The following is a 72,089-nucleotide window of genomic DNA, read 5'->3' as shown; positions in this document are numbered from 1 at the left end:
AATACCTTTAGGAAGCCTTAGCATACCTGAGAATGGCCCTACAAATTCCTATTTATAGATGAGGTAACCTCACTTACGCACCTCCCTAAAAACTACTTCAAATTTACGCAGTCCGCACACAAACCGCACTTCGTCTGCGTAACCCTTGACTAGTCAAGCCAGGGCTTCGACTGATCGAAGGACCCCTTCGACTGGTCGAGCTTCCCGGAATTTCCAAATACATCGTTGCTGGACTTTGAGTCGAACAGGCTTCGACCAATCGAAGGGACTACGACTAGTCAAGCCAGTCCCTCAACCGGTCGAGCATCACGGACAAAAGATTTAAGACATCTTCCAACAACAATATTCACCGTGTCTTAAATCTTCAATCATGTAGCTTTTTGACCTCTTCTCTTATCTACACATCGCATCATAGTTTCTCGTACATACTCTATCCTTCTTTTACATCATCGCCAAGCACAAAGAAGTTGCGCAGAACTTGAACTTCTCTGCAGAAACGACCTTGGTGATCATGTCTTTCAGATTTATGCTGGTATGAATCTTCTCCAGTGTTAAGCCTCCTTCCTCAAGCACCTGTTGGATAACATGGACATCCAACTAATTGCTCCACCCGCTAGTACAAATGAGTAACCTGAAGTCAACTTTCTATTATCCACACTGCCTGTATAATCTGAATCCACATACTCTTCCAACTTTGTTCATGTCTTCTCAAAAGTTAAGGCGTAATCTTCTTACCATCTCACCGCTATCCAATATTGATTGTCGGGGTATTTGCTCACAACACCGATAGCCTATGAAATAACCAGTCTAATACAAACCATGACATGCACTGCCAACCGCATTCGAATAAGGCTCATAAGACATTTCATGCTTTTCCTCATCTATTTGGGAATATGTCTTGAGGAAAACTTGAGGAGAGACGCGTAGAGAACGCTCTCCGGCTTTGCCTGGTCCATCACATACTTGATCAATACCTACATAAGGTATTCTACCTGTGATTACTAAAACCTACTCCCCTTTCAGTCTCAATGCCGAGAACCATCTTTTCAGCCCCTCAATCCTTCATCCTCAATGTCCCACTTAACCGAGTCTTCATTACATTGATTTCAGATATGTCATAATTGGCAATCTACATGTCATCAACATATAATTCCTGACTCACCATCAAGGAATCAAACCATTGCCTAGGCGACAGGTCGTACCACAACGTCCTGCAAACTCTTTTTCTCAACCCCTTTAACTTCAAAGCGTTCTGGTTACTTCATATAGATATGCCCTTCCAATTTCTCGTGTAAAAGTGCAAACTCTACATCCATCCTTTTCAGCTCAAGATCACATTGGCTAAACAGCATCAATCACGAATCTAATAGACACCTATTATACCGTCGACGCGAATATCTTTGAGAAGTCGATCCCTTCTCTCTGAGCATGACCCTTCACTACCAACCTCGCTCTGTATCTATATTGTATCCTCCTAAAGATCCACCTCATCTAACCGCTTCCCGGCCCACTAGAAGCTCCACCAACACCCATACGTCGATCTGGTATAACGAGTCCATCACATCGTACATAGTCACCTTCCACTTATCAGCACCAGGCTCACCTAAAGCCATATGAATAGAAAATGGATCCCCTGCGATATTAGAGTCGTTCATGTATCTCGCCAATATCTTGTGATTACGCTGTTTGATTCTTCTCACATATGGCTTCTCCACCTGCTCCGTATCTCTGTCTGCGTGTCACATCCTTCCTGCCCTGCTTGCTCATGTGGTCATGCCTAGCATGCCACTTACGTGCAGAGGTGGAATCCACTATAGCCACTGCAGCTCCACCTGTTGAAGTGTTCCCAATCAACCTGTAAAGATTACCGAGTCGTTGCGCTTTCATGATTACCCGTGCCCCATTGAATACTTTAAGAGAACCATCAATACTTGTGAACTTGCAACCCATTGCCTCAAGTACACCAAGAGAAATCATATTCTTCTTCATGTTAGGAATGTGCCTCACATCAGTCAGGGTACGCTCTGTCCCATCAAACATCTTGATGCGCACCGTACCAACAGCCACAACATTACAGGCAATGTCATTACCCATAAACACCTGTCCACCATCGCACCCCTGTAGCTGGCAAACCAACTCCGATGATAAGTTATGTGAAAAGATGCCTCTGTGTCTAGAATCCACTCATCCTTACAATCATCGTAAAAGTGTCTGATCGTAGACACAGACAAAACATCACCATCACATCCATTCGATCCATTTGACATGGCAGCATTGGCCTCCCTATATGAAGCCTCAAATTCTTCTCTCTTAGATTTAGGACTTGTACAATCCTTCTTCATATGTCCTTCCATCCCACAATTCCAGCATTTTAACTTTCCTTTGCCCTTACCTTGGATTTGAATCTTGACCTCAAAGACTCCATATCTTGCTCAAAATTCCTGCCCCTCGTAAACAGTGCATTAGAAGATGTCCACATGTCATCGTTAAGCTTTCTCATGGCCTTCCCTTGAATGGCTAAGATAACGGTGTCGACACTCAGGGTTTTATTCGTGGTGCACACTATGTCCTTGAATGACTTATACGACGCTGGAAGAGAATTCAGTAACATACATGCTTGTTCTTCATCTCTCATCACTTTCTCCATATCCAGCAATCTGCAAACCAATTTATTAAAGTTGCTGATGTGAGCCCCCAGATTTCCACCCTCTGCCATCTTGAAGTTATACCACTGTCACTTCAATTGTAGACGATTTTCAGATACTTTTTTCGCATAGACATCCTCTAACTTCGCCCACAACTTAGTCGTAGTTTTCTCCCTCATGACATTGTAGAGAACTTCATCTTTGAGACATAAATAAATCGATGATAAAGCCTTCTTATCAAGAGTATTCTAATCATCATCAGTCATAGTAGACTTTCGCTCCTCAAGAGCACCATCTTCGCCTTACTTGATTAAGGAACTAATCATCTTGATCTTCCATAACTCAAAATTATTTTTCCCTGAGTACTTCTCAATCTCATACCTAGTGCTTCCCATTGATGTAAATCCCTCAGATTTAAATCTGTGCCCCAACGATAACTTTAATACCACTTGTTGGGATTTGGTCTGCGGAATCACATAAATATAGATCTAGGATAGCAATCCAATGGCACCAAGCAAACACCAGAGAACACACAGATTTAACTTGGAAAACCCTTTCAGGAAAAAACCATGGCACGAAGCGACAAAATTCCACTATGAAAATAGAAATTACAAAGAGAAAGGACTTACCCGATTCGAACAACCTCGAATCTCATTCTTGCTACACCCTTTAGAACCCCTAAAACCCTTTTAGGAACCCTTGGAATACCTTTAGAAAGCCTTACCATACCAGAGAATGGCCCTAAGGACTCCTATTTATAGATGAGGAAACCCTACTTACTCACCTCCCTAGAAACCGTCTCAAATTTACGCAATCCGCACACAAACCGCACACCATCTGTGTAACCCTCAACTAGTCGAGTCAAGGTTTCGACTGGTCGAAGTACCCCTTCGATTGGTCAAGCCTGTCCCTCGACTGGTCGAGCGTCCCGAAATTTTCAAATACATCGTTGCTAGAATTCGAGTCGAAGGTCCCTTCGACTGGTTGAGTCAATCCCTCGACTGGTCGAGCATCACGGACAAAAGATTTAAGACATCTTCCAACAATAAAACATTGATCACCATTAAGTGGTCGACATGCACGTACACTTAGCAACAGGACCCAGTGCACACCCCAACCAAAATACCAACCAGAATGTAAGAACACCCACCACAGTAAGGGTCGTTCAGGATATTGCATGAGGAACCGGAACAGCCATTGTTCCCGCGTAGTCCACCTTCCAGCATTATCCTTGAGAGTGGAGTCCTAATGTTAGTAACTCCATTGTCACCAGAAGGGAGTTCATTCTGACAGCGGGCAAAGGCGGATGGGGAGCAAAGTAACCTTCTTACTCTTCATCTCTACCTCTCTCTCTTTATTACTCATAAATGCATGAACCTTATCCTATATAGAGCAAGCGCCAGGAAATCGACAACCATGCATTAATGGTGACAAACATATCAATAGAATCATTTGGCCATGTAAAAGGCATGCACCAAGAATCACGGACACATGCCTCACTAAATCGTTACTAATGATGAATGAAGACTGTTTTGAGTCACTAAATCGTTACTAACAATGCATGAAGACTGTTTGGAGTCGCGAGTAGGCCCCAACACCCTAAGCCCTAACTAGGCTGAAAAGGCCTTATCCCTCACTTAGACATACATAATCAAGGTTACCGCTTACAGGGAAATGAGATAAATGATCAAAGGTTTAATTAAATTACTTTAATTTAAGAATTTTGTTTGTACCTTCCTACAAATTATATTATCAAATTGAATCATCCAAACATGACCGGTATTCAACAAGTATCTTTAAACCATGTGTTGAATGGGCCCCACGTAAGTGTATTTAAACTGGTATAATTGTTTGATACATCAGTGGCTCACTTGAAGATTGGATTGGGTCAATGACTCATCATTTGGCATGCACCCCACCTGGACATTAGCCCTAGATTTCAAGACCGAGTTTAGGGTCCCAGACTCAAACCCTCCAAGATCAGGCTACCTAAGATGTAGGGTCCTTTGCTAACCCTAGATGTAAAGCTCTTAATGATCTGATCATTTAGTCCCATGTTCTAAACAGCCCTTTGAGGCCTGTTTGGAAATATGCATTTTATTGCATTATATGGAATCAACACCATTTGGACAATCCAATTCCATGTTTTGAATCAAAATCTTCCTTAAAAAAAACATTGTTTTATGTAAAACCAATGTTCGGTGGATGCTGGAATTATAATCAATGGACTACATTCAAAACTGATTTTATTCACCTGTATTCATATGCAACTTGAATATTGTTGAGGTCAAAATCTGGACCAGCCTCCACTCAATGCCACGAAACTTGAACAGGCCCTGTTCCTACACAGAAATGTGAGCAAAGGAGACCCTGACTTAAACAGGGGACTCTCCGATGCCTAGGTTAGCTAAGGAATCTGGGTCTAAGTCGTGTAATATAGAGAGAGGGTGTGAGATATTGCATACCTGTTGCAATCGGGTCCCCTGGTATTTATACCTGTGGGTCGGGTAGATCGTGTTCATCAATCTCGGCATGATCTACTCAATCAAGCGGATATTGCAATCGTAAAGATACTCCACGATCTTTGGATCGTGTAGCACATCATGTCTTAATGAAGGGTATCTCTAGGCGTGATCTTCAGCCATGTCCACATTCGAACTGGTTTCTCAGCTCGGTACTCGAAGTATCTTCATCCAGGCTCAAACTTCGTCCTATCCGAGTCCGCGACTAAGCATTAGAAGTCGGGATTCATAGTTGAGTTATTGGGGTTGGAGTATGTTGAATGAGGACGAGGATGAGAGCTCGACTCGACCAACCTTCTTCGGATGAGGATGAGGACGAGGACGAGGACGAGAGCTCTTCTCAGTCAGCCTAGGGTTGTAGTTCAAAGGTCTGCTCGTGTCCGACATGATTTTCTCCTTCCGAGGCCTTCCTTCCAACCTTCGAACCTTCACTAATTGGTCTAACTTGTCCGGGTCGGATTTCCCCATAACAAGTATCATATGTAAAGGATGCATATGGATGGACAGCGTGGATAAAACACATGCATCAATAAGAGGGCCATAGATGCAATGGATTTTGAAATCTGCCAGATGGAATTTATGTCTCACTAAATGCAATTCAATCACACATAAGTTTGTACCAAATAGGCCCTTAAAGACGTAAGTCTCTGTAGAGTAAGCTTAATATATAATTTATTCACTTAAGCTTTATACTTATTCATCTTTATGTAAAAGATATTTATATAATTTTTCACTTGCTTATAAGTTATTGCCTTGTGTAGCCCACCCACCATGTTGTGTGTGTGCCGTTCAACTTAGCCATTAAGTAGGACCCACCACAATGATGGCATGCCAATAAGTTGATTGCTTAGCCGCTCCTCTTTAGCTGGATAGCCTAAAGAAGCACCAAAGGAGCCAGGCCAAGGTTCATATGCCATTTTGATAATGGCACTAATGAACTAGAGATATTGGGAAACACTTAAGGATAGCGGGCAGTAGGAAGAACCACATCTTAAATAGAGAAAGTGCCGGCATTGATGGCGGTGGAGATATCAATGGAATCATTTCGATAAGAAAAAGGCATGCACATACTGATTTGCACACGTGCCTCACTTTTAGACTTGACTCAACTCAAACCGAGTAGACTTCATCCGATCCGAACTCAAACCAAGTCGAGTTTGGGTCACCCAGAAACTCGACTCGACTTGACCAAAAATCCAACTCGGTACTGACTCGACTCAATCTGAAACTTGACTTGTACATATTAAAAATAAATAAATAAATAAAAATAAAATAAAATCTCATATTTGACATTTCAGATCTAAGATGACATGTAGCTAATGGAGAGGCTGCAATTCTGGCAGGTGCAACTAGGTTTTGAGTTGTGATTTCAGCCTACGAATACCCGTTGCACCCAACCCAACTCGGTGCCAACTCGACCCGACTCGGTACCTATGACTTGGTTGGACTCGGTCCGGATTAGTCTAGGCTAAACCCGGCCAAACTCAAATCAGGCCAGGCATGCTGGACTCGGTACCAAGTCGGGTCAAATTTGGGTCAAGTTCGGGTCAGATCTATTTCAAAACCAGGTCGAGTTGGGTCAACCCTAACTCGACTTAACTTGACTCGATGCCCAGCTCTAGGGGCAAGTAGGGCTGGGCTAGGGTGGGGTTGGGTTTGCTAGCCATAGCATAGCCACAGCCCCTAAGCCCTAATCAGGCAGAAAAATGTCATGTCCCTAGCTTGGACATACATAAGCTAGGTAGCTAACCCTATAGCGAAATGAATTAAACTATCAAAGCTCTTAATTAGTTCAATCTAAGAATTTTACTTGAAGTATCAAATGAATGTCATCATCTATTTGCATAATTAAAACATGACTTAGTATCCAACAAGTGTCTTTGAACCGGGAACCCACGTAAGTATCTTTAAACCATCATTTCTTCTAATACATCATTGGCTCACTTGATGGTTGGAGTGGGCCCCACCATTCATCATTTGGCATGGGCCCTTCTTGGACAGCGGGCCTAGATTTCAGGACTAGACCTAGCCTCCAAGCCAAGTTCAAGGTCTCAGACCTAGCCCTACAAGGTCAGGCTGCCTGGGCTCTTAATGACCCGAATAGAGTAATCTGATTTAATGCCCAAACCATGTTCCCTCGTGTTTGAGCCTGATTTGACACAACTCCAACATGTGCGAAATCCTCACCTGATTGAGCTTACAAGTCTAAAATTCTTATGTTCTTGTCTGTTTGATATTAGACATATATTCAACATTTTTTTAAAAATTTAAAAATTAAAAAAAAAAATTCTTATGTTCTTGTCTATCCCAATTACTACAAGTTTTCAATCACAGATCTTGTACCAGTATTCAAAAGCTAAAATTCAACTACCTTACCTTATCAAATTACTCAGATTTTGCTTGAAAATTGCATAAGGAGTTCTAAGAATGACATACCGTTGGGGGCCTTGTAAAAAACCTTAGGATCTAACCTCCCAAAACAAACCAAAATTATGGAATAATAATGCAATGAACTAAATCAAAACATAAACCAAACCACACCAAGGATTTTTATGTGGAAAACCCTCAAAGAGGTAAAAACCACGAAACCTCGTCCAGATCAACAATCTACTATAAAGCAGAATATTACAACCGATCACAAGCACACATCGCTTGGATCAAACTTTCTTCACTCACGCAGAAGTAGATAAATAATAAGAGAAACAAAGAAGATAGAGAGATCTCACCGATTACGAGGACGTGGAAGCACTGAGATATGGTAGATCACCTCTACGAGCATAGCCTCCCTTCCACAAGCTTCCTCTCTCTCTTTTTTTCTCTCTCTCTCACACCTTTGATAACCCTAAGCCCTTTAGCAAAACCCTTACAAAGCTTTAGGAAACCCTAGAATACCCTGAAATATACCACAATCCTGCATACACCCCTTTATATAAGAATAGAAAGAGGTAAAATCCAAATAGGAAACAAAATTCGCACAATCTACGTTTCCACAATCGCATTTGCGTAACTCTTCGATAATATCGAAGGTCTCTCATTGACAGACTTTGATATCATCGCATCATTGACGGTCCTTCAATGATATCGAAACAGGACCAAAAACTGTCCAGCGACCAGGGGTGAAAATTCCGACAATTATCGATGTCATCGAAGGTCCCTCGATGACAGCCTTTGATATCATCTAAAGTCCATCGATGATATCAACAGGACCAAAAAACTGTCCAGCGACCAGCGGTAAAAAATTCAACAATTATCGATGATATCGAAACTGGTTCGATTTCATCGAACCCATCAATGAGGAGAAAATCCCCATCAAATCTCTCCCTTTTCGACTCAGGAAGAATCCACTTTCTTCAAGCCAGCCTAATTTCTACAAATCTTAAACTTGCCCTTAAGTGAAGCCTTGGTCATCATGTCTGACCCATTATCGTCCATGTGTATCCTCTTAAGCTGTAACACCTTTTATTCCAAAGTATCCATGATCCAGTGATACCTAATCTCTATGTGCTTCGACTTGGAGTGCTGACTTGAGTTCTTGCTCAAGTGTATAGCAATTTGACTATCGCAATAGACCACGTGTTGCTCCTGCTTCAGGCTAAGTTCCTGTAGGAACCTCTTCATCCAAAGCATCTCTTTACATGCCTCCGTGACTGCAATGTATTCGGCCTCTGTAGTCGACAATGCTACGACCTTTTATAGCTTGCTTTACCAAGAAACCGCTCCCCCTGCAAACGTGAACATGAACCCCGATGTAGACTTCCTGGAGTTTATGTCACCTGCCATATCTGTATCTATGTAGCCTTCTAAAACATGTTTTTCATCATCATAGCATAGGCTCAAACTAGATGAGCCTCTTTGATAACGTAGTATCCACTTCACCATATCATAGGTGTGGTTGTCACGCCTCAAACTCGGAAACCGGGCTAACAAAATTTTCGATCACCGAATCCAGCCCCGACAACCTCCATAGTACCCCATTCTCGGCTCCCAATGCCCATTCGTCAGGTTCCGATCCTAGGATGCTACGAGGAGGATTTTCAATATCAGTTTGATTTGTAATAAGCATAAACAAAGGCATAACCCACAAACAACAACCAAAAACTCCATCACATTTCCACTATGATCAAAAACTTTATAAGTATAATGAGCATAAAGGGAAATATAATGATAATGTACAAAAAGCTTCACTATGATCTGCAAAGCGCTCCTGCCTCAGCGCTACTGCGTTCCAACGTCACCTACACGCAACGGTTGTGCATAAGCTTATGGAAAGCTTAGAGGGTGGTGTAAGTGTGTGCACAAGGTAGTAATGTAATTATGCAATATCAAAGTAATACAGAAAATGCTGATGAGTCCATGAATACCATTAGTCGTACCAAGGCTATGCGATGCAAGGCATAAATGATGTCGACCATACCAAGACCATGCGATGCGAGATGTAAGTCAAGCATACGAATCCTCATCTAAATCCACATATCAATATAGCTCAAATCTAGAATATCACAGGGGTCTAGTACACTCCAAACCAAATTGCTACCCCATCGCGTGCAATAAGGCGAGTGGAAGAGACCTCACTATCCGCCTGCCAATATCGGGCTCGGCTCGTCGATAGCGGACTCATTCCTTGAGCTGGTCAAACTCAGCCTATCTTTGCCCCCTCCTCTCGGGCGGATAAGGTTGCACCCCCTTCCAACCGACCACAACACAATGGAAAGCACGGCCTTCTGGTAATCGGCACTCGGCGCTCATGCACTCACTCGGTCTAGACGTTGGAGCAACCTCCTGGTACCATAAGAGTTTAGGGACTTTCACCCAGGGATATCTATAGCACCCCATGTAGAACAAGATTTTCGGTATCCAATCCTGCCAACTACGATACGTCTGTGGAGGCTACGACCCTAATGTCGCTAGGGCGTACAGTACCATATCACATAATGCAAATGCATGAATCACACTATCTAATCATGCAGCAATCCTGCGCGTATCGTGCGCTCATGTAGGGCAACACCACCTATCCGGGAGCCCATAAACGACAGGCCCAAAGGCATATGTTATGGTCAATCACTCCTCATACCAAGCATACATATGATGCGTATAAGCATAAATCATGAGACTATACTAAACATGTTATATGGTGATAGATGTTGTTCATAATGAAGATGGGCCTAGACGGCCTACAAGTATGGGCCTAACAATTGGCCCTAGGGAGAATCATAATGGGGACATTTAACCAACATCATTCTTACAATGTAGACGTCAAACCAACATTGCTCCCAAGGCACGACTGTCATAAACATCATTACACAAACCATGGAAGAGTCATACATTGTAATGGATTTGTGTTCATCCAATTGGGCCTCGACCCATAAGCCTTATATACAATAAATGGGCCGCATAACATGGGCCTTATGTATATCAGGTGGGCCTCAATGGATGGGTTATAATTACATCAAGATGGGCCTAATCATATGAGCCTCATACATATCAAGATGGGCCTCAAGCGGGCCCACCCTTATGTGTTTGAGATCCGACATATCCATAAGTTATCATAGAGATAGATGAAATGAAAACAATTTAAAATTTTCGTGGCCCTTAGGAGTTTGAACGGTGGATGACACGGTCCACTATTTAAATGGTGGGGTCCACTTGAACTTTGGATTTCACTCATTTACCTCAGGCTGTAAAATGATCTCATAAATGGTTGGGCGGTTCGGATATAACACACGCATCATGGTGGGCCCCATCGTTCAAACAGTGGACGGTTTCAATAAGACACATACATCAATGTGGGCCTGCGGGCTTGCTGCCAACGAGGAACAGCTAGATAGCTGCTGCACAGGCAGCTTGCTGTACTCCCAAATGGCAGAGGTGGGTCCCACGTAGGGCCCACCCCTATATATATACATAAAACATATATATTATATTTTAATATATATATATATATGCTGCTAGTGCAGCTTTATGTACTGAAAGAGAGAGAGCAGCCACGTGCTGCTTTAATGAGCAGCATAGCTCCCTTTTTTTTTCTTATCTGCTCTGCAACAAAACAGAGGTGGGTCCCACGTAGGGCCCACCCTTATATATATACATTGGATATAATATATATATTATATAATGTATATATATAATATAATATATATATATATATATACAAGATAAGATAAATATTAAATGTATAGGCCTAGACGGTCACACAAATCAGGGAGGGCCCGACACGTGGGGTGTGTCCCACCGTCAGATGGATGGTGGACACAATACATGTATAATGGTGGGGCCAACTTATACGGATGGACGGCATGGATGGGTCCCACAGACCCCACAATCCGTTCACGCCATGCTAGCCACCGTACCAGGGAACGGTACCAAGACCTCAGCATTGAAATGAGGTATCTTTCACACAGTCTACCACGTGGGCTATGGGCCCACCGTTGAAACGAGGTACTTCCACTCAGTTTGCCAGTTGAGCCATGGACCTGAGTGTGCACACGCACCAAGGAGGGCCACACAGACGTGGGCCTCACCGTCCAAGGGTGGTGGATGGTTCGAATAAAACACATATGGTACGGTGTGGCCCACTAAAACGGATGGATGACGTGGGTGGGTCCCATGGACCCCACCGTCAGTCCACTCCCATGCCAGTACACACTCCATGTCAGCACACACTCCATGTTAGCCACCTCCACAGGGATCAATACCAAGACCCCCTGTGTTGAAACGAGGCATCTTTCACTCAGCCTGCCACCTGAGCTATGGAGCTGGGTGGGCCCACGTCAGATCACACTTCACTGACAGCCACACCCCACTCTAGCCACATCAAGGTGGGCCCCCTATGGACAGTTGGGATGGCATAAAAAACATCATTGTGTGTCCCACATAGATGGGGTCCACCAGTAGATGGCATGGATGATAAACATATATTAAGTGGGCTATAATCATAGAAAGAGAGAGAGAGAAAGAGGGAGACATCAGCAATATCGGAGGGGCCCCGCCACTATGGGCCCCTCTTGAATATAAGCATACATCAAGGTGGGTCCCACATAAGTGGAACATTAAATCAAAAAAAAAAAGAAAAAAGACAAACATCCACGATCACCCACCGGCTTCTTCTTGCACCCTGGGCTTCCTTAGCTCCTTAGCTTTGATTCCAACGGAGGAGATGAGGTTTGGATGGTTGAGATGGGAGATGAAAGGGTAGGAAAGGTGGGCCACACTTGTAGCTTGGAAGAGATGGGGAGAGGCTTGGATGTGTGGTGGTTTTTTTTTTGGGGGGTTTGCTTGAAATGAGATTTGAAAATGAATGAGAGAGAGGGTTGCAAAGAGAGAGAAGGAGTGATGGGTAATGGATGTGGTGAGTGATGGGTGTGTAAGAGACTTTTTGACTTTGGGGTTGCTTGGTGTAAGAAAAGTGTGGGCTTTGTGTAAGAACTTTTTGACTTTGGGGTTGATTGGGAATGGGTAAAAAGGTGATGTGTACTTGATATGTACTTGACATGATGGGATTAATTGATGTGACATATTGAAGAGATTCTCTCGGAATTCGCATGCGCGACGTTTTTCTAGCGCCGAATGCTGGCCTACATCTCCTGGCCAGAATATCGGATCGGCGCGCGAGACGCGGCATCGGAACCGCGGCGACGACGCGGTCGCTAAGGTACCAGTCTTAGGTTGAGTAGACTCAAGTTGACGACGTGTGAATTAGGGTCGCCCGCAAATACCGGTTAAGGGTCGAAGGTTGCCAGAATTCGACCGGAAAGACCGCGGAAGCCTACGGAATGGTACGGTCTAGGATACGGGACTTACAGCTCTCCCCTCCTAATAAAAATTTCGTCCTCAAAATTTATACAATCATCGCAACTAGACATAACTCATGAGAGAGAAGAAACATAACATCACGATATAAAATCAGAGATAGCATACAAAATACAACACAATCAATCATCAAAGAGATGGGGAGTGGCTTGGACATATGGTGGTTTTTTTTGGGTTTGCTTGAAATGAGATTTGAAAATGAAGGAGAAAGAGGGTTGTAAAGAGAGAGAATGAGTGATGGGTGATGAATGTGGTGAGTGATGGGTGTGTAAGAGACTTTTTGACTTTGGGGTTGCTTGGTGTAAGAAAAGTATGGGCTTGTGTAAGAACTTTTTGACTTTAGGGTTGCTTGGGAATGGGTAAAAAGGTGATGTATACTTGACATGATAGGATTGATTGATGTAACATATTGAAGAGATTCTCTCAGAATTCGCATGCGCGACGTTTTCCTCGCACCGAACGCTGGCCCACATCTCCTAGCCAGGGTATCAGATCGGCGCGCGAGACGCGGCATCAGAACCGCGGCGATGACACGGTCGCCAAGGTACTAGTCTTAGGTTGAGTAGACTCGGGTCGACGGTGTGTGAATCAGGGTGGCGCGCAAATACCGGTTAAGGGTCGAAGGTTGCCGAAATTTGACTGAAAAGACCACGGAAGCCTACGGAACGGTAGGTCTAGGATATGGGACTTACAGTGGTTCTTATGTAAGGATCTCATCTCATCTTGCATAGCTCTTAACCACTCCTCCTTATGCTCGTTGGCTAGGGCCTCAGAATAATCTTCTGGCTCTCCCCCATCAGTGAACATAATGTACTCATACAGCGAATACCTCTTAGACGACCGTTTGTCCCTAGATGACCTCCTCACTTGTGGCTCAACAGGTGGATCAAGTGGGGGCTGCTCCCCCGGTCCATCTTTTGAAAGAACTCCCTCGTCCTCTGCACCTAGTTGTACTCTCTCATCATCAGGCACCACTGGAGGAATAACCGGATCTATGTCCTCTAACTCACCTGAACTAGGCTGGTTCTTCTCTAGCTTACCAATGTCTTCTATACACTGATCTTCAAAGAATACCACATCTCTGCTCTTGACGAGCTTCTTCTCGGTCGGATCCCATAACTTGTAACTGAACTTTTCATCATCGTACCTTAAGAACACACACTGCCCAATCTTCATATCAAGCTTGGACCTCTCGTCCTTTGGTACGTGAACAGATGCCCTGAATCCAAACACCCTGAGATGTCCGTACGATGGATCTTATCAAGTCCACACCTTCTCAGGTACTTCTCCATTCAATGGGGCTGATGGAGACCTGTTTATCAAATACACCGCCGTGTGCATTGCTTCTCCCCAAAACGTTTTGGACAACTTCGCATGGGATAACAAGCATCTGATTCTCTCAATAATGGTGCGATTCATTTGCTCAGCTACACCATTATGTTGGGAGGTCTTGGGAACCATCTGTTTATGCCATATACCCAGGGACTTGCAGTACTCATGAAAGTCGCCAATGTATTCACCACCATTGTCAGTGCAGATGCACTTCAATGATCTACCTGTTTCTCTCTCGACCATAACATGAAACAATTTAAACACACCAAAGACCTTGTCCTTGAATTTCAAAGCATAAACTCAAACCCTCCTAGATACATCATCTATAAAAGTGACAAAATACAATGCCCCACCCAAGGTTTTTGTCCTTATAGGACTACAAACATCAGAATAAACTAAATCTAATGCATGCACTTTATTAACATGAGAAGCAGATTGAATAAATGAAACTCTATGTTGTTTCCCTGATAAACAATCAATACAGGTTTTGAGAGGTGTACCTATCACGTCTGGAAGAAGCCGCTTCTTTGCTAGTACCTGAAGCCCTTTTTCACTCATGTGGCCTAAACACCTGTGCCACATGTCAATAGCTGAATCTTTCACTGTGTTCAACCCACCCTTGCATACACTGACACTTGCCTTATAAAGGGTGCAACACTTCTTTCCTGTGGCCACGATCAACAAACTCTTGATGAGCTTCCAGCGCCCACCAGCAAACTGGCTTTCATAGCCATCATCATCCAGCCTTCCCGTCAACATTAAGTTGAGGCGAAGGTCTGTGATATGCCTCACATTCCTGAGAACCAATGTGCAGCCCACATCGGTCTTCACATAAATATCGCCGACCCCTACGATTTTTGATACGCCAGAATTCTCCATCTTCACGATCCCAAAGTCACCTGACTTGTAGCTTGTGAAGAAGTCTTTGTGTCGAGTCGCATGAAAAGAAGCTCCCGAGTCAATCACTCAGTCGGTGTCCTGACTCGTAGCCGCGAGAGATATATCGTGATCTGCTGAAAGACTAAACAACGTCGCCATCTGAAGCGACCGTAGTGGAATCTGATTCATTTTCCTTCTCCTTTCTATTTCCTTTCTTGTCGCTCTTTTTTCTCATGCTTGTAATGTCCCTTCTTGCCATAATTCCAGCAATCAACATCTTTTCTAGTATTCGACTTACCTCTTGATTTATCGCGGGCCTTCCCACCCTTCCTGTTCTTTCCTCTCTCTTGTTCCTGTGTCACAAGGGTCTCTTGTTGAGTAGACCTCTAAGACTTCCTCTTGTCTCCTCATTGAAGAGACAACTGGTTACTTGTTCCATGGATATCTTTCCGTCTAACGCGGAATTACTTAGAGACACCACCAGTGTCTCCCAACTGTCAGGTAATGAACTAAGCAATAGCAAAGCCTGCAATTCATCATCTAGGACCATCTTCATAGCAGAGAGCTGGTTCACTATATTGCTGACCTCATTCATATGCTCGGCCATAGAACCACCATCTTTGAACTTGAGATTCACAAGTCGCCTTATCAGAAAATTTTTATTACCAACTGTCTTCCTCTCATACAGCCCTTCTAATTTCAGTCATAGGCTAGCGCCTGAGGTCTCTATAAACACATGGTGAAATACAGAATCATCCAACCATTGTCTAATAAACCCTACCGCCTTTCAGTGCATCTTCTTCTAATCATCATCAGATATATCCTTGGATTTTGCTGATATGCCTAAAATTGGAGAATATAGGTCCTTGCAATAAAGCAAGTCCTCCATCTTAGCCTTCCATATAGTCCAGTTAGAACCGTTGAGGCTAATCATCCTTGATGAGCCACCTTCCATAATTCAAAACCAATCTCACCCGTTCAATGAACTTAGCTTTGATACCACTTTGTTGGAGGTCTTACACAAAACCTTAGGATCTAGCCTCCCGAAACAAACCAGAATTATGGAATAATAATGCAATAAACTAAATCAAAACATAAACCACACCACACCAGGGATTTTTACGTGGAAAACCCTAAAAGAGGTAAAAACCACAGGATCTCGTCCATATCAACAATCCACTATAAAGCAAAACGTTACAACCGATCACAAGCATACACTGCTTGGATCAAACCTTCTTCACTCACGCAGGAGTGGATAAACAATAAGAGAAATAAATAAGACGGAGAGATCTCACCGATTACGAGGACGTAAAAGCGCTGAGATATGGTAGATCACCTCTACGAGCATAGCCTCCCTTGCACAAGCTTCCTTTCTCTCTCACACCTTTGATAACCCTAAGCCATTTAGCAAAACCCTTGCAAAGCTTTAAAAAATCCTAGAATAGCTTGGAATACACCCCAATCCCGCATACACCCCTTTATATAAGAATAGAAAGAGGTAGAATCTAAATAGGAAACAAAATCTGCAGAATCTGCGTTTCCGCAATCGTATCTGCATAACTCTCCGATGATATTGACGGTTTTTCGATGACAACCTTCGATATCATCGACAGTCCTTCGATGATATCGAAATAGGACAAAAAACTGTCCAGCGACCGGGGGTGAAAATTCCAACAATTATCGATGTCATCGAAGGTCTCTCGATGGCAGCCTTCGATATCATCTAAAGTCCATCGATGATATCGACAGGACCAAAAAACTGTCCAGCAACCAACAGTAAAAAATTCAGCAATTATCGATGATATCGAAACTGGTTCGATTTCATTGAACTCAATTATGAGGAGAAAATCCCCATCACATACCTCATTGCGAGGAGCCTGGGACATTGCTCTACAGTAAGGAAGATTTTTTGGGCGGACATTGAAACAAGCAGTGCAAATTACCGGTAATCCATAGATCAAAGACTAGCATCTCAGGCTACTCAGTATAAAAACCCAACTTCAATATTCTATCTTGCAGTTCTAATGACTTGAGCAAGACGCCTAGCAATATAATTCAATAATCACATTGCAGCTGGTCATATGTCAGTAGTGAAATTTCTCAACAAAGCAGCACATAAGGAATTCTATCTTTTTAAGATTTCTTTACTTAAAGCTCACTAACTCAAGATCCAAATCACATTGGAGCATTTTGCTCATCAAAATCCCTCCACGCTTTTACTTTATCTACACAAAGCAACCAATAACAGATCAGTATGTAGCAAAATCAGTTCTAATGCCTTTCGGGGCGTTTGGATAGTAAGTTGCTTAAGATAAGCTACTTATGCTACAAGTAGCTTATCTTAGTTTCTACTTATTAAGAAGATAAGTATATTTGGTAGACAACATACTTATCAGCTTCTCCTCTCTTTTCTTCTCTCCCGGTGCCTCTCTTCAGCCACTGATGAAAAGTAGAAAAGTTTTTTAAAAAAAATCAACTGAAGTGATTTAGTACTTTTTAAGTAAAAAAGATACTAATAACTAATCATAATTTGGCTTTAAGTAGAAAAGGTAACTTATTTGGTGGTATCCAAACAAGCACTTATACTGCTAATCTAATCCTTCAATCTGACTGCCTCCATCCTACAATCACATTTGCAAAAATGTTTCCAGCAACGAATTACAAGCATTGACATCGGAACTAACCCAATCTCAACCATCCTTTCCAAAGCTTCCTAACCTGTTTTTAACAATGTACTTTGAGAAGCGTATGGAAATGGCAGGATCCCAGTTGCACCTGTTAGTCAACAAAGCTAAATTTCTGAAAACACCATCGGTTGGGTTTTTCGATCGAATTCCTGGCTTCAACGACATTTAGATGTCCATGTCAAAACGCGAATGGAAATGTAGTCATCTTTGGTGGTGGGTTTTTGAAATGGTTTGGAATTGACCCAGTTAAAGAAGTTAAAATTTTAACCATATATCATGTGTGGCCCAGCTAAGGAAGGGCTGTGATCGGGTGTGAGGATTTCACTGTTTCATTTGAGTTTTGTGGAGAGATAAGGGTGACAATATTGGAGTTTGGGTGTGGGAAGTTTTGGAGGCATAAGAGGGAGGTGACCTAAAATTTATTTCAATTGGACCACTGACAGTGTGGCCCACCAGATAATCTGACAAAATTAGACAAACATCCATTAATCAGAAGACAGGACCTCTAACTAATATGTTTCCGAATGAACGACATATTTAAGGGAATTGGATGGCCTACAGCACCTGCCACCACATCTGTGGGGCCCACAGTGACATGCTTTATCTAAGCTGTCCATCCATTTACCCATGTCATTTAGGGTATGAGCCCAAACGCCACAGGAAACAGCGGAGACTGAACACGCCCATTGTTGAAAATTTCTTGAGAGCACCTAAGCTTTCAACCCGGTTGATATCTTTGTTTTCTCTTCTTCATCCTCATGCCCTCTTGGCTACGTATAATATTTGCCGGCGTGTTAAGACCGGTTATATAGGTTGATTCCAGCCGAACAACTTTGTAAAATTGACCGTATATTGCTGAGATCTGAGAAGCCGAGCCAATTATTCAATCACTCACATGATATTATTTAAAATGATAGGCAATTATTGAAGGGTAAGGTTCATCCTACAAAAATAGCTTACATTTTATCTTCGATTTTCATATACAAAAGCAAAATAAAAAGAAAACACTTACACAAGTAATAACTACAAAGCACATTTATGAGAAATCTATTTATATTTCAATAGAGTTCATTCATGTATTGGCATAGACTTGGATTACAACTACACATTTTCTTTTTTTGTTTTTTTTTTTTTTACTTACACGTACATACAACTAAGGAAAATAAGGATTATGCTAGGATAATTGAAAAATAAATTTAATTTATTTATTTGGATTGGTATAAGACCCTTTGCTTCCTTAAACTCTATCGTTCATAAATCTTCTTTAGATAGTTATTTACATGTTTCTTCCCATGTTTGATCAATTACAACAATTGCTTTGGCACTAATTTGGACTTTCAAATTCTTCTTGAACACACGTACCAGAATTCACTTCAACACCACTTTTCTCTTGACCATCTCTTGCTTCCGAGTTTCTCGACCACACTCTTTATATAGATGACATGTTACACCTGATTAATGCCAACTGTACTTTCACAACATTGGCTCCAAATATGTTCAAAAATCTTAAACGGGTTTTATACTTTTTGTGCACTAATGTGCACTCCTTTCTAATTGACTATAAGTTCATGGTAAATAAGTATTACTGTGGGCATCATTTCATTGCCCATGTTGTTTTTGTGTGGTGTGGTCCACTTGAGCTTTGATCTTTCAGCTCATGACCCAAAATGAGCTGGCAAAACAAATGAACTACGTGTACATCACACTAGTCCCTACAAAGCTTGGCCACGTCGCCTACAATATGCTCTAAGGGGCTCACCCTGATGTTTGTGACATCCAGACCGTCCATCGTCAGCGCTGGCTCAAGTTAGGGGGCTTGAGCCCAAAACTCAGGTCGATCCCTACTTTCTCTGTGGTGTGGCCCACTTTAGTTTGTGATCGACCTTATTTCTTTCCTAAAGTCATAACATGACCTGGCGCAAACGATGGTAGGAATGGATATCGTACACAAATCACGGTGGGCCCCACAGAGCTTTCCATTGTACGGTCTCCAAAGTGATGTGAAATCAACCCTAATCCCCCTTCTTCCTTTCTCGGCCTTTTGCATTTCCTCTCTCTCTGGGAATAGAAGAGGAGAAGAGAAAAGATGAACGCATTCAAAGCATTCAAAGCCTGCGTCCCGATAGAGTGGAGCCCACAACTCTACATAACCCTAGTCAGGGGCTTACCGGGCACTCGTCGCCTCCACCGGCGCACGTTAGAGGCCATGCGCCTCCGCAGGTGCAATCGCACTGTCATCCACCGGAACACCCCCTCCCTCCGCGGCATGCTCCAACAGGTACTAACATACGCCTCTGTGCGCACTTCTCCCCTCTCCTTCTCCTGCTTCTAAGTTTCTGTATATAAACAGGTGAAGAGGCTGATCGTGATCGAGACGGAAGCAATGTACAATGCCCGGAAACAGAACGCGGCGGACCACCGAGCTCTGCGCTCCCCCATCGTCGTTAACCACCTCTCTTCTTCTCAGTCACCCGCATCGGATTCTTCTCAGGTTAGTTTCTTCTCTCATTCGACATCGATCCTTTCATTATCTCCCTTTTTCTTTCTCTAATTATGGTAGCAATCCGAGCATTTTCGCTAGATCATGAAGATGATAATTGGAACTTATCAGGGAAAAGCTTAATAATGCGATGATCAGGGCCGGAATGTTTTTACTCTACTGTTCAAGCTTTCGGTTTTGTGTATGTGAGGCCCATGGCCATTTTATCAATGACATTGGCCTGGTGGGGCACAATTTGGATGGCCTGTGCACCGAAAATTCTCCAATGTAGAATGTTGTAACCCTTCCATAGGTGACCCGACAGATTGATGGGCAAGGAAGAAATCATACCGATGGTTCACTTTCATCTGAAATGTGCCATGCATTCTTTAGGTTGGATCGCTCGATTTGGGGAATTTTTTTGTGGTGGATGGGCCATTCAGTATGAGGCCCGTCGCATCAACAGTTTGGATCATTGAACCATGGACCCCACTTTTACAGAAAATTTGAACTGGAATAAGGCCCAGAGTTGGTGTGGGACCATTTATTTGCCGGTTTGATGTGTCAGCTTGGATCAGACACAAACTGCCATAATTGGGTTTGGACTGGATTCAGTTTGGGTTTGCTAGAAAAATCTGTAAAATCTAAGCCGTTTATATATCATGCCCCGAACTTAATATTGAGCCTGGATCGAAGGGTTGATGTGCAGCCCAAGTTGCGTGTGTTGGGCCTTCAGGTTTGCTTGGCCCATTGGTAGCCCTATAACGAATGCAACTCATAAAGAAAATGAAAAGAAAAGAAAAGAAAATATATCACCTTAAGTTGTTAAATTGGTGTACTGGGTATTGTATCGTTCACCACTGAAACGGTCCTGTATTGCCCCTTTATCACCTCTGTATCGGGCTATTCAGCCTGATACGGGCCAAAACATTCATGAGCGACCCTGTGCGATACATATCAGTTTCAGACAATACTTTAGACATTGCTTGGTAGAGGTCTCCTATGATAACTGGACCATGTATCACTCTTATGTCAGGAGTGCTAAGCGTCTGTTCAAGGAGAAATGCAAATGAGACTCTCAGGCACATGTGCAACATTGTCTGCATATGCAACACCAAGTTGTTCATCAGGTGAATCCTACCATGTAGATGTCCCCATTCATCTGGTGGGGTGCACATGTACTAAATATCGATGAATCAAATAAATTAATTGACAGTCCATGTTCAATGTGCAATTGTGGCCTGCCTAATGAGCCTGTTCTTGTGGGCCTGAACATTTTCATGGTAGAGCCTGCCTGATAAACATCCAGGACCTTGGACATAACAGAGCATGCTGTCTCAGAGAAATGATTTGTGTTGAAGTTGTAAGAGCCAGTTCATTAGATTAAGAGGGTTGGTTCCAGCTTTAGTTTGTCGATGATATTGTTGCTACTAGGAGTTTTGTGGATGATGTTGGATTTGGTGAAACATGATTGAGGAAGCGTTCGTCTTTCTTTTTTCTTTTTTTTTCATGGAAATCTAATTTCATCACATTTCCTAGAAAATTGGACCTCTTTCTATTCCCTTCTCTACTTTAGAAACATAATTTCCTAAACTTTATGGGAAAAGAGAGGAAACAAGTGTCGTGGGCTTGCTCCCCACAGATGCAAGTTCGATTCCCTTCCCCGGGATTACCCGATGCATGTGGTTTGCGGGTGATTGTGTGCATCTGCAGGGATTAGTGTCGCCTTAAAAAGGGGCGGGGTGACCCTATCGTCATCAGAGAGAGAGAGAGAGAGAGAGAGGAAACAAGCCATCTCTCTCTCTCTCTCTCTCTCTCTCTCTCTCTCTCTCTCTCTAAATGGTTCAGTATCCAGATCATTAATCTGGTGACCCCCAAATTGTGGATTGACAATATCCCCAAAGCCCTATGGTCTCCATGATTCTATATCCAAACGGTTAATGTAGCGACCTCCAATTGTGGATGGACAATGTCCCCAAAACCCCATGATTGGAAGATCATGTTCATCCTTTGGCATTTTCTGTTGATCATGGACAGTTGCTGGATTGTCTTAACCATCAATTGCAAGCCTCTGGTGGGAGGATTAGTATTATCTATTAGAGAGATTTTTTGGGCATCGTCTACAAATAATGTTGCCTCTTGTATCGATAGCCTGGATCATTGAAACATGCCTCACTTTCATGGCATGATTTTGTTGCTACACTGCAAATATGCAGTCTCATCTACCATTCACTTACAATTTATACATTCAAATCCAGATTGGCCATTTGTTAATGATCACAAGGTGTCTAACCATTTTCTATAGCTGCCTGTTTGATTGCTTGGTTGATGGATGGGTTGCTGCAAATTACTGGGTTCTAGCAAATGCATGTTGTATTCTATCATGATCCAAAGCAATTTCTTTCTGTTGAATACAAATGGTTTGCTATTTTGTTTTCTTGCAAAACCATGCCAAGTTGGCATGTGTGCTTCCAACATGCTAAGTAGCAAGTGTGAGATGGGCCAGATCGCTTCTGCACTAATGCGGTCGCACATGACAACAATGGGAGGGAGGCTCTATAGATCGAATATAAAAACCGGCTAAAGAAGGATGAGATAAAATGGAAGCAACGATCTAGAGCAACGTTGCTCTAGGAAGGGGATAGGAATGAGAAGTTCTTCCATGCAATTGTGAGTGCAAAGGGTAGAAATAACAAGATCCATAGCATGGTGATAGATGGTGTTAGAACAGAGGAAAAGTCCAAGGCGTGTGATGCCATTGTAAACTTTTACGAAGTCTAACTATTAGGAGTGGGCTAGGAGAGGCCAAAGCTAGATAATCTTGTCTTTCCAATGATCTTCAAGGAAGAGGTGACGTCTCTTGACAAGTCGGCTTCCAAGGAAGTCAAGATGGTAGTGGACGCGCCAGGGCCCGATGACTTTCCCTTGGCATTCTTTCAAGTTTATTTGGGAAATGGTCAAAGGGGAATTAATGGCATTCATCGTTGAATTCTTTCAAAGTAACTGCTTGCCAGGTGAATTAGGTGCATTGTTCATCACCTTAATTCCAAAGAAAGAGGGAGATGATTGTTTGCATGATTTTTGTTCAATAAGCTTGATAGGGGTTCCTTACAAAATCCTTGCATAGGTGTTGGCCGCTAGGTTTTGATCCATCCTGGGGAATGTTCTTTCAAAGGTCCAAGGAGCATTTGTCGAAGGAAGGCAGATTCTAGATGGTGCGTTGATCATACATGAATGGATTGACTCTTGCCACAAGGAAGGTAAGAGGGGCGTCGTATGTAAGCTCTATATAGAGAAAGCATATAACCATATGGATTGGGAGTTTTGGATTATATGCTAGGTGGAATGGGGTGCGGTGAGAAATGGAGAAGGTAGATTCAAGTATGCATTAGTTCAACCAAGTTTTTTAGTGCTAGTTAATGGTTCACCAAAGGGGTCTCAAATTCCTTAAGAGGCCTTAGGCAAGGATATCCCTATTGTCATTCCTCTTTGTGGTAGTAGTGGAAACCTTGAGCAAAATGCTGGATAAAGGGGTCTCTTTGGGGCTTATTAGTGGGTTCGACAAAGGTGTCTTCAAATTGTCCCATCTTCAATTTGTCGACAACGATCCTATTATGCGATGTAGAGGCAGCAAAGGTGAACAGCCTTAGAAAGACTATTTTTTGCTTTGAAGTAGTGTCAAGCTTAAAGGTGAACACGCTGAAGAGTGAGATGTTCGGTATTGGCATCCCTAGGGAAGAAATCGAGGAACTTGGTGGGGTGTTCAGGTGTAAGGCAGAATAGTTTCCTTATTCATATCCGGGACTTCCGCTATGTATAGGGAGGCCTGCGAGGCATTTTTGGGATAGGTTGATTAAGGAACTTGTCGTCTTGGAAACAGTGATATCTTTCTTCGAGGGAAGGCTCACCCTGATCAAAGCAGCATTATCGAACCTTCTCATATACTTTTTATCCTTGTTCAAATGCTTGAAGGATGTGCTAAACAGATTGGAGAGAATTGAGACCAAGGTGTCCCGTATCGGTATCAGTTGGTGTAACGGTGCCCTCCAAAACCGATACGGATACGGGGGCGTAACAGCGCAAAAAAAAATTTCACCAAAAAAATATGAAAAAATATGGATTAAATCCGAAATATTCTAAGCATTCCAAATATGCATTCATTTATAAATTGGAACATGTTTATGGTGGTGTAATGGTCCACTCCTTGGTGAGAAGTTGTATCGGACTGTCTGATGAATTTATGAACCAGATAACCTGACTTTGACTACAAAATTCATATATTTAATTTTCTAACTATCTACTATCAATGATAGATATATTAGAATGAATGTAATATGAAAATATCTTACATTTAGGTGTTTGCAATTATTTTTGAGGGCCAAAATTCATGCGTAAATAGAAAAAAATATAAAAATATATATAAAATGGCACCCCAAATATGTAAAATGCACATTAACATACTATGATTAACACATCATATGGCATTATTAAAACAGCAAAAGAATCATTAAAAAATGATTTTTCGAATTTTCAAAAAAAGGGCCGAAGTTGGAAACAGTGAATATTGCCCTCTTGGGCAAACGGAGCAAAGTAAAAAACAAGTTTTTACCTCATGAAGTGGGAGGGGGTTTGTAGACTGACAAGGGAAGGGGGAGCAGGCATCCTGAAGTTGGAAACAGTGAATATTGCCCTCTTGGGCAAACGGCATTGGAAATTTGGCAAGGAAGAGGGATGCCTATGGAAGAAAGTTATAGTGAGGAAGTACTACTTGAAAAAATGGAGCGGTGGACGAAAGAGTCTTCATTGTACAAGGCTACGCGGATGTGGGAAGCAATCTTGAGGGTGAGAGCAGTTTTTTTTTTGGGTGGGGGTTTGGGTTCTCCTTGGGCGACGGTAAAATGATTCAATTCTAGAAGGATATTTGGTTGGGTGATTGGAATCTTCAAGAAGATTGCTCGAGATTGACTAGCCTATCCTCAAATAAGGATGTCACCGTTGATCTTTGCTATTCATTCTCTGGGTTGGGGACAGTTTGGACCCTTCCGTGCCAAAGGCATTTGTGGGATGAGGAGGAAGAGTTTATTAGTTTGTCCAGGCGGCTTTTGGGTATCTCCCCTTCTTCATCAGTTTTGGACTCATTGATATGGTTTAAAGATAAATCTGGGCAATTTATAGTGCAGTCCTTTTATAACTTACTCTGTGGGCCATCCTCTACAAAGTAAAGCATACTGTCCCGTGGTCTTACAGGGCCCCACCCAAGGCAACAACACTGGCGTGGTTAGTGGGATGGAACATCGTGCTCATGATTGATAATCTGCATGAGCGAGGAATGGCTTTAACCAATATTTGCTTGCTTTGCATTCGGAGTGGGAATCAGTGGACCATCTCTTCATTCAGGCACCTTCGCGGTGGAAATGCAGCAAAGATTTTTAGGCTTGTTTGGTAGGGCCTGGGTAATGCTGAGATCTATTGAGGGCCTCCTTCAGTCATGGCATGAGGGTCGGGTTGGCAAGAGAGGGAAGTGATTATGGAGGATGGCTTTATTGGCAGGCATGTGGGCCTTATGAGGGGAAAGGAGCAACCGATGCTTCCTGCAATCTTTGCAAGGTGCATCGGAGGTGTTCAAAAGGGCTAGGGTGGATGTAATGGAATGGGCTTCGATCTCGGTTGTTTTTTTTTAGTTGCGATCTTTCTTATATTTCGTTGGTTTCTTTGTAATTATTTGGCCTTTTGGCCCTTAATTAATAAAATTATAACCTAGTTTCCTTTCCACATCATTTCCAGGGAATAATTGTTTACCCTCTCTTTCCACAAATCCAAACAATCCCTAAAGAACTAGGAGATTGAAAACCTTGGAAATTCTAAGGCATTTCGTAGTTGTTGAAGTGGAACAGTTGAGTAGAGGAATTGCTTTGTGATGAGGAAGTGAAATCTTGTCAGTACTAGAATTTGAAAAGTAACCTTCACAATATTCAAATAAAAACTATTGATTTTGCAAAGGGGGTTATTTGACCTGTACATGTGCATGTCACTCGCAATTTAAGTTTGTTAGGTAGTTCTTGCATGGACCCAGGAAGAAGAAATTATAGGATCTTGACCTGAGGCTTTTCAGAGAAGACTTAGTTTCATTCCTGACAAGCGATGCCTATGGTCGAGTATTTCAGAAAAATTGCTTGTTTCATTCTACCATGGATGTACAATGACCCAAAAATCTCTTTGATAGAACAAATCATAACCTTTCAATATGTATATGTAACCTACAAAACAGACAATTGAGAAGAAAAGTACAGCAATGGTTCACATTCAACTGAAAAAAAAAAAAAAAAAAAAAAATCCCAAGATTGGTGGCTAGGATCTTCCGATCTGGAGATTTTGAGAACATGCATTCATCCATGGTAGGATGCAACAAACTAATGGTCCGGAATCTGGATTACCAAACCAAACCATGGGCCCCAACTTGTCAGAACTGAAAATCTGAGCATGGTGTGCAAAGCCTCTTGGCGAGGATCCTATAATTCCTCCCAAACGAGTGTCATCTTATAAAAAGCCTTCACCTGTTGTGAGTGATTGCCGTCTCACTTCAAAAAGAGGTGGGGACATCCTGTGTCTTCCAAAAAAAAAAAAAAGCCTTCACCTATTAAGCTGTCCTTGAGCGAGGGTATATTGTCTCAACCAAAAGCAACATTTTTTTTATTAGAGGTCAAAGGATGCAGATTGAGCCAGATTTAATAATGATAGGAAATCCAAGCTGGTTCGAGTAGATCAGCTGGCCACATATTGGAAACAATGAATGGGCAGTATGTATTGCATTTAACTGCCATGCTCCTTGACACTCTCTGTTCTTTAAGTAAGGTTATGGAGGTTTGCTAGCCCCAAATTCACTGCCTACATGAGGAAGCACATGCCAGCTTGGCACAGGTACAGCACGTCCGAGCTGTGGTGTGAGGCATGGTGTAGATCATGTGCTAAAAAGTTATCTGGTGAACTATTAGGTGGGCCACATATGTAGGAAAACAATTGTATATACTATGATTAGAAGCATAAGCAATCACATTGAGTCACATCGAGAACCACAACATTGTACCTCTTACTATGCTTGAATAACATAAATAGAGGAATGCTAAGCAGAGTTGCAAAAGTAGGAAAACCTCACCAAGTCATGTGATGATTTGTCAGGCATCTGTCTTTGACCTGTTCCTGACATTCCCACATGCCAAACAGTGCCTACATATGGGCACTCGATGATTTGTCACCATGTAATGATCTGATGTTTTCCTAGTAGGGAGTGGTCCTCACTTGATGCCTTAACTTGATTAGAATCCTTGAATGACTTCGATACTTGTGACTGGTGAGTTTGGAAAGATATGTCCTTGGCTTTATTAGAACCCTTGAATGACTTCAATACTCATATGAGTTTGGAAAGCTGTTCCCGCATGGCTTTTCTTAAAAATAAAAAATAAAAAAATAAAAAAATAAAAAGAAAGAAAGAAAAGAAAAGAAAAGAAAAGAAAAAAAGAAAAAGGAAGAAGGAAGAAGAAAAACGTAATAACACATATTATAACAGCCTATATAGTGGGAAAGGTCATTCTGGTGTTATAAAATCAGTGTGAATTTTGTTTCCATTTTTGCCCTAGAAAATAGTAGATATTTTCAATGGACAATACCTGTAAAAATGGGTTGCATGTTCAGTGAACCTATGAGCCAGTTTTAGGTGATCCATTAGTTTTTTAGTAGACTCTTTCCTGTGCACCCAAAGCTCTGTTTTCTTCTTGGTGTTTTAATGGCTGCTGCTGTTACATAACCTTAATGCCAATGAGTTGTTATTGTGTCATAATTGTCTTTTCGAGGGTATTTTACTGCAAAATATCTCAAAAAATTGTGATTTTTCCAGACTGCCTCGTATGATTGAGAATCTCTGAAAGTGCTTTTTGTGACCAAAATGACCTCATCTATTTCTTTTTTAGTGAAGTTGAGCATTGCAGGGTCCTTGACATGTGTGTATGATTATCCAATCTGCCTAACAGTTGCAACCCATCATGATGCCATACACATAATGTGGGCCCTACAATGCTTGACTTTAGCAAGACACCCTTCATATGTTCAATTAAGCAAGACACCTTTGGTAAAATCAGATTTCTCAAGGAATGCTGCAGTAAAAATCTGTCTTTTTAAGCATTGGTATGGAGAAATGGCTCAGATTAGTGTGCATATCATTGCATGCTGTAATTCTTAATTAGGAGACAAGGGGTTCAGTGCAATATATTTCATTACATTAGGAGTCCCTTTATTTTGAATAAAGTAGGCTACATGGCTCCCAAGCTCAATAGCATACTCGCAATTCCATGCTTTTTTCCTTTGTCCACAAGACTGTGTTACATCCAAGCAACTACTGATTCATTCCTCTTCTGCTTAACAGAATTTACAGGATGGAAGCAGAAATTCAAATTAGACTACATGCTCACTTATTGCAAATGTGGTGGACGGTGCGCTCATAGGGAGCTGTATGGATGGACATGATGTTTCAGCAACAAACAGTTGTGTTTGCCATGAACAGACTTTTCAGGAGATCTGTAATACCCTACCATCAAGAAGACTCTTCTGGGAGGGTTCTTTTTGTTTTCTTTTTGGGGTCAAACCCTAGCTGCAAGGGTCATAATCATAGTTCGTAATCATGAATTGTTGTTGGGCGGATAGGCTGTTACTTTTGATGAAAAGTGAATGTATTGGGTTTGGTGGCGTATCCATGTGGCCCATTTGTATGAATTCTTGCGGTTTATCTGATTGGCCCACCATGGACTTGCCTGGCTGCCCTTTTAGACGAATACTAACACCACTGGCTGTTGCAACAAGGCAATGGTGACAACACGTCCCTCCCTCGAAAGGTTTAACATATGTTTGAAATGGGCATCTATCACCCAATGTATACTGATATCGTCCAGGAACAATATAGACAAGCCCTTATCAAACCCAAAACATCCCGATACAAGGTAAGACAGCCATGTGGTGGTGATGATACAATACACGCTAAAAAAGAGATTTTTAAATCATGCTCCCACTGCTTTGCCATCTTTTGGGGGATTACCTCCTGAGAAAACCACATCTGGCCCACCACCTTTCTATTGGCCAATGTTAGTACATGCATGGCTCCAGGAGATGTCCTGCTTCAGAATTTGACTGTTCTTGCCAATGGTAGGAAAATCTAATGGACAGAAGAAAATTGACTGGAGGCTCTTCTGATGTAATCAGTTTGCTGCCCCTGCTCATCCAACTAGCCCAATTTTTGGCAAGAGCATGTACCTGTGAGGCTGCCTAGTAAGGATTGGTTACGATGTGCCTGCTAGTATGGCCCTTGTAGGACACACTTGTAGGGCTAGGTAACATCAGGCAGTCCATGGCAGAATGGACTGCCTGAATGGATGCAGATTTACGTGATCAGAAACATCCAAAACCTCTGTAGTGACTTGATGTGGTGGGATTTGATTCCGCCATGTGCTGCCGTCAGAGATAGGACCCTCATAAAGCATGTTTGAAAGTTGTTAGGTCAAGCATATACTCCACTGGGCCATCTCTTTTACATGGCCCAATCAAATTCCACCATTTCAGGTTACCCGTGTCCCCACAGAATCACCTGCTTTGAGTTGTACAAGTGAGCCTCAGGATACGAGGATCCATACTGTTTTTCTGATGCAATCCACCATAGATGCACCAAACAAGAAGATCCACCATTCTCGTGCAATTTCTCAGCTGCATGTGAGACATTCCATGATGTCTACTTGCAGGCTGAAATTGAAAGGCAGAAGGACAACCCTATAAAAGATTTTAGTCCAAGGCTCATCTACAGCCAACCCCAACAGATTATTATTATTTTATTTTATTTTAAGAGCATGGCTCATCAACGGCCAACCCCAACAGAAATCAGGTGGACCACATTATTCTTAGCATATTGCTCTGTTAAATTGCACTTTGCTGTATTGAGACAGGGGCCACTCTGACCAGTTCAAAAGTTGGGCCAAAGCCAAGCCAAAGCCAAACCTAGCCCTGGTATGTAGACAGATGCACAAGTGAATTAGCAAGTATTTGATTCTTATCATGAAGTAATGAAGATGGAAAAGGCGGGTCCTTTCAAGTCTTTATCTTGAAAGCATCAGAACTGCAACATCGAGGCCAGACCCCAGAACAGTTGTTTCCACCTTATTAGACTGCTGCAATTCGATTCAACTGTGCTTCCAAACTTGCCCTAGTTTTTTTTTTTTTTTTTTGAAAGGAAGAAGAAGAAGAAGAAGAAGAAGAAGAAGAAGAAAGGATTGCTTAACTGGCAAAACCCTCTAATATTGAGGGGTCTACTGCGTAGCACTTTACTAGGAGGCAGCTGGTATTTTACAACAGATTAGCCAGTCCATTTCTATATGCAGCTCTGATAAAGATATCTGTTCTAAGTCCAAACACGGTGCCCAAACAGATGGATGCATCTTGGAATCACATGGAATGTCCAAACTGATCTAGAATTCGGGTACATCCAAATGCACCCTTCAATGCTTGATGCTAAACCACTGTAAAAACCCGGAAAAAAATAAAAAAAATAAAGTCCAAAAATAAAATAAAGACCAATTTCAATAAAAGAAAACTACAAGAAGAAGAAGAAGAAGAAGAAGAAGAAGAAGAGAGAGAGAGAGAGAGAGAGAGAGAGAAAATTGGAACCCATGGGGTCAATCTTCAACTGACTAGTTCCAAGATCATGTCTTGAACAGGCCCGTCTTTTCTTTTAAATTTATTATTTTCTGTTCTCTTTCCTTACACCAGTAACCCGCCCTAGAAAGATTTGAATAAATGATCGTCAGACACAGATTTCACAATTGATCCTTAATTCTCAAGGAAAATGTGCAGTCAATCCTTGTGGGGTAAGCACTGAACCCTTACAAACCCTTGTTATATGAAAACAAAGCCAACAGTGAAAAAGAGGTGAAGATAGATGCAGCCTGGGGAAGCTTTCATGGAGATGCCTAAGTAAGGTGGGAAAACTGGCTTTGCTCCCACGCTCCTCAAATGAGCCGAGTGCTTCAGAATATTACCCGTAAAACACCCATGGGATGAGAAGCAACGGATAGGGTGATTACATGAGTCTCAGTTCGTACTCGCCAGCCATTGTTATGTACCTCACCCATGGGAGAGCTTGATATCCACTCTTCTCAATGATTTTCAGGTAGCGGACCTACAAAAACAATATAATCATCCACACAGGATTAGAAAAAGAAACGACTCGCAGACATATAGGGCCTTTCTTTTCTTCTTCTTCTTCTTCTTCTTCTTCTTTTTGAGAGAGAGGTTTCAAATGTTCATTTTATAAAGAAAGATGTCTCAAATCTTCATTTTATAGAGAAAGATGTCTCAGTCTCAGAGAGAGAGAGAGATGTCTCAAATATTCATTTTATAGAAAGATATGGCAAGTTCATCAAACATTTTCCTCATTGCTTCAGGAGATCTCATCTTTGGCTAAACGAAAGATGAATCCACCCACTCATCTCCAGCGGCAAAGATTTTCCTCTTTCAATGAATTGGAGTTCATTCAAAAGCGGCTGAAGTTGCTTATGAGATGTGGAAGATTATGAACTTTGGCCCAAGTGGCAGGCATACTGTAGACTCCCTGTGGCTGTCAGGTCCATCTTCAATGGAATTAGCTTTTGTGATGCAGAATGTTGTGAAGGAATTCAAAAGGCAGTAAAATGTCAAAATGCCAGATGTTTCAGATCTGGGCCTTTCATCATGCAGACCCCACCATGTACATGGCCCGGCATAAGAAATTGTCAGCCTGATGACTCCGCTCATCACGATGACCACACATGCATGTCAAATACAGACCTGCCGATCAATTTCTTTTAAAAGCCAATCTTAATTGTGCACGGGTGGCACCACTAACCAGCTGATTGGCCTGATTTTTGGGTCAGGGCATGTTCACAGTGGGGCCATCCAAATGAACAGCCTGAAGCTCACCTAAATATGCCATGCTTTCACACAAGATTCTCACTCCCCTCGATGCTAATATACTTTGCAGGGCTCAAAAAGGAAGAAGCAATACTACATTTCATACTTATCCTGGAAGTGTTCTACTACATTCACCTACTCGTTCTATCCTTGTAGCTATTTACAAGCTCATATGGACCCAGCAATTCCACGAGCTGTACTCCTTAATCATTCTACATATTAATATTGTTAATGAACAACAGGAGAATCAGCTCAGTGCACCATCTTTGAGCTATGAAACATGTCTGGCTAAAACCATGCTCAAATCGATCCGAATTAATCTTCAAGAAACCAATAGCACATTTAAAAACCTCGTTCTGTCAGTAAGAATTTGTAATGACGAATTACAACGGTGGAGATAGAACTAGAATAATTTCCAATGTGCCAACACCTGCAGCTCTTAAACATCTTCCAGAATTTGCACTATCTGTAAATACTCACATGCAGTTGTATGGAAAAGGTACAGTCTAGCTAAGCAAATAAATCTTTTACTCATATGATTGACAGTTTATAACACAAATGCATGCATCTATTGTAGTGACCACTTCCAAGGTGTAGTGCACAAATGTACTATCCATTTCAGACAGCATGTCTTTCATGTTGGGGATTGCATACCTGTATTCCGGACACAGTGAAATATGGAATCTCAAACTTCACACGAATAGGAGCCCTTTTCTCAGGTGTTGTTTCTTCAGCAGTTATACTGGGAAGACTAAATTCTGCTCTTAGCATATATTCCTAATTGATCAGTTTAAAACATATCAAGAGACCGTCCTTAAACACTAACAGCCAGCAGTTGGAAAAAGGGGAGTTTAGCATTAAACCTTGCCACCAGGAAAAGATTTTATTTTCCAGAGTAACGCATCATTTTCAGGTGCGTATGCTGCAGAACCCATGGAAGTCCTTATATTGGGGGTTGTTGCATCTGCAGGTACAGGCAGCTCAATCTCCACATTTGTAGCTGTGCTGTATAATGAAGCAGAGAAAAATCAGGAGAGTAAGAAATCAAATTTCCCCTATTAACACTAAGAAGAAACAGTGTCCAGCAGCAAAAAACCATTGGCCAGTGACAATATAAATGCACCTGCGCTCCTTGAACTGACTCCTCGCCTTTACCATGATCTCTATACGACTTCTCGAATGCCTTTCAACTTGAGCTTCCACCCAGATCAAAGGTTTGACCTGAAACCGAAGATGGAATTAGCCTTCAATAAACATTGTTAGTTCTGAAACTGGGTTGGCTGTAGTAGCAGCATTAGCCAATATACATTGCAGAAGCAAAACATAAACCTGAGTACTGAGTCTGTAGGTCATCAAATCAAAGGATCCATCGGGCGGAATGAAGGATATTGTCCTGTCATTTTCAAAACGGGCCAAACGCACACACCTAGACCAAAAGTGAGCAGTCAGGATGCAAGTTGCCACAGAACACAACAAGCAGTCTCTCATTGCTATGGTCGATGAACAATCAGAAAGAATCAAACTAAAACAACAAGCTCGCAACATACTGATGAAACTTGATATCATCCAGATCAATGGCTTTTCCCTTTGTCGTTCGACCTTGAGCCTCCAAAAGCACTCGGTCATTCAGTCCAAGCTTACACTCTGGCATACCACTGTCATAAATGATGCATTATTAGTCTCCATGAACAAAAACCAAGGAAAATATATCATATTCTCAACCCAAAAAATGAAGAATCTTGAAAGGAAAGAAAAAAAAAAAAAGCTTCACGCAAACCCTTTCCCCTAACACCAACTCCCATTGTGCATGATTTAGCAAGAAATACATTACTCAATTTCTATAAGAATATTAGTATTATAGTTGCATGAAGCATGGAGCAAAGTGGCAACAGATTCTGGTACAAGAGAGGGGAAGTGTCCCTTTGTTAGCAAGTATGTAACAGCTAGCAAGTGGGAGGAGTGTGAGTATGAAGCCTGATTCGAAGCAGGAGCAGCACCTTCATAGAAGGATCGTGCATCTAAGATTAGTAGCTGCAACTCTTTCATCAAGTCATAATGCTATGTTTTAGAAATGCGTGCTATAGAACCCGAAAGGCATTTCTCTGCACAAAGGCCAAATCATAGAGATATGAAATAATGACATAATTACAACATGTAGAGATTACTGGAGGATGATGCATTGTTCTTGATTTTTTTTTATTTATTTTTTTTTGAATTATCTATATTTCTAATTCTCAAAAAAAGAAAAGAAGCGAACATCTGAGTGATTGATTTTAAAAGAGACTACACAGAGAATGACAATCCACCTCAAATATGTTCTCATTTTTAATGCACCAACAACATCCGATCGAATGATTTGTCCATTGCTGTTGACGAGTATGTTGACACTTTCCACCACATCTAGGAATACCTTAAAAAACAAGAAAGAAGCTTTTCTAAATACATCGTGCAGTGATTATTATTTTTTTAAAAAAAATTTGATATACAAATACCCTACTTCATTTTTCTTGTATCGTATCCCTTCACTGCGCCATGACACAGCATTCGTAACGGCCATAGGAGGTCGCTGAGTGACCTCCATCCTGTATGCATCCGTCTTGATAAACTCACTAAGAATCTGTGCTTCAGTATACTGAGGGTAACCAAAGTCCATCATTTCATCAAGTAATTCATACTGCAGAAACCACACAGCATCAGTATGGCATAAGTTCGCTGAACATAAAATGTCAGTAAATTTGCATCTTGTATACTATTATTGAGCAGAAGACAACCTATTCGAGGACAAGCTGCAGAGAACAGCAAACAGGCAATGTAACTGATGCACCCAGGCTATACCCCCATGGGAAGGCCCCACCTGGTGGCTGAACCATGAAATTGAGTCATGAGGCTGTCTGATTGGACTGTGGAACCAAACAGATCCAATTGGATGGCCAAACAGTGGTCCGATTGGACTGTGGGGCCTACAGATCCAACCTCGTGACTTATATAGTGGTCAAATTGACCGATAAGGTCCATGGGTCCAATCAGAACATCCAAATCACCTATTGCTGGCAACTAGTCCTATCCAGCGGGGCAATGTAACTGATGCACCCAGGCTATACCCCCATGGGAAGGCCCCACCTGGTGGCTGAACCATGAAATTGAGACATAAGGCTGTCTGATTGGACTGTGGAACCAAACAGATCCAATTGGATGGCCAAACAGTGGTCCGATTGGACTGTGGGGCCTACAGATCGAACCTTGTGACTTATATAGTGGTCAAATTGACCAATGAGGTCCATGGGTCCAATCAGAACATCCAAATCACCTATTGCTGGCAAGTAGTCCTATCCAGCCACATGGTTAAGAGCTTTTATCTATAAGTTTCCTCTTTAAACTCCAATTAGTGGAGATTGCTTTCTTTTTATAGGAAACAGATTAGCATTTACAATTGGAACCATGTTTAAGTTTGGAAGCTAAGTATGGAGGTCTATAGACTAGACCATAATATGATGTAGAGACATTGTTATTTTGATGAAAAGACTCTTTGCAATTAAGGCTTGTGATGGATTCTTTTTTGTGGCTGTGATGCTTCTTTAATATAGTGGTATGATGATGCAGGACATGAAATTTAAGTATGAGATGCAAGAATTCAGGCTTAGATCATACCAATTCAGAAACAGTTACACAAATTCCACATCCAACATGACAATCCAAATCATTCAATTAAAAAAGGAAATCTATGCGGGTCCAGGCCGACACAGGCTAGGACTGGACCAATAAAAATTATAAACCAAATGATGTCAAAGAGAAATAGAAATCAACCACACATGCATAAAAATCAGTCTCTAATCTAAGGGATTCCCCAAATTCAATTCAAGGAACCCATGAAAAAATGGGGCAAATAAATTAGGGCTAATACAAACTAAAGCTAGGGTTTATAAAATATGAATGAAAAGAGGAAAATCTGAATCGGAGAAAGCTCTTGCATGCAAATGGTGACTCGGGGCTGACGCACGTGCGCGGGTGGGCTGGCCGCACGTGTGATGAAAGCCCGCCTCCCCAAAGTGACACCTAGGCCTTGGTCGGCCAGGGGAGACCTCCAATCCCTTCAAGTTTGACGACGATCCGACATAAGGTCGAGACGTAGTGCTCCACCAAAGTTTCAGCCCTCCTACAAGTCCAGATTTTGGAAACTGGCTATAGGGGGATGAATAGCTGCAAAAGCTGGAAAATTCAAAGCAATAATGATGATAGAAGATGAGAGATGTGGATGGAAGAGAGTAGGGGCGGATGGGGATAGATGTGGCTTCGCACCACGGTAGTTAGCCTTTCGAAAAAGGGAGGGCTTCGCACCCACTTTTGAATTCTTCATACGAAGAGAGTAGAAAAATAAAGCAGGAATTTTTATTAAACTTGAATGAATCAAAAAAACTACAAGGGGTGCCTATTTATAGGGAAAACCCTATACCCCAAAAACTCACACCATGTGCGCAACCTGTTACTTGGCGATGAAATAAACTAAAATAAAAAAACCAAACAAAGAAACATAAAGCGTTCACGATGTTCTAAATAATAACAATAAGCAAAATCTAAAATATGAAATCCATCCGACGAGTGGGCCACGATCATAAGATCTCATGATGGGCTTTTCTTGACTATCGGGCCCACTTTTTTTTTAACCAAAACTTGTCTTCTAGCTAGGAGGCCCTCCCTAGATGTCGTCATCGAGCCAGATCGATGGTAGGGTCCTCTTTCTGCATATGTACGTGCGTAGGGGTGGTGGTGTGCGTGCGCATGTAGGCGACGTGCGGGCATGCATGTGCACGATGTCCTCATCAACTCTCCCGGCTGCGAAGATTTCGCCACTGGCGAAATAAAACTCCTCAGTGAGCCACATGTTGTCTGAAGTTAGGCGTAACTTCAATTTAACTAGGTACTTCTGAAACCCGCTATCCGACGTAGAAACTATCTCATAGTCCAGGATATCCTCTATTTCCTCTCTGGATGTGTGAAGGCTAGGTATGGGAGGTAGAAGCTAAGATGAAAGGTCAGGAAGAGGCCATGGATCAAAGGGTAAATCTGGGGAATCAGGATGGGTGGGTGAAGGGCCGGACAAAGTATCAGTAGGTCCTTAAAAAGCAACTAGATCCTCCACATTGAATGCGGAACTAATTTCCATGGAAGGTGAAAGATCTACCTCATACGCATTGAGACCGTTTCGCTTTATAATTTTGAAAGGCCCAGCGCTATGCACGTGTAACTTACGAACGACCCCTGGAGGGTACCGCTCGAGCCTGACACGGACCATTACAGAGTCCCCAATATTGAACTCTTTGAAACGTCTATGTTGGTCTGCAGAAAATTTGTAATGTTCATTACTAGTAGTGATCTTTAGCCTGATTTCTTGATGCAATGAATGTATGTGATGCACAAAAGACTCTGCAGACTCTGATGGCCTATGAGACAATGACATGGAGATAAGATCAATAGGCTTCCTAGGCTTGTAACCAGTAACGACTTCAAAAGGACTTAGACCTGTGGACCTACTGACAGATGCAAACTCGGCTAGGGGTAGTACGGCGTCCCATATCTTGGTATGCTCCCCCACTAAACATCAAAGTAAACTCCCTAGGCTCCTATTAACCACCTCAGTCTGGCCATCGGTCTGAGGGTAGTAGGCAAAAGAAAATTGGAGCCTAGTATTCATCATGTGCCATAGTGTCTTCCAAAAGTAACTCATGAATCTCACGTCACGGTCAGACACTATAGTTTTTGGTAACCCATGCAGTTTGACGGCCTTACTAAAGAACAACTTGGTAACATAAGATACGTCGGAGGTCCTAGAACAAGGAATGAAGTGGGCCATTTTAGAGAAACGGTCCACGACAACAAATATGGAGCCATGCTTCCGAATAGTCTTGGGAAATCCAAGCACGAAGTCCATGCTGATGTCCTGCCAAGGGATGAATAGGACTAGCAAAGGTGTATATAATCTTGTATTCTGTTTCATTTGCTTTGCCAGTTGACAAGTACGGCATTACCCTATAATTTTGGCCACGTCCCGCTTGAGGCTTGGCCAATGAAATTTATCCTCCACTAGGGCAATAGTCTTGTCAAGACCAAAATGACCCGCGACCCCTCCTGAATGTAACTCCCAAACAAGAAAATCACAAAGGAAGGTGCGTGGTATGCACAAGCGGTCACTCCTAAACAAATATCCGTCCAAAATCAAATACTTACTGTTAGCTCTGACGGACTCTCTAACAAAGACGCATACACAACCCCAAAATCTGGACACTCAGAATACTTTTTTTTTATGCGCTCAAGGCCCGTAACTTCAACGCTCATGGAGTTGAGTAATACAACTCAACGACTCAACGCGTCGGCAGGCTTATTCTCTACACCGGCCTTGTGCTTAAGCACAAATGTGTACTCTTGAAGGAATTGAACCCACTTGGCGTGCCTGAGGCTTAATTTCTTCTGAGAGTTCAAATATCTCAAGGCCTCGTGATCTGAGAACAAGACGAATTCTTACGGTAACAGGTAATGTTGCCAATGGCGTAGTGATTACACTACCGTGTAGAATTCCTTGTCATAGGTAGAATATCTTTGTTTCGCCTCATTCAGTTTCTCACTAAAAAAAGCGACAGGGTGCCCTTCCTGGCTAAATACTCCTCCTATGCCGACTCCTGACCCCTCACATGCAACTTCAAAAGCTTTTGAAAAATCTGGAAGTCGCATGACTGAAGCTTCGGTCATCTTGACCTCTATCTTCTTGAAGGCCTTCGAGGCGGCCCTTGTCTATTGAAACTCTCTTTTTTTTATGCAGTCCGTGATGGGAGCCACAATGGAACTGAAGTCTCAAATGAACCACCTATAAAAAGTAGACAAGCCATGAAATCTGCGCACCTCATGAATATTGCGGGGTTCAGGCCAATTAACGATGGCTTTGACCTTCTCGGGATCCGCCGATACGCCCTCAGCTGACACAATAAAACCTAAGAAGATCACACTACTAGACAAGAACGCGCACTTCTTTAGGTTGGCGTACAACTTCTTGGCCCTAAGGATCCCACAAACTTGCATCAAATGGTTGAGGTGTTGCTCCTTAGTCATGTTATAAATCAAGATATCATCAAAGTATACGACCAGGAACTTCCCTATGAAGGGTCTCAACACTTGGGTCATCACACGCATGAAAGTGTTTGGGGCATTAGTTAACCCAAAAGGCATAACTAGCCACTCATATAGCCCATCCTTCATCTTGAAGGCCGTCTTCCACTCATCACCAGGGCGTATACGGATTTGATGATACCCACTTTTGAGGTCAATTTTTGAGAAGATAGTAGCATTGGCTATCATATCTAGCTTGTCATCAAGACACGGTATGGGAAATCGATACTTGACTGTGATTTTGTTGATGGCCCTACTATCAACACACATCCTCCATGTGTCATCCTTCTTAGGTGTAAGAAGGGCGGGCACAGCACACGGACTCATGCTCTCTCGAATGAAACCCTTCTCTAGGAATTCATCAATCTGTCTCTTCAACTCAGCGTGCTCCTTTGGGTTCATTCTGTAATGCGAGAGGTTTGGTAGAGTCGCCCCAGGGATTAAATCAATGTCATGCTATATATCCCTCATAGGGGGAAGCTCATTCGGTAGATCATCAGGAAAGACATCACGAAACTCATGTACTACCTGAATAGCCTCAGTAGGTAACTCTACGCTAGTCTCTAGTACACTCTCCCTAGCCACAAGGGCGTATATCATCGAGTCTGCCTCTGTCTCTCACTAAAAGTCTTTGGCATTCAAAATATGGAGCGGTTTGGACTTGGACTTCAACTCCTTCACTTCTTTTGGGCCACTCACACCACTCTGTGTGGTGAACTCTTTTCCAGTTGTATTCTTGGATGGCAGAGGATTTAGCTTGACCTTCTTGCCCTCAAACCAGAATGTACACACATTTGAACGACCAAATATGGTAACATCCCTGTCACAGAGGCACGACCTATCCAGAATGATATGGCCCACATCCATAGGAACAACATCACACCAAATTGTGTCTTTATATGATCCGAACTGAATAAGGACAAGACAGCGGTACGAGACTAGAATGGATGCTTCATCAACCCAGGAGACTCTATAGGGCTGAGGATGGGCTTCCAGCTTCAAGCCCAAGCGACTCACAGTGCTAGTCGATGCCACGTTGGCACAACTACCACTATCCACGATCATCTTACAGTTCTTTTCCTCAAATTTTGCATAAGTGTAGAAGATCGTATTGCAGCGCCAGTCATCAGTGTTCTTGACTTGAGTCAGCGCAATGCACAATTGCGAGGGTCACAGACTCTTGTATTCCCTCTTTCTCATCACTAGGGGTTTCGACTGGCTCATATTCCTCCTCACTATCACTCTCTGGGGGCACTACTTCTACTTGCCCATCAATAAGGAGTACTTTGGTGCCCTATCTCGTGCCGCACTGGTGAGCAAAATGACCAAACCCCTGACACCTAAAACACCTAGTGGCCCCACTTCCACGTGAACTAGACCCGACAATCTCTTTACCCTTATCATCCTTAGGTTTGGACTGAACATTAAGGGAAGGTTTGTTTTGGAATCCCGTGTTAGGTCTAGCCCCAGAGGGGTTGGCCTTAGCACCGAATTCACAAAAATCAAACCGCCTTCCCACAAATGCTTTAAGATATTGCTCGACATCTAACACTACTTGGTACAATTGTTCAATAGGTCATTCTTTGCGAGCAATTTCTGCCAATGATGGACGGAAAGGCCCGTTAACGAGCAGAGTAAGTCGGGTCCTCATAACCTAATCGGGTCGAGTATTCTTCAAATTCCGATATAGTCCGACAAATCATTGGGAACCGTCAAGAGACTAGCCAACTCACCCAACAATGCATAAGCAAATTTAAGAACCACGGATCGAGATACTTTTCTTTAATTTCTTTTCATTCTACCAATGAAACTTTGTGGAGTTCTAACTCTTTCCTTTGATTTCGCTCAACGTACCCAAAACTTAGAATATTAGGCTGGTAACCACAGAACTTCTTCTTGGCCAATCGAACTCGTCGAGCATCCGACATACATACCCTCATAAATAGTAAGTTTCCATATCACGCTAAGTCCATTCTAGAGGCTTTACAGTTCATAGTTGGCCATCAAATTTGGGGCATTGCTTGGTACCCCTATTTAAAGGGTTGTGAACTCGTTTTTAATCATCAATTAATCAATTTCGAATTTCTTAGAATTTATTTCTATTTTTCTGATTTCTTTCCTCATGGATTCGAGAAGTCTCTGTGAGGAGTCCAGAGAAGCTCCGTGGATTCGTAGTTATCCTCATCACGTACATCCCTGCGTCAACTTGGTACAATTGTTCAATAGTGTCTATCTCTTTGGCGAGCAATTCTCTCCTGATGTCAGGACGGAGGCCCGTTTTGAAACGAGCAAGAGTAAGTACTTGGTCCTCATCAACCTCACAGCGGGTCGAGTATTCTTCAAACTTCTCGATATAGTCCGCAACTCTCATGGAACCCTGTCGAAGAGACTGCCACTCCTCAATCAATCGTAAGCGATAAGAGAAAGGGAGATACTTTTCTTTAAGCGTTTCTTTCATATCTACCCAATGAACTATTGGGAGTTCCCTCACTCTTTCTTTCTTTCGCTCAACCGTCACCCAAAACCTCTTTGTTTGACCCGCAAGCTTCATCTTGGCGAATCGAACTCGTCGAGCATCCGACATATCATACCACTCAAAATAGTAGTCCATATCCGCCAACCATTCTAGAAAGGCTTTAGATTCCAAGTGGCCATCAAATGTAGGGGCATCTACCCTAACTCCCTTAAGGAGTTGTGCATCTGGGTCATATTGATCATGATGTCCCTTACGGGGTGGGTGCACAGGTACGCGCCCATGACCAACTCCTTGGCCACCTCCATTCCTTAGTCTAACCTCCTGACCAACTGCCTGAGATTGGGCATCCTCCCCAGTGGTGGGGTTTGCCTTGAAGGAAGCCTCTATTTTTTCAAGGCGTTTATCTATGAGTTGTTCCAAGTGTTTATTCAAGGACTCAACCTGCTAGGCTAACTTGGCCACTGTTTCTTGCAGTTGCTCCATGTTTAGTGTGGGGTGCAAAACGAAACCACCACCCATACATGTGGGCATACACTGACTTGCTCAACCTAAGGACCTGCTACGGCAACTATATGCGTCTAAAAACTAAATGACCCTACGAGACTCTATATGAAGGAGACTACACACCGTTACTAAAATTCAGCTATATATGATGGACTGAATGCATGAAGGACTCAAACAAACTAAACCCTAAATATGTGGTGAATTCCCCTACAAGAACCCTAGGCTTTGATACCAAATTTGATGCAGGACATGAAATTTAAATATGAGATGCAAGAATTCAAGCTTAGATCATACCAATTTAGAAACAATTACACAAATTCCACATCCCACATGACAATCCAAATCATTCAATTAAAAAGGAGAATCTATGTGGGTTCAGGCCGACACAGGCTAAGACTGGACCAATAAAAATTATAAACCAAACGATGTCAAAGAGAAATAGAAATCAAACACACATGCATAAAAATCAGTCCATAATCCAAGGGATTCCCCAATTTCAATTCAAGGAACCCTAGGGTGAAAAAAGGGGCAAATAAATTAGGACTAATGCAAACTAAGACTAGGGCCTAAGAAATATGAATGAAAAGAGGAAAACCTAACTCGGAGAAAGCTCCTGCGTGCAGATGGTGACCCGGGACTGACGCACATGCGCGGGTGGGCTGGCCGCACGTATGATAAAAGCACGCCTCCCCAAAGTGACACTCAGGCCTTGGTCGGCCAGGGGAGACCTCCAATCTTTTCAAGTTTGACGACGATCCGACGTAAGGTTGGGGCATAGTGCTCTGCCGAAGTTTCAACTCTCCTACAGGTCCAGATTTTGGAAACTGGCTGTAGGGGGATGAATAGCTGCAAAAGCTGAGAAATTCAAAGCAATAATGATGATAAAAGATGAGAGATATGGATGAAAGAGAGTAAGGGCGAATGGGGATAGATGTGGCTTCGCACCACCGTAATTAGCCCTTCAAAGATGAGAGAGTTTCGCAATCACTTTTGAATTCTTCCACAACTCACGAAGAGAGCAGAAAAATAAAGTAGAAATTTTTATTAAACTTGAATGAATCAAAAGAACTACAAGGGGTGCCTATTTATAGGGAAAACCATATACCCCAAAAACTCGCAACATGTGCGCAACCTATTACTTAGTGATGAAGTAAACTAAAATAAAAACCAAACAAAGAAATCTAAAGCGTTTACGATGTTCTAAATAATAACAATAAGCAAAACCTAAAATACGAAATCCATCCGACGAGTGGGCCACGATCATAAGATCCTATGATGGGCTTTTCTTCACTATCGGACCCACTTTTTTTTTAACTAAAACTTGTCTTCTAGTTAGGAGGCCCTCCTTGGACGTCGTCATCGAGCTAGATTTGGTGGGGTCCTCCTTCTGCGTACGTACGTGCGTAGGGGTAGTGGTGTGCGTGCGTGTGTAGGCGGCGTGCAGGCATGCGTGTGCACGATGTCCTCATCATATGATGCCCAAAGTCTATCGTTTCCAGTTGTGTGATGCCTGAAATTTATTCATTGCTTTTTTTGCTTCTCCAAATTCCTGTCTTCTTTAACTATTTCTAGAGGTTTATTGCATTCAAGAATCAAGATCAACATCGAATTCTGTATGGTACATACAATCCAAAAATTGTCCTATTTCAATTTGGGATCAGTTTATGCTCCATTCTGCATCAGTCAATGTTACAAATTACAAGGGAAAAAAAAAGGCAGTTTCTATTGGTAAATTTCATGCTTTTAATGCTTAATTATATCAGTCTCAATTATAGATGAGGTAAGGTAAAATCACAAAACCAATATTAAATTATAGTCTTACCACAACAACGAAATTATCTCTTAGAGATTCCTCTTCTAGCTCTTCAAAATAATGCTTAAAGACCTGCCATTTTGGGGGGGAAAAAAAAAGTGCCCTTAAAACCACAACTATATCATAACACATATTTAAGCTTTGCATTATAATATTTCAATTAAAAACATTTATTACTGAAACTACAATGACAGAATTTTTTATTTTAAAAAAAAAAAAAAAAAAGAGAGAGAGAACAATAATGAGAACTTACCCCAACAACACGGTGCAGAAAGAGAAGAAGGCTGGCAGCATTACAGTTCTGCCTTGATGCTATCATCAAGTACACATTATTATGTTGTATGAACATGTAGGTGACACCATTATCGTAAACTACTGGATCTTGAGATTCCGGATCGCCCTGACACAAACCAAGGAAAATATCAGATTTGTTTGTTATCATTATAGTTCTTTTCTGCCAAGGAATGGTATCAAAGCAAAGATTGAAAGAGTCTAACCTCATCAAAAGAACAGAACCTGAAGAAGAAAGGGTGCAAAAAAAAACTTCTCCGAATCAAACGACCTAAGATGCAAGAGAAATCTAATCCATTGCAGGTCATGGATTCTATCATCCCATGCACGCACACAAATTGGAAACATGATGTGACAGTCCATGATCTGAACCATTCATCTAGTAACCCAACATTAATGGCTCAAACTAGAAACACACCGTTGACCAGACAATCTCGACCATCAGCTGTGACCAAGAAATGGTTGATAGAAAAGAAGTCCGGCAACAGTAAGCATTGGATGGAAAGGAGTCTCGTTTGACAGAAAGTTGCACTAGTGTGGCATAGAGAAGGAGTTCCTTGGTGTCAATACAAAAAGGAATGGACATTGGCATCAATGCAAAAAGGAATGGATGAGAGAGAGAGCGCTAAGAAACCAATCAATAAAAACTTGAGAAGATTCATGTATGTACTACATGTGTGGGATGTCTAATGCACCTTATGTTAATAAAACTCGAGAAGATTCACGCATCTATTACACATATGGGATGTCCAACACACCTTATGTGGACCTCATGTCCTAATCCTAACCCAGTAACAAATCCTCTTTGTACTTGTTTTGATCAAATCCTCATCATCATCATCTAAGCCCTATCACAACTAATTGAGGACGGCTAGACGAATCCTATTTCGCCATTCCATTCTATCAAGGAAAATGTGAAATTGTCAGGATTCATGATAAAAGCTGTGACCAAAGTTTGACACCGGCTGCCAAGCTGATGCAACCTCATCCTTTATCCGGGCTTGGGACCAGCAATGAGACCATGAAGCTCCCATTGTCAAAGTTGCTTTGACCTTATCCTAATTGGTTAAACAACCAACCTGTAACTTGTTCACCAAGTTGCGCCTAAACTCCAAACTTTACAACCTGAAGCAATCAGACTTCAACAATGACTTCCAACAGGTTGGGTAGGATTTTTCTATCTGGGTGCAGCGCACGGATCTTACAATTATCCGCAGCGGACACAAATTGGACTTGTGGCCGTTCATGATCCAAACCGTTTATCTGGTGCATCTGCCATGAATGAGCTACAGTAGCAGAATTCACTGATCAGATTATCTTAACCATGACCAATGACAGACAAATGGGTCAAACAAAAGAATTTTGGCAACAGTCAGTATTGGGAGTATTGGTAGGATTCTCCATTCCATGCGATTTTCATAGCGGCCCACCCATAATGGGACTCACCCAATGAATCATCAGATCACTGGACACTAGCGACACGTCCTTCTCATGCAGCACCCACAGGTTCTCAAAAACGCCAAAAAATATACAAAAATCTATAAATAAATAATAAAAAAGGTGAATTTACATAATCTCTTCCAGAAAAAGCACAGATCCTATACATCACTTGCACAAGAACAAACAAAATATAAACGGAATTCAGCTAAAGAAATACCAGATACACACCAAAACCCATCCGGTACAGCCAATTTCGAGATCCAATGCATCAAATGGCGAACGAAAGGCATACCTCTTTCTCGATCAGCTTCGTGAAGAACCGCTCGGCCTGCAATGCCGAGACATCGCCCCGGTAGTCCCGCCACACAAGAACCCGGCCTTTGATATCGAGGAGGAAGATCGCCGAGGCGGCACCCGCCATGAACTAGGGTATTGGTGGAAGAGATCGGGATCTCAGATCAGAGTTGCAGAAGCGGATCTGGTTTTGAGGGTGGTAGATGTGATTTCTGGGGTTTTTGAAAGCATTTTTTTTAGGGTTTTTACGGGGTGGATTTTGGGGAGAAATACACGAATGATTTCCGATCTCTGTTTTACTGTCTGAAAGGTCTGAGAAATGAGGAGCTTCTCTCGAGTCTCGACACTACTCTGACAGGATAATTCTAAAGTGCGCGGGATGCGTAGAATGCGCCTCCTGCTACTGGAGAAAATTGGAATGCAGAAGTAATGCTCCCTCGACTGCACGTTTCGAAGCACTCGCTTCACGTGTTCTAAAGTGCGCGGGATGCGAAGTTAGCGCCCGAGAGCTTATAGGCTTATGGGACTGGCCAGTATTTGGGCCGAGCTTGGGCACGTCTTTTATTCTTTGTTCGGGAGTGTCTTTAACATGCACCGCAACAACATAAATTCCATCTGAATTAGAATCATTAAGGCAGTCGTTTTCCACCATGGATTTTAAGGAATATTGTTTGGCACCACAATGTAACCGAGGGTTTTAAATCCCCTCTTTGAAATAGGTGAGAGCTTGGATTACATCAAAAATTCTTCCAAGAGTTACATATGCAATATGTGTCACTAGAGTATTAAAATATTGAGCACATGACCCACTAATTATATCCCAAAACAGTTAGATTATCAATTGCATCATTATTATTACTTTAATATGATGATCAATGCCCTCCAAACATTGTTCATTTAAATCAACGGTTAAAAATTATTGGTTAGTCACTCGGACATGATCTTGTGCTTGTGGCCCGTTCAAGACTTAGAATTTAATCATTTTCAGGCAAAGTATATATTTCAACAGACTTGTTACAACTATTGTGTCAAACATTACATATGTTCACTAATTAAATATATTGAAGTTGATTTAGTAATTAAAATCAAACTTCTATAAATATACCATACATAGCTATTTTTGAATTAAAGTTGACTCCCTATTCAGGGTTCCTAACACAATAGGAGGATTTCAAATCCAGGAGGTTCCAAATCCATGTTTCCAAATGGGCCCTAAGTATGTTTAGCGACCTGTAATTAGAAACCATTTAAATGTGTTTGACAATTTGTATTTGAAATATATTATTTATGAGAAAGCACAGTGACTTGTGAACGCGTGATAATCAAGTTTTGTTATAATTTTAAAAAGGACTTTTAACCCAGTGAATCAATTACGTCCAACTCACACTAATTATTATAGATAAAATCATGAGCTTAGACTACCCTGGCCTGGCCTGGCCATCTAACTGCCATATATCTCTTGTCATATATGATACGGTCGAATCGGTTGGACCACAGGTTATGGTTCATCCAATAGATAACTCCCAAACAGTCTAGTGCAAAAACTGTTTGTGACATCCAATTTTTCTAATAGATTGGCCCCACAATACGTGTCAGTCTAGTGCAAAAATTGTCCTATTTATTCGTTACATGATCCACAGCATAGAAAATAATATAAAATCATCAATAGATAGAAAAAAATAATTGTGATCCACTAGAGTGAATATAACTATTTTTTTTTTCACAAAGTGATGGGGCTAACTTATGGGATGAGTTAAATCTCCCATGTACTTAATTGGTTGGAAGTTACTTGTTGAGTGGACTGCTACATGTGGTCCAACTAGTTGGACTTAAGACGTCATATATAATTAGTCCCCACACCTTTATAGGCATGGTAAATGATGTCCTTAGACCTTAGAAATAGCAAGCAAAGTGACCTATTATGGGCCTGAACCATCCATTCATAAGAATTGTACTATCCTAACCATTTGAATAGGGTTAATTTATTATAATTGTCCATTGCTTACAAGCCATAAATCACATGATACAATCATAAGAAATACAAAAGTGGGATCTTTACAATAAATATTTCAAGATGATGATTGAACGTAGTTTATTTCTCAGGTCAATTTTGACCATTCATTTTTTATGCTATTGATCGTAAGCTTGGGATAACCCGATGGACATGAATTTTGCATAATGACTTGCTCCTAATTGTTTAAAAGAATGAACGATTTGAACTAACAATAAATCATGTTTGCATAATTCAATTAAACACAAGGCTAGAAGTGTGATGGGGGGCTTGTATTTGGTTTGTGTGTGCAATTAATAAGTGCAGGCATGCCAGAGTCATAATCGACTCAATGTTTGATTGAGCGTTAGCACTCCTGGAAGACTATTGAGTAAGACTAAATTTGGAAATTCAGTTGTTGTCTCAATCACCGGTTGAAACAACGATCAAGCGATTTGTGAAATAATAAGAGTTAGTCATTCTCGATGGATTATTTTTGCCTTATGTTAAGGTCTTTTCTTTTACTAATAATTGTATCTAATACATTTCTCAAAAGAATGAAAATGGACGGATAAACTAAAAAGGCTAAACCATTAATTTTGAATGTGTCTCGTTACAATCAATAAAGTAAAAATAAAGTAAAGAATAAAACAAAACAAAAGATAAATACATAATCTGTCTGTATGAATAAATGATTGAGGCAGATGGTTAGCATGATATGATTAGAATAGTTAATCATCTAAGTAAAAACTCAATTGATCATGATCTATCATTTTAAGGTTGTGGATGTTTAATCTAATTATACAACGTTGTAGTGATGGCGCTGAACAATAGCAATCTATGCTATGACATAAAGTAAACTTTGATAGAATAAAGAAAAAATATATATATGTTTGGCGTGGGCTTCAAACTCTTTATTACATACTACTTTTATAGGTTGTTGAAGTGACAAAACCTTCCCTAGGTTTACTTGATAGTCCAGGATCCTCTGCATTTACGGCTTAAAGTCTTTTCATAGAAGATCTCATAAATTTGAAATTGTTGGTTAGATCTCTACTTCTACATAAATGGTCTCTTATTGGAGACCTTCATGACAATGCTACATCTAAAAATAGCTCAATTAGAGCTATCTCCACCCATCCTCTGATGGTGGGACTAGATCCTAATATCCAATTCTCTCTTTATTCTGATTTGCTCCAACATCGATCCATATTGCTACCAATTTGCTCAGATATTATTCTAATCTTAGGATATTTAGAATCTTCATATTGCCCACAAGAGCTCTAAATGTCAATGAGAAAATCTCCCATTTTAGAAGGATGGTGAGAAATGTCATACCGAATATTTCGTATCTAAATCCATGATAGGATCCTTACTTCGGTAAGTCTTTTATGCACATGTTGAGTACGCTACCTCGTTCAAATGCCACACAAATCATGAACACGTGTCATTTGACGTTTCAATCCCCTAAATCATGCATACGGTTTCGTGCTACCACAATAATAATGAAAGATATATCACAAAAGAAAATGCATAGAAGATATCTTCCGATGTGAGTATGATTTTGTTAGCATCAAACCTGTAATGTCAACACATGGCGACCTCTTATTGGTCTATGCCAGCAAGTAGAAAATGAATGTAAACAGGTCCAAAGGCACACACTAATGATAGGGCTTAAATACGAGCTTATGCCAACCATTCAATGAACCAGGAGGTGTGACATAGAAGAAAGCGTCCATAATAGCATTTGCTTGAGCCCCTTAAAATGATATTTTAGCCCTTCTAATCAAATTTAAGCTAAATTATGAAGCAAATGTAATTCTCAAGTGAACCGTATCACAAGAAACATTAGTGATTGACCATTAATGGGTCACATAAGTTCTAGATTAAGCCGATATCCGTTTTTTTTTTTCTTGCATCCTGGTTTACATGACCTTATTAACAGGTTGAATGACAAATAAAAATCGCAGAAACATTTCTGTGGGGCTAGGAAGTTTTTAATGGCAATACAGTAACATTTGGATCTTCTTTATTTTTGGGCTCATGCCATAAAATGAACCCACATGAACGGCGTGGATATAGGATACATACATCAAGGTGGGGACCCACCGAAAGGGTTGCGCCATCTTGGGTGAGGCCGGGGCCACACCTGATTTGCTTACCGGCACGGGATGCATGGTACACTCTCTTGCTATGGAGAGGTGAGGATTGTACGAGAAGTGGCTTTAAGGTTAAGTCTCATGTGTAATTTTCTTTTCCAGAGGTGAGGAGAACTTTTTGTTGAAATTTTGGTTTTAAAAAATTAAAACTTTTGAAAATTTTTTTTTCTTATTAAAATGATGTTGAAATTTTCAAAAGAAAAAGTGTGGTTTTTCTTTACTTCCGTATGAGAAGACATAAAAAAAAATTGTGATTTATATGTGAAAGTGTATGTAATAATTTTAGTTGGAGATTTGGAGATTGAGATACCCAGGCTGCGCATGTGCCCTTGGACTCGGCCATTGGTGAGGGGCGAGGGCAATCTAGCTGATCAACTGCTTGAAAATTTTTGTAAGTAGAACATAAAATTTAGATAAAAGGCTTGCCTTATCCTAAATCATAAGAGTAATTTCTCCCTGCCTTGTCATGTGTATTGTGCTAAAAAGAAATAATCTTTCTTTAAATTTTCAGTTTTCCAACATATTTTACAACAATTTTCATAGATCATGACCGTTCATCAGACGGACCCATCATAAAAATGTACCGGTCCAAATCAACTCACTTATCAGGTGGGCCATTGTTGATCAAAAGATTGGGCGGCTAGGGAAAAATTGACCAGAGATCTAAGTCTATTGATATTGTGGCATGGGGGCGTACGACCATTCATGCACATCACTTTCTATAACTCCGTGTGGAACTGACTTTCTGCTCTTTCATCATCAAAATTGATGGCCACCGATTAAACGGTTAGGATCGTTAGGATCTGTTTAGTGTGATTCCTTTGTGTTATTTCTGAGAACGTCGATTAGCTGCGACCACTGATCCAGCCAGGTGGGCCCAGTTCTGATCAGCAATGGGCCCCATGATTTTACCTTCATGCTTCAAAATACATGCAAATAGCCATTTTTCTTACATAGAGCATCAGCAAACGCAATGCGGTATTATTTGGTGATCGAGACACTGATGCCAGTTTATCCACCTTGGGTCATACATCTAACGCTATCCAGACCCATCCAGACCGTCCAAATAGTGGGGCACGCTGTGGACGAATCATACTTTGGAAATCGCAGTGATCGAGCAATCCTAACCATCCAAGCGTTGATTATCAAATTTATGGTTAAAGGTAAGATGATGAGCGGTTCAAATTCAACAGGAAATCCGATGGCTATGCTTAGTTTGATTTTTCGTTTATGATACATCCACAACTGGGTCAGCAATTTCGCAGTCTAGGTACAGCTATGCGACTAAGATCCAGCATATGTCACCACCGACTCGGGTTCACATGTTGTGATAGTCTGATGCTGTGAACCGTCCATGTTATCGTTGCTACCATAAATTAGCCGCTATCCCGTGGACTCGCTTCAGAGATGATCCTAACCTTTGATTTTTAGCCATTGGAAATTTTCTTTTCATTGTTTTAAATTCATTTACTGATAGTGATACATTAACTTTCTTAGGGTGGCCCTGGCCCATATAGCGTGGAGTTCAAAACATGGACGGCTCCGATCATAGACTACTCAGCATGTGGGCCCCCCAGTGGGTGGACACGATGGGAGGCAAGTTGAGCTGCAAGAGACGTGATGTATATGTTGTATATCCACACCATCCATCAGTTTTCTGGGCATAGGCCCGAAAAGGTAGAAGATCAAAATCTCATGTGAACCACACACCACAGGAAACCGTAGTGATTGACCATTAAAAACTTCTTGTAGGCTACAAAAGTTTTGGATTATATAGATTTTGGCGGTAACAACCTCAATCGTTGTATTTCGTCAGATCGACGGGTTGGATCACTGAATATGAACTCAAATCCAATGGTTATAGCTCCGATGTGTTCCATTACAATACATCCAGATGTATTTTAACAAATAAACTTTTGAAATTAGGAATGAAGATAAATTGAATTATGGTTTATCTCCAAATGTTCATGTGTGATCTGGTCAATTTAGAGATGATACAGAACAAGAACAAGATCGACGGTCGGATCGATGTCGCAGAGCTGAGCTTCTCCTCATCTTCCATTGAAGATGCCACTGAAAACCTGACTATTACCTCCAAGTGATGCCTCCCACTCAACAGAGCCCATCAGGATATCTGACAGCTTCACGACGATCTCCCGCATGTCCGGTCGGTTCACTGGATCTTCACTCAAACACCATGCAGCGATTTCAACCATCTGCAATTGGGGGAGATTCTTTAGTCGGGATAATGCCGTTGGAGATCCATCAACGGCTAAATCGGGGCCCCGCTAAGCCCGCAGACATACAGAGACCCGCATATCGAAATGTAAGCACAGATGCCAATATAACATGTATAGGGAAGATCTGAGCTTTCCATCAGGTGGGCCCCATTGTTTAGTTCTTTTGTCCTCAGGTAGGCAAAAAGAAAAAAAGGCCCCATCTTTTTGTTATGGACACTATGGCTATTTGGGGGAATGATCATGTACGTTCGAATCGATTGGTAATTACCATACACTAGAGCTGTGTGGGGCCCACCATGATGTGTGAGTACCATCCAACCACATGAATATGTAGTGATTTTAGGTGTAATTGTACATTGCTCCCTGTGGTGTGTCCCACCTGAGTTTTATATCAGAATGATTCTTTGGGATGTTTCACCAGATTCATGGTTTGGATTACATCTGCACATTATAGATGGGCCCTACATAGCTCGAATTCGAACTTATGTGATCATTCCCCTCCCCACCCACGTGAAAATGGCGGAATTTTAGGCCAGAAAATCCAAACAGTGGGCAGCTGATGGAGACCATCTGATCTTGAACAGACCTACTCACTTGAACATGTACAGCCATGCACTTGATCTCACTACCTCAATAGTGTGGGTTAATCTTATCACCCGTCCGATCAAGATTTAAATCAAGTAGGGCCCACTTCCCATAACCATCTGATCTTGATCCGACGGTGATCCATACAGAATTTTCTCCACAGCAGCCCTTAGATGAAATCAAACAAACCTTGTGTACTTCCTCCATTGGATAGCTGCCCTTGAGATTCCCATCTATTACATCTCGTAAAGCCTTCTCTGGTTCTTCTTCTCTGAATATTTCATAAACCTGACCATATTATTAGAAAACTTCAATTAGTAGGAGACACTTGACACATGGACAGTTCAATTGATTCACAGATCTGGACCGTCCATTACGTTCAAAACACATTTCATTGGCTACTGCATATATATATATATATATATATATATATATAGGATGGATAGGATCATTTGATAAATGTGGTTATTAATCTTGAAGAAAATTTCATTGGCTAAGCTCATGTCTCAAGCCCATCAGCTAAACTCTCTTAAAAGCTTCCAACTCGCATGTGTCATGACTTTCATGTTGGATATGGCCCTGTGGGGCCCACTTGTGGGCAACCACTAGTGGGTGGGTCCCATGTGTTCTTCCCTCCGAAATCAAGCACCACGAGTTAAGTCTGAGTAACGATCTTTCTGTCTTTTTTATTTTAATTTTAAATTTAAAAAATAAAAAATAAAATTTCGAACATTGATTGGCATTCATTAAGTTAAGCAGAAGCAAGCTTACAAGTGAGATCAATGATTTCATCTTGTTCGGTTCCCTGTTATCCCGAATCAGAGCTCGCTGACCCGTTGTGAGTTCTGCTAAAACCACCCCAAATGCAAAGACATCTGATTTAGACGTCGTTTGTAGCTCACGAACAGACCTATAAAACATCATGTTCTTTCAATCGACATGAATGAAAAGAAGCAAGAAACTGCATGTGATCATTAATGGCTACTGATGTACGATCGGTAATGGCCTGACCCATCTAGTCTTAGGTCTTGCTTGATAATTATCAGGCTCGGATCTCTCGAAGAGTTGCGAACTGCTCTGATATCATGTGTAAGAAAAAATAATACTGCAACTTTGCAAAACTGACCGTTTGGTTTTGCAAAATTTTCCATTTAGTCCCATCCAGATCCTGAAAACAAGCCTGTCTATGATTTTAATGTGTGGTCTTGGGCCTAAAATCAAGCCGTCATTACTAAATGGGTTAGGCATGGGATTGATTTTTATGCCTGATTAAAAATCAGACCGTTCAATCCACGGTCTGACCCAACCAGCTTCCACCCCTGCATTGAAATGTGATCTGTAAAAAATTGAAGTTAATGCAATAAGTCATCGACTCGAAGATGGTCTCATAAGGCGGCCAGCTTGAGTTTCACTCAAGGAACTCACTACATCAGCCCTATTTTTAAATTTCCAAAAGAGAAAATAGAAATCCCAAGCAACTGGTTTTTACTCAGTCTACTTGTTCTGACTCAGGCGAATCAGTTGGAAAATGGTTAATGGTGTCTCAATATAAAGGGCTATATGAATTGAAACTTACTCAGGTGGAAGGTAGCCGGGAGTTCCAACCAAACGCGTCACAATGCAATCTTCAACACCACTACGTTCTACGAGTTTTGCCAATCCAAAATCTGCAACCTGTAAAAACAATTATACAGCGCTTGAGCTAATGCAAAACAAACAGGAAAATGTTGAGGAAATCAGACATGAATAACATTAGCTCCATAACCAGATAAATTTCAACAATCAAAGAAAATAAATCAATTGCCCAATGAGGACGGACCATTCCACCATCCCAAAACTCACAAATGCATATGTGTCATGAATACATGCTAGAGTAGGAAAAGCTTAGCAATGTGATTGGGATTACAAAAGTGATTAGAATAGGTAGGTTATCTGTTGAAGTAGCTTTTGCTCATGGTAGGTGTCATTGGTTACATAGGTGCTGTAAAACCTTCTCTAATTGCCTGTTAGTAATAGAAGTCGTTTTGGGCTATGAAAAGGTACCTGGACACCCCTAAAAATTATTAAGGGACTGTTGGGGGGGAGGGATTTGAGGCAGGGATTTGTGAAATCCATGAATTTCAAATTTCTCCTTTTTTTTTTTTTGGATGTTTGGCAGATCCATGGATTTCAGGCAAATCCAATTCTCCAAAAAAGTCAAGGCTTGGAAAATTCTTGAAATGAGAGAGTCATTTAAAATAAATAAATAAAAGAAACTTCTTTGCGATAAATTCTCTACCATTACATAAATGCTTCCCAAATTCTGTGGATTTGTAGCTTGATTCCCAGACAGTGGACTTTGGAATTTGCCAAATTCAAATCTATGAATTTGACAAGTTTATGGATTTACCAAATTCACTTCCCAATTCCTTGATCCCAAGTTTAGAGACAGGTAGATCTCATCTACTGGATCATTGTAAATATCCATTTTAGTTAGTAATTCTGCATACAAATACAAGTGATCTTTAACTATGTATGCATCTGATCATGTATGTATTCCAATATAGGAGGATTTTCAATGCGAGATATAAACACATCTCTCTCCATGGCACCTGTGCTAACTGCTGTATGGTTTGGGTCTTGAGCAGGTCTATTATCATGAAATTTTATGATGTTTTTCTCCAAATTAGACTGATTCATCATGAAATTTCATGATATTTGGTGCAACCAAATGCAAGCATAACAAAATTAAAAACTCAAAGACTCTTGAAAAGAGTCCTACTAATGCAACTATCAGAATAACCTATACCATTCTCTTTTTTAATTCCACAGCAAAACAGGATTTGTGCAGCTGACCAAAATTAGTTGGGATAGGGCTTAGATGATGACGATGATGATGTATTTCTAAGGTCAAACTGCTCTATCAATACATACATGGATAAATAAAAGGGCAGGTAGATCATGAGAGTGTTTGGTAGATAGACAGACAAGAGTGATAGATATAAATCTAAATATGTAGAGTGAGTACTTATTTCATACAAGAGTTCAGCTACTTGACCCAAGTTCTATAACCATACGAACTCCTTAACTCTATAGAGTGTATTCTATGTTCCTTATAATGTTTTGGAGACTTAATGCAAGTTTTATACCAAATAAATTTGTTTGCTCAATAATCTCTTCTGCAATATTATCATCTGTTTCGGAAATTTTGGAATAAGGAATCAGATTTCAACAAGAAAAGTTGAAAATGGTCTGTTGCAAAATCATGAATTAGCTGAATTTAAGGTGATGAAAAATGAATACAACATCCATTCTTTTTGCAGTAGAATTGTTTTCAATTTATGGATATGGCTTACAAAATACAGCCATGATAGAAGCTAAGGAAATCATTCACAGAGGTACAGAAATAACCCAAATACTCAAACACTACCCCAGATTCAAGTATGAAAAAAAAAAAAAAAAAAAATCTATCATGATAGGAGCACACACATATACCCCTATATATACCTTTGCTCTGAGTCCTTCATCGAGTAAAATGTTACTTGTCTTTATGTCACGGTGTACATAGCGGGCCTTTGTATGATCATGAATGTATTCGATTCCCCTTGCAGCATCGAGCGCTATTTGTGCTCTTGCATTCCAAGTGAGAGGCTGATGACCTGATTCCATCATAAAAAGTTGAAATTTAATTGCAGTGTATGAAATCAAATAGCATTTTTATAATCCTTAAGGTGTGCTTGGATGTATTCATAGACTCCAAATGTCATAATTAAGTTGAAGTGAATAAATTGAGATGAACATCCACAAATATTACATTATTGCAATCACTTTTATTGCAACTCCAACTTCAAAATTACCACAATCGCAGGTTGCAAGTGGTTTTTCAGCAGTTGAGACTTTTTTTTCTTCGTTGCGACTTAGTTATTGTAATCTATGTCAGTTGTACATCCAAACACAACCTTGTAAGCTCAATAGGCACATCTCTAAAAGAGTTAGTACATATACCTTTCAGTAAGGGGTCATGAAGATGCTCATTGAGCGAGCCGTTCTGAACATATTCGTAGACCAAATAGAGGTGGTCATCCCCACTTGCGTATCCAATCAGCTCAACCTTCAAACATTTTCATTAGCATAAAACACACTATCTTATTAGATATCCTCAGCCTGGGCATATATATGCATGTAATTTTGGTGCTCCCTCTGGACACCTTATATTTTTACCTACGGCTTGTTAAGACAGGGGGAAAAGAAAAGAAAAGAAAAGAAAATTGTAATGATTATCCAATGATGATTATCAAGATTTGCATTAGCTCTATTGAAACATGGATTTTCATGCATTCCATTTTTTGGGATTCTTGTTTAGAAAACATGTGAAAATCTTAAAAAGTTTTCACAACTTTTCATCTCAAATATTGTGCATAATAATTTGACTATGGTGTTTGGATAATGATTACTTTTTGAATTCCAATATTCCCCTGGCATTTAACATACTGAAAAATCTTGTCACGGTGAAGGTCATCCATTTTCTTTTCTTTTCTTTTCTTTTCTTTTCATTTCTTCTCCCACTATTCAAACAGGCTCTTATGAGAGTTTATTATGATAAAATAAAGGGTACTCTCTCTAATCTCTTTTCTTCTTCCTCCCAAAACACTCTTCTCCTTTTTTTTCATCTTCTTCATGGTATCAAAGGATCCCCTTTTACAGCACTAAATTTTAGGTTCCAAGGTAGTCGAAAGAAGGCACAAATTCAGATATCATTTATTCTGCCAAAATGATATTGTGTCCACTACAAGTAGTTGTCGAAATGAATTTAGTAATATTTAGGGGTGGGGAAAGTGGAAAATGATAATTTGTGGATCCCAAATGCTCGGTAACTTCCAAACCAAATTTAACCAATGGCACATTCAACCAAACATTGATCTGGGGTTACTTAGGGGCATTTGGATTGTAAGGTACTTAAGATAAGCTACTTATGCCTTAAGTAGCTTATCTTGATTTCAACTTATTAAACTAAAGGGATTAAGTAACTTTAAATAAAAAAAGGTATTTATAATTAATCATAAACCAAACTTATTTCAAATAAGTTACTTATCTACTGCTGTAAGTAGAAAAAGTAACTTATTTGATGGTATCAAAATGGGCCCTTAGTAACACTAAGTAAGATTGTAAAACAGAGTAATTCATGTTAAGAGTCTGAAGGTGATCCGATTGGAACCCACCAAAAGACAATTTCATACCACATTTATGTGATGTATTTTGCATAACACTTTCAACTCGGCGAAGAACTCCTTGGATTTGCTAGATTTCATCTTCTTAATTGCAACTTCCTGAAACAAGAAACCATGATCGAATAACTCAGGGAAACTTGTGTAAACATTTCAAGCCAAAAATAAAATAAAATCATAGTACTGTTGGACCTGACATATGCTGGCACTTCAAAAATGACATGTTTGTTGCAATACCTGGTCTGCTAATATACCGAAATATACGCTTCCATATCCGCCCTCTCCGATTTTTCTCATCTCATCGAAATTTGCCGTTGCTTCTTCAATCACATCCAAGCCAAATATTACAGGTCTTTCAGACTCAAAACCCGTCACATCTGTGCCACACATTAATGAAATTCTCTTATTCGAATGAGATACTACTTGTAGCATGAATCCAATAAAATGTGAAACTGGTGTAATCAATTTGCAGAAACTTAGATGAAGATGTGAAACTAGTGCCAATTTCAAGTTGAGCCAGAAGTTTCTAGAAGGATCTAGAGGATTTCAGAGAAGTCTACAGTTTCTGAAGTGAGCAGTTCTGGAAAATTTGTTAAGCTTCTTAGTAAGCATATTAATTTCGAACATTGTTTAGTGTTAGTGGCTGCTAATTTCACGTGCATGACCATGCACCTCCATGTTTGACCATACGTGCTGACATGGCACATTTGTGGGCCCCACCGTGTAGATGAACTGGCCCAAGAATTAGGCCAATCCATTAATCTGGTGGGCCACATGTATATGAACAATGCTTCCCAACAATTCACATTCAACATACTCATTGTTACTGGGAGTTTCAACACCTGGTTGAGGGTTCTTACTCCGGTGGTAGACTCTTGGGAGTTTCAACACCTGGTTGAGGGTTCGAGTACCCATAGGTGGTGAAATCCCACCATGGCGTGAGTGTGTGGTGGTGTGTGTGCATGTGTGAAAAAAAAAAAAACAAACTTATTGTTACTGGCTTGAAAAGGGCAACCACCTGAATTTTGGTCCATCTCTTCCACTTGGGTGGGCCACATGATTTAAAGCTTGGATGTCCCACAACCAAATTCGGTTGGGCATTGAGGTGCATATGTGCTTAGCAGAACTCTTAGTATAAGATGTGTCTTGAGTTTGAATTGAGTTGTATTTGTTGTAAGTTTGCCCAAATGCTTGGTGTGGACAGGTTCATTAACAAACTCAAGCCGTTCGATTCTTTCTAGAATCTTAGAGCTGGGTCAAGAACATGAAGTTGTGATCGTTTTAATCGAATTCCCGCCACTCTTTAAAAGTATTACTCTTGCATTGTCTTTGGCAGAGTGTTCTGTTAAGTACCTCCAAACTTTGTACTGATACTCCTAATCCTAACATAACTAAAACTTAATATAAACAACATAGGGAGAAAAACAGCATTTCCCTGACTGCGGATCCCATCAATGGAAACCAGTGGGCCCCACACAAAAAAAATGATGGGATTTCCCCATGAAAGGCATGGCCTACAACTGCACAACCAATCAGAATTCGTGGACAACTAAAGTGGATCTTTTACCATTTGATCCTAGTAAATGTAAATGTAAATTGAAGTTAATCTGACCTTCCATATTAGCTCCTTTCATGTATTGGGTCTGCAACGAAGCGATGTTTCTAGCACTCAAGCTTTTTGAAACTGATTTAGGATTTTTGACTGTATCGGAATGTGATCGGTTTCTCCTGTAAAGGAACACTCCCACCAATACTGCTACAAGGAATGCTACAGGTACCATTATGCCAATGATTAGCAGCATCTTGTTCTTTTTACCTGAATTTAAAGAAAATGGGTCACAACATTTAGGAGTCAGCTCAACCTTTCAAGAACGAAATCGACGTAGAATTCAAGTTGAAGTCTATATAGCTACATATATACGTATGTGTACATATGCATGTATCAGTTTATGAATTACTTGTAAATTGAAAATCTGCTCTGATACCCCTTGTTGGCTATTGACAGTCCAAAGCCCAATCCCCCTGGTGTTGCTACACCCAACTAGAAATCCACGAGCCAAACAACTTGTTCTAAGAGAAAACTAGCCCTCAGACGTTTCAACGTACAAAATAAATAAATTATTGCTTTGTATCTGTTCTTACACTAATGCTTCTAGGTCTCTATAAGTAGACAATGGCTAAAGGACTAGCTGGACTTAAACTTCACTGATGACTTAGGGTGTGTTTGGTTGCAACAGATTTCATGAATGTGCTTGGTTGCAACAAATTTCATGAAATATCAAGAATTTTTGCATTGAATTAGACTGATTAATCATGAAATTTCATGATATTTAGTGCGACCAACACACCATTAACCAATAAAATAACTGATTGATACATGTTAGAAATTCAAGATTAAATAGGATTCTAACATTATGCACCATGAATTTATGACATGTTGCATGGTATGTGGATGATTTCTAGGAGTGCAACTCGGGCAGGTTGGGTCAGGTTGAGTGTCAACCGGAGTCCGACCCGATCGCAAGAGTTTCGACGTGTCCTGGTAGAAGACATCCTGAGGAGTCTCCTACCAGGAGATCCTCTCTCCCTCTCTTTCTCTTTCAACTGTGTCCCTCTCTCTCTCTAACCCTTTCACACTCTCCCTCTCGTTCCTTTTTGTGTACGTACATAATATGTACTCCCTTTGAATGCTCCATGAATTATAGTTTCTCTAGATTGTGGCTAGCTCTCCCTTGTGGTCTATATAAGAGGGGTCACAAGTAGAGGTACCTTCTCCTACGGTTTTCTAGGTGAGAGATTTTTTGTATAGTGAGAGTGAGAGGTAAGCCTTGTAATTTAGTTTCACTTGATTTTAGTGAAGGATAAAACTTTGTGTTGTTGCCCATGGAGTAGGTATATTGTCGAACCAGGTAAATTTTAATTTGTACCTCACCTCTTGTATTTTGGTTTGGTTTGAATTTTAGCTTTTTTGGCTTTGAATCATTCCTTTTGTAGTTTTGTGTTGCTTACATCGAACGTTTGCAGCTACAGTTGTGCAACAACTGATATTAGAGCTTTTGTTCAATTTCAGTCGGTTTGTGGCCTTTTGGTTTATATACTTTTTTAGCTATTTGTTGGCTATCAAGGTGTGCAATGGCCACAAAGACATCAAATGCAAAGTTTTAAGAGAAGAAGCTTGATGTGAAGAATAATTTTAATCTGTAGCAAGTTAAGATATGTGATCTCTTGGTTCAAGAAGGTTTGCACAAAATATTGAAGGGAAGATTGGAGAATATGACATTAATTGATAATGAATGGGTAGATTTGAACTTGAGAGTTGTTAGCACAATCCACTTGTGTCTTATTGATGAGATGCTTTATAATGTTATAAATAAAAACTCTATGAAAAAGCTTTGGGAAAAGTTGAAAGGTCTCAATAGATTGTATCTAAAGCAATAATTATAGAACTTATAGATGAAAGAAGGCACGTCTGTCCATGACCACTTAAATTAGTTTAATAAAATTTCTTGTCAACTATTAAGTATTGATATTAAAATTAATGAAGAGGATAAAGCCTTTATTTTATATCATTACCTTATTGTGACTTTGATTTATAAAAAGAGACCATAATGGTAGATGATGGTACATCTTCTCTTCTATCGAAAGATCTTGTTAAAAAACTGAGTGATGAGGAAGGACATGCTAGAAGTTGGCGGCGAGAGGTAGATTTATAGAAAATGGGTCAAAAAATCAAGACAAGGTCTAGATTGAAATCTAGACATAAGGGCACATAAAGAAAGAGTGATATAAACTCAAAGAGAGAGAGAGGAGAAAAGGAAAGGGAAAAATCTTCAAAAGCGGTGAGTGTAGTAGAAGGTTCTTTTGATGAGAGTGACAATGTTGTTCTATTAGTACCCCAAGTCATGAAATTTTTTGAGATACGTGGATTCTTGATTTTGGTTGTTTCTATCATGTGTCATGATAAGAATTGGTTCACCACTTACATGCCATTTAATGGTGGAACAATTCTTATGAGAAATAATCATACTTGCAAGATTATTGGAATTAGGACAATTCGGATTAAGATGTTCGATGGCATTGTTAGGACTTTCATAGAAGTGCGACACTTTCTAGATTTGAAGAAAAAATTGATATTTTTTGGTATGTTTGACTCCAACGATTTCAAGATAGCAGCAAAATGTGGTACCATGAAAGTTGAAAAGGGGCCTTGATTGTGATGAAAGATAAAAAGTGGGAAACCTATATGAGCTTTTTCAAGTGAAGCAACAATGACTATGCCAGGAGACGCAAATCAGGAGCTTTTGTGGCACACACATTTAGGTCAAATGAGTAAGAGTGATTTATCATAATTATATTAGAGAAACATACTCAAGGGTATAAAGTCTTGTAAGTTGGACTTTTGTGAGCATTATGTTTTTGAAAAAGCAATGTAGAGTGAGTTTTAGGGTTGCATGCATTTTGTTGTTCCAAGGATGTTTTGAATTGTGTACATTCAGATGTTTGGGTCCTTGTAAAATCCTTTCAAAATGAGGATCAAATTATTTTATCTTTTATTTTTTAATTGATGATTACTTTAGAAAAGTTTGGATCTACACTTCGAAGTACAAGTCTAAGATATTCATTATTTTTAAACAGTGAAAAGCCTTAGTTGAGAAATACACGTACATGAAAGTAAAGATCTTGAAGACAAATAATGATGAAGAATTCAAGTTGGTTGAATGGTCATGTCCAACATAACTATGCTGTATTTCGACTATGGTACAAACCAACACATGTGCAACATATTACGCGAGTCATATATGCCATCTACCATTGCAAATCCCTTTTATTGCGAATGTGGAAAGTTGTAAAACTGACCTGGACCGTCCATTTGGTCCACCTCACTTTTCATGGGCCATCCTGCAAAAAAGCCACACCCCAACGGAAGATCCAAACCATTCCATTGCTAGACTCTATTATGACAACCATCCACCCATGCAACCGAACATGCAGAGAACTACGATCGGCAGATTGAAGCGAGTCTTAAACCCCCCACCCCCCCCCCCCCCCCCCCAAAAAAAAAAAAAAAAAAACCTTTACCAAATTAAAATGTATATCGATTGGATATGAAGAATCCACTCACCTCCTTTAGAAGGTTGCACCCCAACATTCTCCATGGGCACAAAAAGCACCCATCCAACATCTATATCCGATGGATTCTGTGTCAGTCTCCAATTCAAGCTTTCAATCCCACCAATGCTAGAATTCATCAGATTAGCAATCCCACTCAACGAATCATGATTTTGCACCGTATATGTGACCACAACCTGAGAATTGCCGCCCAAACACCCACACAACAGATGTATAGAAATCACTTCATCAATATACAAGGTCTTCTCACTTTCATCCCTCCAAGCTTGACCACTGTAAAAGTAGTCCGACACGTCCTCGAACGTATCATTCAGCCGGACGGTGTAGAGGCTGTCGTAGAAGTAGATTTCCGTGTTGTTGATGCTGTTACACATACATGGAACTGATATAAGGTAATCTTGTTGTTTGGCTCCATGGCTTATGGGACTGATTTTGGATGTGTCTACTTTGTAGTAGGATGCAATCTCTTCTATTGTAAGGCCCCTTGATATGTGGTAGAGATATGCATCACATGTTTTGGTGGTGTCAGGAGGGCATGTAAAAGGGTACATGAGGCTTGATTCTATGGAGATATCGGGAAGAGATGTGGTTAAGAGAGCTATGAGAAGGAGGAAATGGGGAACCATGATCATGGCTTACTTTCTTAGGGGTATGGACATTACAGAGATTAAATGAAGGAGAGAAGGGAGACAACTTTCTACTTGGACCTTTTTGGACGGCCGTTACGTTTGTTTTGTGTGCTTATTCATGCATAGAAATAGAATATTGAATGTTTACGTAGTATGGTCTTTCTAGATAAAAATTCTCTCGAGTTTTACGAAGTTGATGTGCATCACTACATGCACGTGCGTGGATCATGTGAGCATGGCCCACCGTTCAAATGGCATGGATGAAAAAAGAGGCCGGTCCGCTCGTTGGAGGCCATGTGTGTGTGGGCCAGTGGCTGAACAATTGTTTTAAAAGTTGAAAAACTCGATTCGCATTGACCAGATTCCACCTTTGAGAAGAAAAAAAACCTCGAACCAATCACGACTCAGCCCAAACTCGAGAAAAAACTGGCAAACTTGTTTATAGTGGTGAGGCGAATTTCCCATCCATTTCACACATGTTGGCAACTCAGTTTATAGACTTAAAAGCCCATGATTGGTCCACGCCATTGATTTTTTTTTTGTTAGCTTGTTAGTACACCCACTGTCAGATGATACTTCACTGTTAGCCACCCCCGCTAGGGAATCGATGCCAGGACCTCAGCATTGAAACGAGGTATCTTTCACTCAATCTACCACTTGAGCTATGGATCTGGGTGTTCCAGGCCATTGATTAGACAGCCCCTTTCATCCACCACTCATAAAAATAAAGTAAAAAAACAAAACAAAAAAATAAATAACTCCAAAATCAGAAGATATTCGCAACCACATCAGCGTCTGAATGTGGCTATTCAAGTGGGCCATTATAATGAGTAGAGCTGGGCATTGGAGTTGAGTCAGACCGTCCATCCGGACTCGACCTAACTTGGTACCAAGTATAGCATGCCTGACCCAATCAGAGTCCGGGTTTGGCCTGGACTAATCCGAACCCAATCACAAGTACCAAGTCGGGTAGGGTGCAGTGGGTATCCACGGCTAAAATCATAACTCAAAACCTAGATTCACTTGCTAGAATTGCAACCTCTCTATCAGCAACAAGGCATCTTACATCTGAAACATTATATTTGTATTTTTTTTTTTAATTCTAAAATATATACGTACGAGTCAAGTTTTCAATCGAGTCGAGTTAGTATTGAGTTGGATTTCAAGTTGAGTCGAGTCGAGTCAAGTCAAGTTACTGGGTGACTCAAACCAGACTCGATTTGAGTTCGGATTAGACGAAGTCAACTCGATTAAGATCAACTCACCAACTCGCTTCGGATTGAGCCGGATCCGAACGAGTCAACCATCTCCACTAATGAGAACAGTGGAGATAGGTTTCCAACCATGGGAGTGTGCGTGGGGCCATCATGTTGTTTTCTTTCATAAATCCCATTAATCAGTTGTAACTCATTAAGATAAAGTGAAGATAAAGTTAGCCTTATCCAAAGCTCAGGTGGGCCGCACTGCATGAAGAGAATTCGGGAGCAATTTACACTGTTGCCATTGGTGTGGCCCATCGAATTTTTCCATCTCACTGATATTTTATACGTACGCTTCAAATAAGGGTTCTCACGTGATGGACGGAGTGATTCACATATGCAATGTTGAGGGCCCTACAGAGCTTGGGTGTTTTATGCGCCGTACAAATCAGGTGTTGCAGTGGATTCCGGTTTGGACTGCTGCGAAGCTTACGTACAATAAATTGAGCTTGAAAACGGATGGACAGATTGGATATACAATAATATACATCAATGTGGGCCCCACGGTCAGGGCCGCACCTAATCCGCTCACTCTCTTCAAAGCCATGCAGTCTTTGGTACTCTGGCTGACCGTGATCGATAATACGCAGGCACTTAGAAAATGCAAACGCAACGTGCAAGTAATTCAAACCAAAAGGACCAAATTACTGGTTTCAGTTCAAATGTATCACGAAACAAAAATTACTCTAATTCGATTAACGAATTGGTGGACATTAATTGGACGGTCAGAAATGAAAATATCCAATTGTCTTGTTTCAATGATCAAGAGTCCTCAAATCAGAGGTCAGGATTCTCAACCAATCTGGTTTTGTGGCTGTAACTCAACGACGGTGGTTCCACTATTTTTTGTCTGTTTATACATTATTGTGTGCCAAACATCACAGCCTGGTGTACAATATCTAAGCGCCTGCGTATCAAGCGTCATATAGAACCAGAGTATTGGTTGGGACTTTGTTATCTCCGTCCCTTTCCACATGACCCTGTCTTTGTTCTTGCTTGGAATCCGCTGGCAGAACCTTTGTTTTCACCACAACTACAAGACCTTGTGATGTACATAGAGAGATTCTATGCGAACATTGCCTGCCTCTGGAGGCCTTACCTCTCTGTGCCTCCAGATTGAATATCACGTACGTGTTAAATCTGTATGATGATCTGAACCGGACATCTGTGGGCTCATACGTGGATTGACTGATAACCAAAATTTTCTTTGGTTATGCTATCTCAGCCATCTAAAAAATTGGGCCTTTTTTTCACTTAATTGAAGCCGTTGCTGGGTTTCGTCTTTTAGTGTTGGTTTGTATGCCACTAATTAAAGGGCTAGAACTTTTTTAAGAATTTATGATTTTTGGATAATGGCCAGGTCTCTAATGGAAGCACTGAATGGAAGGTTTTGATGATCTGATCCGTGCCTCATTGGACGGGGAAAGGATACAATCAGGCAGGATAATATCCAATTCCATCGGGCCATAATGCAACGTCATTTCATTGGCTTACAACCTTTTAAGGTTTGTGGGTCCCTCTCAGACAAGCCGTCAGGTAGACCAATGAAATCACAGTTTAACAGAACTCGATATTACTCCACCTGATCATTGAATGCTGCTCTCTTCAGATTGGCCACATCGGGCTCACATGGTGATCAGGTCATGCTATGGGCCCTCCTTGATGAATGTGTTACATATCCACGCCGTCTATTCATTTTTTCAGACAGATCATTTTAGGACATCGGCCCAAAAGTGAAACAGATCCAAATCTTAGGTAGACCACACCACAGGAAGCAGCGGTGATTGACCATTAAAATTTTCACGTGGGCATTGGATTGAAACAGTCGTAATTGACCGTTAAAAACTTCCCGCGGGCATTGGATTGAAAAAGTGGTGATTGACCAGTAAAAACTTGCTGCGGGCATGAAATCGATTGAATTTTCTGGTACTTTTGACCTTATCAACATGTTGGACGGTAAATTACCATTGTTTTGGTTCAGGCAAGATTTTGATCTGCTTCATTTATGTGCCCACATCCTAAAAGAACTGATAAAACATATATATTCATATGCCTATGTCCTAAGATAAGCTGACATAAAATTTAGATCTGATTCATTTATATATATATATATATATATATATATGCACAAAACATACATACGGCGTGGATATACAACACATGCGTCAAGGTGGGCCCACGGCGACGGCTGACGAACTCACTGTTACCCAATCCGCTCACTCGCAAAAGATGGTATACATGCACAGCTGTCCCACCGTACACGTAGGGTACATAACTCATCCCGATCTGTCCATCCATATGTGGGCACCGTTATAAATCAGTCATGACTGGAGCTGGCCATGTAACAACACTAAATTTTGGTACATTATAAAAAAAAACTAAATTAAATATTTAAAGATTTTATTTTTAAATAAAAAATAAAAACAAGTCAATAGTTGAGTTGGTAGTGAAATTCTTAATTGAGAGAGAGGTTTAGGGATCGATTCTTGAAGTAGTAATAATAAATTTTTTATTAAATATCATAAAAAAATTCAAATGAAATTCTAAGAAGGCTCGATCAGGTAAGTTTTATTCGTTAGATCTTTTTAACTTTTTATTATGTTATTAATTTCTTCTTGATCTATACAATGGATGGCATGGATCATCCACACCATCATTGTATAGGTCTGTATAGGCAATTTTAATAAAGTGATGTTTTTATGATTTCGGTCTAATTAGTAATATTTTAGGAATAAATTAAATGGATGGAACCTGATTGTGCTAAGATAGATCTGTACGGATCATATGATCTTTAAGGCCAAAATATACAAGGGCTATAATTTTTAGATCAATCTAACAATCAGATAGGCCACATTAGTCAGATCTAAAAGTGTTTAATAAAGGAATCTTACATTTTTGTGCAAGTGTTGGTATCACTTGGCGTAGAAGGTCGAGATGGGCCATCGGTGTATGTGTGGTTAGATCCACACCATCCATCTTATGTGTAAAGGCAAAACATGATAGTACCTCAAGAATCTGGATGATCCAATCATCCGGTGGGCCGCCTTGATTAATTATTTGACATTCAATTTCAGGATCTTAAAAAGAAAATCTAAATTTTAATAATTAAATTTATATAAACATATAATTTTAATTATTTGATTATTTTAGATTTGGCCACTTAGAATGTTAATCAAAGGTGGACCCCACCATGTAATACAAATAAATGAATAATAATTTATTGATATAATTGATAGGACCCCGGAATTCAAATCAACCTAATTACATTGCAGAGTCAATATTACTAAACTCATGTGAGTAACCCAACTTGTCTCATAATTCATTAAAATTAAAATAAATTATTGTGATTGTTTGATTGATTTACTGGTTTGAATATTTTGATATGATAATTGTACGATAAATTTATATGTGAATATTTTAATCAAGATAATTATACCAAATATGAAAAATATGCATTTACATATCATCCTTCATTCATTACATTGCATAATGCACGGTCGATCCTAGGGGCCCTCCCTAGAAGAAATGTCGATCCTGGTAGAGCGTTACCAGATGCGGGCTATGCCCAAGCCTACCGAAAGGTGGAAGCCTACCCAACGGGTGGATGCGGGTTGACGACCTCCAATCCAAGCAGATGGACGATCATCCCATCTGATGCATTCATATATCATTTACATTCATATCATTGTACATGTATTTATGTATTATTTTAATTGCTATGATTATGAACCATGCTGGGTTATATCACTAAGCCTGGCCAGCTTACATTTTTATTGATGGAAAAACCGTACAGAGGAGCCATTAGCAGATGATGTGACGCAAGAACCAGAAGGATCACTGTATCTGAACATGACCTGCCTGAAACATGGCCATACCTATTCAAGGATGAAGTGGCGGTATTAGAAAATTTTTAATTATATGTTTTATTTTGTTAGCACAGTTTAATTAACGAATAATGCATACTGACATTTATTTTGAGACTTTAAACAATTATTTAGATTTATTTCTTTGTAATAATGTTAGCATTGAATAAATATCATTATATTATAATGGTATAATAAATGAATGATTTTAAGGTTTATTTTATTTTAAGAGTTGTCAAGATTTATATATGTTTAGTTGATTGGTGCCAAGTATTATGTATGTGTGATTGAGATTATGATGGTATACATGCACAGCTGTCCCACCGTACACGTAGGGTACATACCTCATCCCGATCTGTCCATCCATATGTGGGCACCGTTATAAATCAGTCATGACTGGAGCTGGCCACGTGTTTGGGCTTTTAGTTTGTGCAAGTGGGGCCATGGTTCGGTGATCTAAAACATTGTTACGCGGCATACATAATAACAGACCATTCCTAACCGTTCAAATTTTGGGATCCAATTTAGATGTACTAGAAGTACCTCTTCTGTTTACGATGCATCAGGACACAAGAAAGGTGGGACCCACCTAATATAGTGGGCTGAATCTTACCTCCATTAGTTTGGGTGAGGCTAAGATATTACGATGGGGATGATGAAAGTGTCCAACTCTCACTCGCACGAGCAGCCATTACACCTTATGGATGAGGTGGATCTCTCACACGTGTTACATTTGTAAGTGTTATCTTGAGAAATCCTACCCATTCTAGCAGAGTCATTGCATTTCTCATCGGCTACCTGACCAAGATGTATGGCTTTAAATAGGCAGCGGGTCGGACTCCAACTAGACAATGTGGTCCAGGTGACCCATCAAATGGTCCGACCCAACTAGAAATGTGGCCTAGACGACCCATCAACTGGTCTGATCCACTTTTTTAAGGTGTGTTTGCGCCCAAGCTATGGGAAGTTGGTGACTAGGACTATTAACTGTGGCCTATTTTAGTAAATGGGTCGGGCTTGAATTGAACCCACTCCATTCCAGCCCACACGTATCTGTTATAAATGAGCTTGGGCATGCTGGCCCAACCGCACTCTGGTTGAGAGTTGGGTCATGCAGCCCGGACGTACTCTGCGTTGGTCTGGATCTGAGTTGGGTCATGCAGCCCGGACGCACTCTGCCCTGGTCTTGCGAGGACCTGGCCATGAGTTGGGCCTGCGAGAGCTTGACCGTCTACGTTTTATAATTACAGGGGGTCGGGTTTCGACCGACCGATTACAATAGGTCGGGTCGGGTCAAAGAGTAACGGGTTATGGTCATGTTTGGGCCAAAACTCTGGGCCTGTTCATGAACCACAAATCAGGCTCAGCATCACGTGTCACCCATGTGGCCCATCATGTTTTTGAAATCTCTCTAAATGATGATCCTGACCATTGGTTCGTGGTGGTGAATGTGAGCCGTTAAAAAATTTCTCTTCAGGTCCACATTCATCTATAAAATATGCCTAGCCTTGTCCACAATCTCTACAAGTGGGCCCCAACGAACATCTGAAATTTACCAAAAACAACCCTCATGTCTACACTCTAATCCCATCTCATCCCTTGCATACCACATTTTATTTTATATTACGAAAATGACACCCGCACGCACACAAGCGCACACGTGTGCCTACAAAGTAAAACCAAAAAACCAAAGTAAACAGCAAACCCTTGCCTTCCACTAACCTACTACGCCTTGACAAACCAAACCAAACCCATTTCGCGCCATTTTTTTCAGAAGACCGTTAAAAGGGTTAAACCCCACCACCCAAAACGCCCACCTGCCCAAGACCGTCCATATTCAAGACCTCCCCACTTCATGCCATGCCTTGCTTTGGGTCACTTGCTGACTTCCTTCGTCCGCTGCCCGACCTGCCCGGCCACATCCCTGATACGATGCTTCGCCAGCGGCCATGCTCTGCGCGCGTAATGCACCATCCACGAGAGCGCCGAAAGCGCGATCAGGCCGATCGCGCCCGACGCCAGGAACCCTGTCATCGCTAACATGAGCACGAAGGCGGCGGGAACCAGCACAGGGCTGAAGAGCACGAACACCGGCGTGGATACCGCCAGGCCAATGACGGTCCCAGTCAGCGTGATCCCGGAGAGGGTGAGTAGGATACCTCCGATGGGGAAGAGGGTTACAACGGCTACGATTTTGGGGGTTGATGGACCCCCCTTGTCTGGTAACATGTTCTTGAAACCTTCTTTTGGGTGTTGTTGCTCAGCCATGGAGAGAGAGAGAGAGAGAGAGAGAGAGAGAGAGAGAGAGAGAGAGAGTTTGGTGAGTGTTACAGGAGTGGCTGTCTTTTAAAGGGTAGAGGAGCATGACATGTGTGAAGAGATCACACGTGGCATGATCTTGGAGACTCGTAGCCTGCATGGAGTACAACTCAGGGAGCGTTTCTGTGGGAATCTCTTGCCACCTTCTGGATGGTTCATGAAGGGTGCACGCAAGTCTAGTAGGCATAACTGAATGGGGCCGCGGATTCGCTACTGACGGCTTCAGTAGCTATATATCTAGCTATTAAAGTGACGTCACCAAGTTTGGTGGAGCCGATAATTGTGTTGCATCCCCACCGTCTATCCATTTGTAGAGATGATTTTAGTGCACGATACATATCAGAATGAAGCAAATCCAAAGCTCAAGTGGACCCCACCACAGAAAACAGTGGGATTGAACGCTTACCAT

The 72,089-nt window shown here is 41.0% G+C and overlaps 4 protein-coding genes and 2 long non-coding RNA genes across 6 annotated transcripts; 2 read left to right on the top strand and 4 right to left on the bottom strand.

Moving 5' to 3' along the window:
• Positions 1-19,900: 19,900 nt before the first annotated feature.
• LOC131235122 (uncharacterized) lies at positions 19,901-29,090 on the top strand. The gene is made up of 3 exons (XM_058232259.1): positions 19,901-20,149; positions 20,222-20,362; positions 28,767-29,090. Exons 1-3 carry the CDS (start codon positions 19,958-19,960, stop codon positions 28,797-28,799), a joined length of 366 nt encoding a protein of 121 aa, XP_058088242.1. The 5' UTR covers positions 19,901-19,957; the 3' UTR covers positions 28,800-29,090.
• On the bottom strand, positions 26,676-27,218 carry LOC131235123 (uncharacterized). The gene is made up of 2 exons (XR_009165955.1): positions 26,985-27,218; positions 26,676-26,904 (listed from the first exon to the last, which is right to left on the bottom strand). It is a non-coding gene; the product is annotated as an uncharacterized LOC131235123 (long non-coding RNA).
• Positions 29,091-31,086: 1,996 nt separating the features above from the next.
• Positions 31,087-46,814, bottom strand: LOC131234485 (AP-1 complex subunit mu-2-like). The gene is made up of 11 exons (XM_058231404.1): positions 46,301-46,814; positions 44,531-44,677; positions 44,287-44,349; positions 34,827-35,003; positions 34,636-34,739; positions 33,877-33,984; positions 33,659-33,755; positions 33,453-33,550; positions 33,193-33,334; positions 32,984-33,106; positions 31,087-31,559 (listed from the first exon to the last, which is right to left on the bottom strand). The coding sequence occupies exons 1-11, from the start codon at positions 46,427-46,429 to the stop codon at positions 31,461-31,463; spliced, it is 1,287 nt and encodes a 428-aa protein (XP_058087387.1). The 5' UTR covers positions 46,430-46,814; the 3' UTR covers positions 31,087-31,460.
• LOC131234486 (uncharacterized) lies at positions 40,649-42,715 on the top strand. Its single transcript, XR_009165724.1, has 2 exons — positions 40,649-41,059; positions 41,711-42,715. It is a non-coding gene; the product is annotated as an uncharacterized LOC131234486 (long non-coding RNA).
• A 5,688-nt stretch (positions 46,815-52,502) lies between the features above and the next one.
• On the bottom strand, positions 52,503-64,463 carry LOC131235488 (lysM domain receptor-like kinase 3). Its single transcript, XM_058232676.1, has 10 exons — positions 63,603-64,463; positions 60,093-60,296; positions 58,718-58,857; positions 58,493-58,582; positions 57,261-57,366; positions 56,763-56,914; positions 54,853-54,950; positions 54,048-54,186; positions 53,466-53,564; positions 52,503-52,667 (listed from the first exon to the last, which is right to left on the bottom strand). The coding sequence occupies exons 1-10, from the start codon at positions 64,240-64,242 to the stop codon at positions 52,503-52,505; spliced, it is 1,833 nt and encodes a 610-aa protein (XP_058088659.1). The 5' UTR covers positions 64,243-64,463.
• Positions 64,464-70,956: 6,493 nt separating this feature from the next.
• Positions 70,957-71,668, bottom strand: LOC131234765 (oleosin Cor a 15-like). The gene has a single exon (XM_058231712.1). It carries the CDS (start codon positions 71,627-71,629, stop codon positions 71,237-71,239), a length of 393 nt encoding a protein of 130 aa, XP_058087695.1. The 5' UTR covers positions 71,630-71,668; the 3' UTR covers positions 70,957-71,236.
• Between the last annotated feature and the right edge of the window lie 421 nt (positions 71,669-72,089).

Source organism: Magnolia sinica, chromosome 19, assembly GCF_029962835.1.
Source record: "Magnolia sinica isolate HGM2019 chromosome 19, MsV1, whole genome shotgun sequence".
In the NCBI taxonomy this organism is placed as follows: Eukaryota; Viridiplantae; Streptophyta; class Magnoliopsida; order Magnoliales; family Magnoliaceae; genus Magnolia; species Magnolia sinica.
This window is presented reverse-complemented; position numbering and strand designations above follow the sequence as displayed.

Coding starts and splice junctions, on each gene's coding strand:
- LOC131234765 (XM_058231712.1), bottom strand. CDS start 71,629: ATGGCTGAGCAACAACACCCAAAAGAAGGTTTCAAGAACATGTTACCA.
- LOC131234485 (XM_058231404.1), bottom strand. CDS start 46,429: ATGGCGGGTGCCGCCTCGGCGATCTTCCTCCTCGATATCAAAGGCCGG. Junction 33,985..34,635: donor AAAATGAGAACATATTTGAG/GTGGATTGTCAT, acceptor CATTTATGACAG/TGGTATGCCAGAGTGTAAGC. Junction 33,107..33,192: donor AATCTTTTCCTGGTGGCAAG/GTTTAATGCTAA, acceptor CTGATCAATTAG/GAATATATGCTAAGAGCAGA.
- LOC131235488 (XM_058232676.1), bottom strand. CDS start 64,242: ATGATCATGGTTCCCCATTTCCTCCTTCTCATAGCTCTCTTAACCACA. Junction 56,915..57,260: donor TCATGACCCCTTACTGAAAG/GTATATGTACTA, acceptor TGATGGAATCAG/GTCATCAGCCTCTCACTTGG. Junction 54,951..56,762: donor ATGAAGGACTCAGAGCAAAG/GTATATATAGGG, acceptor TTGTTTTTACAG/GTTGCAGATTTTGGATTGGC.
- LOC131235122 (XM_058232259.1), top strand. CDS start 19,958: ATGAACGCATTCAAAGCATTCAAAGCCTGCGTCCCGATAGAGTGGAGC. Junction 20,150..20,221: donor TCCGCGGCATGCTCCAACAG/GTACTAACATAC, acceptor GTATATAAACAG/GTGAAGAGGCTGATCGTGAT. Junction 20,363..28,766: donor CCGCATCGGATTCTTCTCAG/GTTAGTTTCTTC, acceptor TCTGCTTAACAG/AATTTACAGGATGGAAGCAG.